Consider the following 72,089-nt stretch of genomic DNA (forward strand, 5'->3'; position numbering starts at 1 on the left):
AGTGCAAGCTCTCAGTGTTTCCCTGGGTCCCAGTCCAGAGCAGGTTTGAACGGTTCCAAAAAAAAAAAAGGAAAGAAAAACAGTCCAGACAGTCCAGGGAACTTCTCTGCTTCAGCTAGCTAAACTAACTAAAAAACCATGGAGCGTGGTGTTCTGCCTCATCCATGCTCAGACACCACAGTGGAGGAGTGAGAGCAGGCTGATAACAAAACTCTGTGCTTCTTCTTCTCCCCGCCTTCACTCTCAGAGCCAGTCTTGAAGGCACAGAATATAATATCCAGCATAAACAGAACACCCGGTTGGGGATACAAGCATCATAACATCACCCTAGGATACCCTTTAGGAGCAGTGGCTGAGTCTGGCACTCCTTGCAGCCTAAGACCTGGATGGCTGTGTGTTTTTGTGAACACTCCATTTGGGTTGCCACATCCTTTCTGGTGTGCACAGAGGAAACATTCTGTCTAAGACGAAACCATATCTGTGCTCCCTTGACGAGGGTGATGGCCATCAACTCAGCTAACTACTCCATCTGCAGAGCCTCAGTGCTCTCCCTGCACACCCTTCCTCATGGTCTGCCATGCAAACAGCTGCACCATGCCATGCATTGTTTGTGGGGTCTTTTTCCACAGAAGGTGGAAAAATCCCACTTGGCTTTTTTTTTTTTTGTTCAAGTCTATTGACAGATGGGTGCTGTAATGCAGACAAGAATGTTTAACTTCCATGCCTTGCATCTCTCACAGTAACCATCTGTGTAAGCATAAAGGTGGTACAGACTGTGATATGTAATGTAGTTAATTCATGCTGTATAAACAGATATGTGTGGGTATAAAATATTGTAGAAATAATGTTTTAACCTCCCCAGCCAGGAACGGAGTTCTATTCAGATTATAACTAATTCCTGACAGCTCAAGTTAGCATCAGGCCTGTTTAACGTCTGAATGGGACCTTCCTGGACCATCAACGATCACTTTGTTGTCTCCTGCACCTGGGAGATGACATCGGGGCCTTCCTGGCCTGTGATTAATTGCTGTGCCCCAAGAATTTCACTAGATTCAGACATGTCCTGATTGCATCTGGGTACTCAGGGACCGATACCAACATATTACATGTGAAAGCAAACCTCTCCTGTGTACCTAGACTTCTGTCTGCAGACCGGACCGTCTTTGTCTATTTCAACATATGTATGGAAATGGATTTAAGTTCAAAGAAGCGAATAGAAAGATGTGGTCATCTTTGCCTCAGGCGGAATAAACTGTATATAAACTGGACGCTGGAAACACTCGGTGTGAACCTTTGAGGGGAAGCCGTCACTCTGTCGGACGAACCTCTGGTCTCACCCAGCGCCCGTACCCGGGACTGACGCTGTCTTGATTGTGGTGGTTGCTTGAAATTCTATTTTTTTGTAATTGACCCAATAAATCGTTGTTAATTTTTTCATAATTTGGCTATCGATTTGATCATTTATAACAAATTGGTGACCCCGAGGTGATCTAATTGGGGTCCGGGAACCCTGGTCCCAGTCAGGGAGCGCCCTGCTGGAATTCAAGCGGCCCGAACGGAATCGGATTCTGAAAACCAATCAGATCCACGAAAGAACCGCAACCGGAGCCACAGACCGTAATTGGACCCGCGTGCTGGAAATTTTAAAACCACAATGAAGGGAAACAGGAGGGCCCATTTCTTGGAGAAACTTGGAGAACTTTGGAGAAGTCTCCAAGGCCCGAGGTTTTTTCTGGTAAAAATCAACGTGCACGAAGAAATCCACGTAAAGAAAGGAACTGTAAGTATTTGTGTGGTTGGGAAGGAAGTGTGAACGGACACGTGTGTGTGAGACGTGACCTAGTCACGAACCAAGAGCGGACCCTAAAAACTGCAGTTCCACGTGTTCACGAGAGCACCGGTCAGTTACAGGGGGAAGTGAAAGGTTTTTGGTCGAAACACACGGAACCCGGGGCTCGGGGAAGAGTTTTGGGGGAAAACCAATCACACTTTGAGGACAGAAGGGGAGAGGCGAGCTTGGAAAGATCCAGGACTTCGCACACCTTCTGAAACTGGAAAAACAGGTAAGGAAGCAGCAAAAGCCAGCGGCACGGTTCACCACTCGGCTTGAGCAAAACTGGCGGCTTTGCACGAGACAGAGAGCCCGGCAGTGGAGAGAGGAACGGGGCTCGCAACGAACATCACGAAAAAGCAAGAAAAGGTAAGAAAATACACAACATTCTTTGGGAGAATGGGGTTGGGAAAAAGCAAAAATCAGAAAAGACCTCAGAAGGAACCCTCTGGAGTCAAGGAGGAACCCTCCCCAGTTCCCGGGAGAAACTTACCAGAAATTCCTAGAGATAGTGCTCTGGGTTGGATGTTGGAACATTGGGACAAAAATCCACAGAGGGTAGGGAGATCCAAGGAAAGGATGGTCCATTCTTGTATGGAAAAATGAGGAGGGAGAGAAATTGGGAGATGCGTAGTTTGGTTGATATTCGGCACCTTTGAGATATGGACATGTGAGTCTCTGTTCGATCACGTGTCTGGGCGCAGCCCGCAGGATGAGGAGGAGATCGAGTATGCAGACATGTGGAGACATGCCTTCCCAGGTCTTTACCCGGTGTGGGCTCTCCAGGGCTCGGCAAAGGCAAGAAAAGAATGGGAACCATTGGAAAACCTTCCACCACCATACCTGGTAGCTCTGCAGCAGCCAGACCAAGCGCAGGCTCAAGCAGTGCCAGGAATGGTTCCCGGGGGTGGGATTCCCCAGGCACAGGTGGGTGGGGTTCCCCAGGCACAAGCGACCGCTCCACCGCCACCAAAACCAGAGCAGGCGGCGTCCGCTTTCCCACATGGCCATGTGGAAGCGGCGCAGCCGCATCAGCCGGCATCACCAAAGAAGGAGGAGGAGAAGGTGGGCGTCTTCTGGGACGCCTCTCCTCCGTCACGCCGAACTAGGCGGAGAACAAGGTGGGCAATCTTGAAGGACAGTGACGATGAGGAAGAAAAACCCGGTATCTACCCCTTAATGGAGGTACTGACAGCTCTGGGGGTGCTCAGGTGCGTGCACACCCCGACTAACACAAGCGACGTGAGGGCTTTCAAAAAGGAGATGGGAAAATTAATGGATGATCCTCTGGGGGTGGCGGAGAGGCTGGATGAGTTTCTAGGAACTAGCATATACACCTATGAGGATCTCCAAGCGATATTAAAATCGTTGTTTAACACCGAGGAAAGAGACATGATTCGGACAGTCACGATCAAGGACTGGGAAAAAGGCAACCCGAATGGGAGAGGAGCACTGGCCGAACCAGAGGCAGTCTTGGGAAGCCCAGACGGAGGAGGGGAGGCAAAAGATGATAAATTTAAGGAATATGGTTATTTCGGGTATCCGGGAGGCGGTACCAAAGGGACAGAACATGAGCAAAGTGCTCAGGGAATGCCACGGGAGGGATGAAACACGCACAGAATGGCTGGAAAGGCTCCGGAAGGATCTGAGAATGTATTCTGGTACGGACCCAGACTCCCCGGTGGGAATGATATTGTTAAAAACACAGTTTGTAGCAAAATCCTGGGATGATATCAGGAAAAAGCTGGAAAAGACGGAAGGGTTACAGGATTTAGGGTTACAGGATTTAGAGTTACAGGATTTACTGCGGGAAGCTCAGAAAGTTTACATGCTCCGGGATGAAGAAAAACAGAAGATCAAGGCCAAGGTTCTCGTGGCAGCGGTGAGAGAGGCCCAGAAACTGGAACAGGGTAAGGACGCAGCCAAAAAGGCGCCAGCAAAAAAGCCAGGTCCGGCCCCGGTGAAGGGGGCGGGCAAACAGAAGCAGGAATTAGAGTGTTTTTACTGCAAGCAAAAAGGACACATCAAGAGAAATTGCCTGAACCGAGCCAAGGATCAGGCAATGTTCCAGGAAGATTAGGGAGGTCAGAGGCTTTTCAGTTTAGGGTCTAGAACATCTAGGGAGCCCTTGATAAAACTAGAGGTGGGACCCAACAAACAGAAAATGTGGTTTATGGTGGACTCGGGGGCGGCATGGACAACGGTATTACAGGTACCTAAGGGATGTGCTCTAAGCAACGACACTATGATAGTAACTGGAGCTAAGGGGGATCCCTTTGAGGTGCCAATCATAAAAAAATGTAGAGATAAAAACTGGAAACAAGAAACACAGTGGTAATATACTACTGGCAAAAGGAGCTGACATCAACTTGCTGGGGCGGGACATGATGGTCGCTCTAGGGGTGGGGTTGGCTGTGGAAAAAGAACGTCTCAAAGTGAGGCTGTATAGTCTCACTGTTCAGGACGAAGGAAAAATCAACCCAAAGGTATGGTATGTTCCAAGGGAAGCGGGGAAGCTGGACATAGCACCAATTCAGGTCGAGATTGAGAAACCAGAAGACCCCATAAGGGTCAAACAATATCCTCTCCCAATGGAAGGGAGAAAGGGATTGAAACCAGTGATCAAAGAATTAATAAAAAAGGGTACACTGGAGCCTTGTATATCAAGGCACAACACCCCAATTTTGGCAGTGAGAAAACCAGATGGTAGTTATAGATTGGTAAAGGATTTATGGGCTGTGAACCAAAGAACTAAAACCCTTTTCCTCACTGTCGCAAACCCTTACACGTTGTTAAACAACCTCTCTCCCAAAGATACATGGTACAGTGTGATAGACTTAAAGGATGCTTTTTGGACCTGTCCTCTCGCTGAGGACAGTCGTGACTATTTCACGTTTCAGTGGGAGGACCCAGAGACGAACAGGAGGCAGCAGCTAAGGTGGACATCATTGCCTCAGGGCTTCATGGATTCCCCGAATTTATTCGGGCAGGCACTGGAGCAGGTTTTAAGTCATTTCGTACCGTGTGAGAACACAAAGCTTTTACAGTACGTGGATGATTTGTTGGTTGCGGGCAAGGGAGAGGAGGAGGTAAGGGCAATTACAATTGATTTGTTGAATTTTCTTGGGGAAAAGGGGTTGAAAGTTTCAAAATCAAAGTTACAATTTGCAGAGCCAGAGGTCAGGTATTTGGGACATTGGCTCATGAAAGGGAAAAAGAAATTAGACCCAGAGAGGGTGGCAGGAATCATTGCGCTGCCACCACCTCAGACTAAGAAGGAAATTCAGCAGGTGTTGGGATTGTTATGATAGTGCCATCAATGGATCGAGAGTTACAGTGAAAAGGTGAAATTTCTTTATGAAAAACTCACCACAGATTGAATTAAATGGACACAGGAGGATAACGAAGAATTTCGGAAAATCAAGGAGGCTCTCATGGAGGCTCCAGTGTTGAGTCTCCCAGATGTGAGAAAACCCTTTCAGTTGTTTGTGGATACCAGCAACCACACAGCACACGGTGTGTTAACACAGGATTGGGCAGGGGTCAGAAAACCAGTGGGATATTTATCCAGGTTGTTGGACCCGGTCAGCAGAGGGTGGCCTACATGTCTGCAGGCTATTGTGGCTGTGGCCCTGTTGGTGGAAGAAGCGAAAAAGGTGACATTCGGGGCACCCTTGGTAGTGTTTGCACTGCACAATGTGCGGAGCATACTACAACAGAAGGCGGACAAATGGCTCACTGATGCACGATTGTTGAAGTATGAAGCCATTTTGATTCATTCACAGGACTTGGAATTGCGGACCACAACTGCACGTAATCCAGCGCAATTCTTGTTTGGGGAGGCTGCAGAGGGATTGTTCCATGACTGCGTAGAAGTGGTGGAATTGCAAACCAAAATTCGGGAGGATTTGGAAGAAGAATTGGATGAAAGGGAAAAATGGTTTGTGGATGGCTCGAGCAGGGTGATTGAAGGGAAAAGAAAATCAGGCTACTCAGTGGTGGATGGGAAATCAGGAAAAGTGATAGAAGCAGGACCTCTGATCGTGAACGAGTCAGCACAAGCATGCAAGCTGTATGCTGTTCTAAGGGCTTTGAAGGGACTGAAAGGGAAAAAGGTGACAATTTTCACAGATTCAAGGTATGCCTTCGGGGTGGTTCACACGTTTGGGAAAATTTGGGAAGAAAGAGGGCTGATCAACACAAGGGGAAAGGAACTGATGCACGGGGAGCTAATACGGCAAATCTTAGAAGCTCTAAGGGGGCCGGAGGGAATTGCGGTGGTTCATGTGAAGGGACACCAGGCTGGGCTTCAGTTCCGGACCAGAGGGAACAACTTGGCTGATCAGGAAGCCAAGGCAGTGGCGTTGATGGTGGTGAGTACCCCGGAAATCGGAGGGGTGGAGATCTCGGATGATCCCCCCCAGCTCTCTCAAAAGGAAATTGAATGTTATGAGAAAATCGGAGCGAATTTGAAGGAAGGTAAGTGGAAACTGCCGGACGGGAGGGAAATAGTTTCCAGGGGTTTTGCCAGAAGAATCTTGCAAATATTGCATCAGAAAACACATTGGGGGGCACAAGCCCTAGCAGAATAGTTTTTAAAATTTTTTTGATGCAAAGGAATTTATGAGTTGGCAAAACAGGAGGTACAAGGGTGTGTGATTTGTCAGAAAATAAACAAATCAAGAGCCAGAAAGGCTGCCCTGGGGAGCCACCCCATTGCGTACTGACCATTTGAAAGAATTCAGGTTGATTTTACCTAATTACCTAAGGTGGGCAGGTTCAAATTTGTTTTGGTGATTGTAGATAAATTGACTCATTGGATGGAAGCATTCCCCAGCCCAAGGGCAACAGCACAAACTGTGGCCAGAAAATTGTTGGAGGAAATTATACCCTGATATGGGGTGGTGAACTTTATCGATTTGGATCAGGGAACACATTTTACATCAAGGATTATTAGGCAGCTCGCTGATGCCCTAGGCATTCGGTGGGAGTACCACACCCCGTGGCACTCCTAGAGCTCAGGACAGGTGGAAAGAATGAATCAAACGTTGAAAGTCCAATTGTCAAAATTGATTTTGGAAACAAAAATGTCCTGGCTGAAGTGTTTGCCTTTGGTTTGCTTAATATCCGGACTATGCCTCACTCAGAGACGGGGCTCTCACCTTTTGAAATGCTGTATGGAATGCCATATAAGCATGGAATGCCGGTGGGACACCCCGGGTTTGAGAATGCTCAGATTCAACCATACCTGGTTGCAATCAACAAAAATTTGCAGGAAATGTGGAAACAGGGAATAGTGACTCAGGCTACCCCTCTAGGATTTGCTATTCACAAAATTCAACCGGGAAACAAAGTGTTTGTCAAGGTATGAAAAGAGACACTGCTCTCTCCTCACTGGGAAGGTCTTTTTCTTGTGCTCCTGACAACAGACACGGCCATTTGGATGGCAGAGAAGGGCTGGACACACACGTCCAGAGTGAAAAGGGTCGAGCGACAGGAGGAAGAACCTGAGTGGAAAGTCGTCTCTTCCCCTGGAGACTTGCAGATTAAATTCTGACGTCCTTGTAAATGACCGACAACAAATGGATAAGTTGCATACTGTCAGAGTGTGGATGTTATCCGTTTGTGCACTTTAAGTGCGAGTATTGTCAGGGAGTGTTTGTCGTGCATTGCAGAAGAGGACAGAGGCCCAAGGGGCTGTGTACCCAGTGCTTGGAGGAAGAACTTGAATTGACTAGCCGTATCCTAATCCTAGCCACAAATTTGGGAATTATTGAATTAGACTCTGAGGAGTGGTTTCGACTTTATCTGAATGGGGTGCATGGGAAGCTTAGATCTCAGGCAGAAATTTTGGATGTGGAGTGCCGAAAATCCATCAGTGTCCCGTGCAGTTCTGATGCAATCAGAGTGTCGCGGTGGGGCGCCTTTAAGAGGACGTATGCAGCTAGGTCCACGGGTGTTTTCCCCAGAGTTCTTCTGCTGCTGAGAAGATGGTTTACCTCACCGCTGGTGGCACCCCAGGGGGCGGAGGCAGAGGCAGAGGAGCATGGATAGTGGGAGTCCTGATTTGCCTGAGCCTAGTCGTGAGCGGGACACAGAGCCTGCTTACTGAGGTCCCGGAGAAAGGCGGAAGCTACGGCTCCATGGATGAGTGTTAAAAGTGCACTCAAATAGTCCTGGTCACTAGGGACAAGGGACACTCAGCATACCAAGCCCCAAAAGAATGTCTAAGGAGAACTGGCAGGTACTGTTGGAAAAACGGCACTCGGGTCAAATTATGTGAATTGGAGACCGGGACATGGTGTATTGATCCCGGGGCGGGAACAGGATACGGTCAGCCAAACACTTACAAGCACGAATTGAGGAAGAGAAGTGTGGAACCAATGTCGGTCCCCGTTTGCAGGCAGTGCAACCGAACCATGTTGGTCCGAGGGAAAACAGAGTCCATCTTCATTGCAAATCACCAGGTGAATCCGTTGTGTTACAATAACGCAAGGTTGGGGATATGCACAGTGAATGGGAAAAATGTATTGGATGGCAAAGAACATGAAGTTTGATAGTAAGATTGCTTTAAACAAAGACCCCCTTGTATTGGATTTGGCACTGGCTAATGATGACAGTTTGCCTCCAATATGACAGGGTTGTTTGCTTTTCGAAAAACAAGAACAATGAGGATCCCAAGGGAAGAATGAAAGAAATAACTCAAGAGTTGAAACGGAGGGAGTCAGAAATGAGGAGACAGAGGGTTGAACAAGAACGATTAAAGACCCTGGGCGAACAATATGAGTTGCTGGAAAGGCAGTACTCGGACGGGGAGTTACCTTCCCTGGACAGAAACTTGTTCATTGATCTAATGCAGGAGATTGCTACAGAATTGGGTCTGTCAAATTGTTGGATTTGTGGCAGCTTGAAATCAGCGGGAAAATGGCCTTGGAGAGGGGAAAGCTTGGCTCCGGAACAGTTATTAAAATGGGACAATCCTCGAGTCTCAAAATTGGCACAGAGACCCGAGGGGTGGATATTGGATCAGAGGGTAATTGGCACAATTTGCGTCAGTCGAGAAGGGAAGGAGTACACCGAAATGGTAGGTTACACTCCATGTGCAGCCACCTTAACGGTGAACTCAGATGCAAAAATCAAAACGTGGCACCCGGCACGTCCTTTAGGGTACTGGAGCCGGAAAAATGATACCAATTGTAAATGGGATCAAAGAATGGAATTGTGCTGGACCAAAAGCCCAGGAGCCAATCCTTTCCAATCCTTGGAAGGCATGAGGGAATACTGGGGAGACGCAGGGAAGTTAAATATTAAATGGAAAGCCCCCGATGGAATTTACTGGATATGCAGAAAGAAGGCATACAGTGAGTTGCCCTCTAGGTGGAAGGGGTCATGCACTCTAGGTATGATTCAACCAGTCTTCTTCACTCTCCCCAAGACAAAAAGTAACCTATTAGGGGCTCTGTTGTACGAAACCCTAAGGAGGGAGAGGAGAAGCCTGAAAAAGATAATACCAGTGATAAGTGGCAAGCAAACCTGGGGGGAGGAGGAATGGCCAGCGGCAAGAATAATTGATTATTATGGGCCGGCCATGTGGGCCCAGGATGGAAGCTACGGGTACAGGACTCCTATTTACTTACTGAACAGATTGATTAGGTTGCAAGCAGTCATGGAAATTGTTTCAAATCACACCTCCGAAGCCTTGGACTCACTAAGTTGGCAGCACACCCAGGTACGAGCCTTTGTATACCAGAATGGGATAGCTTCAGATTATCTACTGGCTGAGGAGGGAGGGGTGTGTGGAAAATTCAATGAATCTGAATGCTGCATTGAAATTGATGATTATGGGTAAACCATAAGAGGTTTGGCAGCCGAAATCAAAAAGGTGGCCCATGTCCCCGTTCAAAAATGGAATTCAATTTTACAGTCATCATGGTGGGAGAAATTATTCGATGGGGCTTGGTGGAACAAAGTAATGTTTCTCGTACTCTGTTCAGTAGCAGGAATCCTGTTCCTCCCATGTCTGATTCCATGTTTTATCAGACTGATTCATTCTGTGGTCCAGGGAATGCAGATCGCTATAGTTCCCGTGGACTCAGAAGGAGCTTCCAGAGGCAACACATCAAAAATCCTACAGTTGGAAGAGAAGTATGCCAGCAGTGCTGCCAAAGCACTGGCAAAATTTGAAAAACAAACAACAGTCAAAATGAATAATGTAATGTACCAGGGTCTCCCACCAGGGGAATATCAAATTGTGTAACATTCTACTTGTGGGAGTCATGTTATTGGTGAAGGGTAGAAGTAGAAAATTAGAATTGTAGCATGAATTAAATGGGTAAAAATAAATGGGGAGGGATTTGTGATATGTAATGTAGTTAATTCATGCTGTATAAACAGATATGTGTGGGTATAAAATATTGTAGAAATAATGTTTTAACCTCCCCAGCCAGGAACGGAGTTCTATTCAGATTATAACTAATTCCTGACAGCTCAAGTTAGCATCAGGCCTGTTTAACGTCTGAATGGGACCTTCCTGGACCATCAACGATCACTTTGTTGTCTCCTGCACCTGGGAGATGACATCGGGGCCTTCCTGGCCTGTGATTAATTGCTGTGCCCCAAGAATTTCACTAGATTCAGACATGTCCTGATTGCATCTGGGTACTCAGGGACCGATACCAACATATTACATGTGAAAGCAAACCTCTCCTGTGTACCTAGACTTCTGTCTGCAGACCGGACCGTCTTTGTCTATTTCAACATATGTATGGAAATGGATTTAAGTTCAAAGAAGCGAATAGAAAGATGTGGTCATCTTTGCCTCAGGCGGAATAAACTGTATATAAACTGGACGCTGGAAACACTCGGTGTGAACCTTTGAGGGGAAGCCGTCACTCTGTCGGACGAACCTCTGGTCTCACCCAGCGCCCGTACCCGGGACTGACGCTGTCTTGATTGTGGTGGTTGCTTGAAATTCTATTTTTTTGTAATTGACCCAATAAATCGTTGTTAATTTTTTCATAATTTGGCTATTGATTTGATAATTTATAACAAAGACTAAGTTGAAAACTATTATAGAAACTTTCAGAGGAAATATGGAGTTTTGTCCCTGAAATACCATAAATTTTTTAAAACAGGAATAGCTGCTTTGTAACTTGGGGAGGGTGAGAATCCTATGCTTTCATGCTCTCTCTACTAGGTGTTTTTTGATAATAATTTTCAAATGTAGTATGGGAGTTCTGAAAATTAGTTCATAATATGGAATGCATCCAGTATAACAGAATATGAAGAGACTTCTCATCGAACATGAAAGAAAAAATATTCTGTTTCACTTCATTGTTTATTTTAACCAAATCTCAAATCAGACTATCTTTTCTGATTTGTTTTTCAGAGTGATATAACTGAAAGTGCTTCTCCTATATTTGAGGAAGAACGAATTGATGATTGGATGGTATTTTAATAAGTAGCTGTTGTATTACAAGAATAAGAAGATATCTGGGGAGTTGGGAAGAACTGGATTTTGACCCTAGTCTAGCAGCTCTGCTGCTCACTTAAACACAGATGAATGAAGACCCCATTTGGAAAATCACCAGGTCAGCGGTCCAGAGCTGATGCAGGTGAGGTGTTACTGAATTTGAGTATTGTTGTTTTTTAGTGGGTAAAAAAGTGTCCTTACAGATTTTTCTTATGTACTCATGGTTTTATGAAACTGTTACTGTTTGGTTTTGATTGGGACGGTTGATGGTTGTTGGGTTTTTTTAAGATAAGAATTATTGGAATTTTGGGATTGAAAGGATATACATAAATTTAAGCTGTACAGAATTACATTTATGAAGTTGTACTGGTTTTGGCTAGGATTGAGTTAAATGTCTTTGCAGTAACTGGCCTGGTGCTATGTTTTGGATTTGTGCTGAAAAGTGTTGATAACACTGATGTTACTGCTGAACAGTGCTTATACAGTATCAAGGCCTTCTCTCTTTCTCATGTTGCAAGAGAAAGACAAACATAGATGGTGATGGAATTATTTGCTGGATGTTTCCTAATTTTAGGTGTAGATTAGGAAAGTGTACCAGGTAGTCATTATTAGGAGACTTCAAAACCAACCTTAGTTTAAGGCAATTTTATGGGGTGCAGACTTTGAAATGTTATCTCCCCTTAGTTTTAACCACTCCCCTTTCAACAATAAGAAGAGACAAATATGAAGAGATAAGTGAAAAAATAACAGTTTACTAAAAAAAACCCCAGCAATAAACAAGAAAACAGCAATAACCACTAGGTACAAAGGTGCTGAGTTACATGGCCCTCTCCCCGAGAAAAAAGAAAACAATATGGCTTCCTCCTGGACAGCCCATGTGGCCCAGAGGACAAAGACAAGATAGCAGAGAAGCCCTCTTCTCCAGACTGTGCAGCCATGAGAGAGAACAAAGGAAAACAGAACAGCAACCAAGCCTCTGCAGTTCCAGAACTCCCCCCCACACCCAAACAACAAAAGGAGCAGGGAAAAAGAAAACCTGGAAAAACCTATTTTTGTCCAAAAGGCTTCAATGCTGCCGAAACACTGGAAGAAACTTCCTGACAGTTGCAGACTCAACCCCCACTCAGTAGCTTGAAACTCATGTAGAGTGGCTCCAATGCTGCTGAAATGCTGATTCCTGTGAGGCAGCGGGAGGCAGGGACTCTCTTGCTCTTTTCTTGCTGAAAGACCTTGCAATATGATATAAATTAAAATTATAGTGAGTTTGCTGTATTTTATTAAAATAATTTAAAAAAAAAATAACTGGGAGAAAAAAGCTACCAAAAGCACAACTAGGTTAAGTGACAACAAGCTGGAATTAGAAAACCAAATCAGTTGTTATGAGTTAGAAGTGGTGGCTTCTTTGAAAAAGCTAGTTTTCCTCTGTCCTGCCTGTCTGCCTACAAAGGTGCAAGGAGCACAGTTGCCTGTCTCAAACACCATCAAGGTGTCCAGGTTCCAGCCAGGACAGAATTAATTTTTTTCAGTAGCCAGGAGGGGGCATGACTGGAGTATGGAGGTTATTCTATATCACCTCATGTCATTGCTGGGAGCAGGAGAAAGGGCTCTTTTATGGGGAGAAGGGGCTCCTTCCAGAAGAGAAAATATGGCAGAGGGAACCTTCCAGTATTGTCTGTTATCGTGGAGTTTTTCCATGTGAATCATTTCTTTTCTTGTACATTCTGTTATTAATATTGTTGCTGTTACTGTTTATTTTCTTATCTTATTGCTGTTTCCAATAAATTGTTCTTATCTCAACCGGTGATCTTTGCTTTTTGTGCCTCTAGCTCTCCTCTCCAGCCATCCACAGTGGGGAGGAGGAGGTGAAAACAGGGGAGCAAGAGAGAACAATGTGTGGTTTGGAGAGTTGGTGGGGGCACTGAATTGGGAAATACCATTCCTAAACCACAACACAAGGTCACAGAAGGAACTTGCCATAAGATAAGCCACCACAGTAGGAACTTGACTTAAGCACAAAAGGGAGGAATTTGCAACAGGAAGGCACTAATTCCAGGCCTGGTGAGGCAAGATCTGGTTAGCACATCCTGGTTAATGCATCCAGACAATAATTTCCACTGTGGAAAAGAGAGCAACTGCTCATACACATATCACCCCAAGTTATGGGAACAGCATCTGTGACCACTCTGTGATAGTTAGAACTTGGACTGTATAAAGGTGGTACCCTCAGAAGAATAATTCTGGGACCCCCACCACTGAGAAGCCTGGAGTGAAGAAGGACCAATGGGATGCCACTGTATTCCGGGGTGGTGACTGTCTTCTGCTTGATTTCTCTCTCTCTCTCTCTCTCCACCCTTTACTCTTTTCTGTTTCTTTCTATCTCTCTACCTCACATTTATTGTAAAATGAAATCCGTATTGCATATGGTCTCATTTGCTACTTGGCCAGAAGCATCTCTCACTAATCAGATCTTACCAAAACAAAAGGCCTTTATTTGCTGTAAAGTAGGTTTAAAAGAAGAGAAAAATATATTTGACAGAAGTATCCAGGTTTTTGAAGTTTACCTCTTCTGGGAAACAGAATTAATATTTCCATCTTGAGAAATAAAAGATAACATCCAAAATGGAGAAACAAAGGAAAGCCAAACTTGTTTCTTATCTTTTCACAACAGTAGAGCATGTGTCTACAGTCTCAGTAATTTTGTTAAAATATAGAGCAGACTCCCAGGATATAGTTTCAGTAGATCAGTCAGCTCCTTAGTGCTTGGCCTTGTGTTTGTGCTTCTAATTAGAGCATGTTTCTCCTCAATATAGGTGAATCCTGATTTTTTTTTTTATTAACATAATCCAGTTGAATTGTCTGTGAGGTAAATTGTGATTACTCTGGTGTCCTGGTTATTGGCATTGTCTTTGCTGTTCATTTTTCTTATTTCATTGCAGTTTACAGTAAATTGTTCTTATCTCAAGCTGTAATCTTTACCATTTTGTGCCTCCCATTCTCTTCTCCATCCCACCATGTGGGGTGGGGGGAGAAAAGTGAGCCAGTGGCACATGGTCTGGGGTGTTTTCGGTGGGAACACTAAATTGGGGAATACCATTCCTAAACCATGACACCTTGTGTTTACATTTATATTTCAACTTTTTGAGCCTAGTGATCACTTGTTTTATGCTGTACAAATGTAATGAATTCTCCTTTACAGTCCTTCCTAGCTGTTACCAGTACTGTCCTTGGGAATTAAGAGATTCCACTCCCAGATTCTACTACTTTAAGATGCAATGAAATCTTTTGGGAGAGTCAGGAATTCATTTGACCACTCTTCTCCTGGTCTGGTTTCCCAAACTCTTGGAGTTGACTTAGGGCAGGCAATATTAGGTGTAAATAAACACATCTCTGAAATTTTCAGGTCATTCAAAGTAATTCTGAAAGACGTAAAATCAAGATTAATTCTCATGTGATTGCATGGTGTTTCCACAGCAGATACTGAAATATGATTTTTAAATGTCCAGCTTTTGCTGCCTGCCATAAAGACAGGATATTCTGAGAAATAAGCAGCTGTGGTTTGTTTTGAAGAGTCCATCTAATTTTGATAGACTGAATGGAGAGTACCATCTGATATGATGTCAATTAAAAACATTACTAGTAGCTTTCTCCCATCCCTCTTCCTTTTCTTTCCTCCTACCTGCTCCAGTTGAAATGTGTGTACTTTCTCTACAGTCCACACCCTCAAAGAATGTTTATTTTATTTCTGTGTTGTCTTACCCTTTTTCTCTCTCTGTAAGGTAGAAGCATTCAGAAACATGGCTCCTCGTTTTGCTATTGAATTTAACAGTATTTTAAGGATACATTAGGTAGAATTAATCCAGGCTCAAAAAGCAAAGGCCAACTGGCAATTAAATGCTTAAGTCTTTTGTTCTTGACTTTTTATTATTGAAAATATTTAGGTTTTTAGTCATGAGAGATTGAGCCATATATATTTTCTTCTTCCTCAGATCTATCCAAGTTTGACTGTTTGCTGCTTATTATAAAGAAGCATAAAATTAATCACTTTGTGTATTTGTTTTTTGGTTTTGTTCCTTTCTGATCTTCAGTATTAACTTCTGGTTTTATATTCATGGCAAATTATATCAACACTGTTTATTTTGAATGATGTCTAAAACATGGAATTTCATGGAATGTGCAAGTTGAAACAGTAGCACTTGTCATTCCATAGTCAGGACAAGGTAAAGGATATGAACTTAAATCCATTCAATGACATTCATGGTATATAGAATCTGATAACTATCCATTATTGTTTTCTAATTACTGTTAACATCTTTGAAGTCACATTATTGCTTGAGACCAAACCAAGATTGACCCCAAAATACTTTACACACTAATTTTTCACTTGAAATATTTATCTGAATGTATTGTTGTACTGGGTTTGCATGGCAAGGTTTTGGTAGCAGGGAGCTACAGGAGTGGCTTCTGTGAGATGCTGCTGGAAGCTTCACCTTATGTCTGGCAGAGCCAATGCCAGGTGGCTCCAAGACAGACCCACTACTGGCTAATGTTGAGCCAATCAGCAATGGTAGCAATGCATCTGGAGTAATACATCTAAGAAGGGAAAAAAAGTTATTGCACAGAAGTAATTGTGGCCAGAGAAGAGGAGAATATGGGAGAGGAGCAACTCCGCAGACACCAAGGTCAGCGCAGAAGGAGGGGAGGGCGTGCTCCAGGTGCCAGAGCTGAGATTCCTCTGCATCCTATGGTGAAGACCATAGTGATGTCAGACTGTCCCCCTGCAGCCCATGGAGGCCCCAGGGGGTGCAGAGATCCAACTGCAGCCCATGGAGGAGACCCACTGCCTGAAAGAAGGCTGTGAACCTGTGAGAAACCCGTGCTGGAGCAGCCTGTTCCTGAAGGACTGCACCCCATGGAAGGGACCCATGCTGGAGCAGTTCATGAAGAACTGCAACCTGTGGGAGGGACTCATGTTGAAGAAGTTTGTGGAGGACTGGCTCCTGTGGGAAGGACCCCACGGTGAAGAACGGGAAGGACTCCACTCCCTGAGGGGGAAGCAGCAGAAATGACACGTGATGAACTGACCTTCACCCCCAATCCCTGTCTCCCTGAACCACTGGAGGGAAGGAGGTAGAGAATCAGGAATAAAGTTAAGCCTGGGAAGGAGGGAGGAGTGGGGGGAAAATGTTTTTAATATTTGGTTTTACTTATTGTCTTTCTCTGATTTGATTGGTAATAAATGCAATTAATATCCCCAAGTTGAGTCTTTTTTGCCTGTGATGGCAATCGGTGAATGATCTCTCCCTGTCCTTATCTCAATTTACGAACCTTTCATTGTATTTTCTCCCCTCTGTCCAACTGAGGAGGGAAGTGAGAAAGTGGCTTTGGTGGGCACCTGACATTCAACCAAGGTCAAGCCACCACAATTGCCCTTGAAATTGTTGGCAAGTTTTTAAATGTCTTCCTTTGAATTGGACACTTGACAGTGAGTGACTAATGCCAATTATGCTTCTGTCAGAAGCCATTTAGGTGATACTAGACATTTCAGGATGATTTGTGTAAACAAAGTTTCTGCTTTGCTTGTTATGTTTGGCATTCTCCGTTAAAGGTGACTATCAACATCATCAGCTAATCATACCTGATGCATTTGGTGGCCTTTGATGACAGGATTAAAGAGGTGGTGGATGAGGGAAGAGCAGCTGATGTCACCTACCTGGACTTGTGCAAAGCATTTGACATCCTGGTCTCTAAACTGGAGAGACGTGGTTTTGATGGGTGGAGCAGTCAGTAGATAAGGAATTGGCTGGATGGTCACTCTCAGACTTGTGGTCAACAGCTCAATGTCCAAGTGGAGATTAATGACAAGTGGTGTTCTTCAGGGGTCAGTATTGGGACCGGCACTGTTTTTTACCATCTTTTTCAGTGACATGGACAGTGGGATCGAGTCCACCCTCAGCAAGTTTGCCAACAATATCAAGCTGTGTGCTGTGGTCAACACGCTGGAGTGAAGGGATGCCATCCAGAGGGATCTTGACAGGTTTGAGAGGTGGATCTCTGCGAACCTCATGAAGTTCAACAAAGTCACGTGCAAGGTCCTGCACCTGGGTTGGGACAATCCCAAGCACAAATACTTGCTTGATGGAAAATGGAAAATGGATTGAGAGCAGCCCTGAGGAGAAGGACATGGAGATGTTAATGGATAAGGAGCTTGGCATGAGACATCAATGTGTGCTTCCAGCCCAGAAAGCCAATTGTATCCTAGACTGCATCGAAAGAAGTGTAGCCAGTAAGTTGAGGGAGGTGATTATCCCCCTCTACTCCATTATGGTGAGACCCTACCTGGAGTACTACTTTCAGATCTTGGACCCTGAACATAAAAAGGACATGGATCAACTAGAGCGAGTCCGGAGGAGGGCCACAAAGGTGATCAGAGGGATGGAACATCTCTCCTAGGACAACAGGCTGAGAGAGTTGGAGTTGTTCAACATGGAGAAGAGAAGGCTTCGGGGACACCTTATAGCAGCCTTCCAGTACCTAAAGGAGGCCTACAGGCAAGCCGGAGAGGGACTTTTCACAAGAGCATGGAGTGATAGGACAAAGGGGAATGACTTGAAACTGAAAGGAGGTAGGTTTAGACTGGATATTAGAAAGAAATTCTTTACTTTGAGGGTGATGAGACACCAGAGCAGGTTGCCCAGAGAAGTTGTGGATGCCTCACCCCTGGAAGTGTTCAAGGCCAGGTTGGATCTGAAGGTGTCTCTGCTCATGGCAGGGGGGTTGGAACTAGATGATCTTAAAGGTCCCTTCCAACCCAAATCATTCTATAATTTTAATATATATGTTAAACATTAATGTATTAAAATATTTTTATTTGCTCTCAAATATTTTAAGTCATTAAGACATAGTAATAATTACAACATCATGTATTTACTAATAAATATTTTTGTAAAGAAACTGTGCAAGCTATTTGGAATTTTAAAAGTCTTCTGCACAGTTGATTTGTTGTCTTAGTGTAAGATAAGGTTTATGTCTACCTTATGCTGTGAGAGTTTATTTCTCCCTTTAATACCTGGGGGAAAAAAGTAAAATATACAGATGGAAAGAAATCCTAAAACATCAGAAGTTTAGTATTCCTATTCCTGCAGGAAAAACAAAAACAGAAAGGCATTTATATTGTGAATTTGTTCTAATGAGCTTTACCACTTGTCATGGTTTGACACTGACCAAACACCAGGCACTCATGATAGCCACTCACGAGCCCTCCCCTGCTACAGCTGGGCGGAGGAAAGGAAAAAAAATTAATGAAGGCTTCATGAGTTGAGATGAGGACCAGGAGAAAACACTCCAAGGGCAAAATGGGTTCAACTTAGAAGTACAAAGTGAATTTGTAACTAACACTGTCAGAGGAGGATAATGAGAAGCAAAATAAGCCCTTAAAAACACCTTTTTCCCCCAATCCCTCCCTCCTTCCCACCAACAGCGCAGGGAGACAGAGCATGGGGTTTTTGGTCAGTTCGTCACCCAAGATCCTCCACTGCTCATGGACAGAAGTTGCTCCCCTGCTATGCTGTGGGGTCCCTCCCACGGGGGACAGTTCTCCATGAGCTTCTCCAATGTGGTTTCAATCTATCAAGCAGTAGTTCTCCCAAAACTGCTGCAATGTGAATTCCCCCCTTTGGCAGACAGTCCTTCCAAAACTGCTGCGGCATGGGTCACTCTTGCTTGGGGTGCAGTCCTCCAAGGACAGGCTGCTCCAGCCTGGAATCAGGGGCTTATCCCTCTGTATTTGGCATTGATGCAGCCTCACCTTGAGTATTGTATGCACTTCTTGGCCCCTGCCCTAGGGTGATGTTATGATGCTTGTATTCCCAACTGGGTGTTCTGTTTATGCTGGATATTATATTCTGTGCCTTCAAGACTGGCTCTGAGAGTGAAGGCGGGGAGAAAAAGAAGCACGGAGTTTTGTTATCAGCCTGCTCTAACTCCTCCACTGTGGTGTCTGGGCACGGATGGGGCAGAACACCGTGCTCCATGGTTTTTTAGTTAGTTTAGCTAGCTGAAGCAGAGAAGTTCCGTGGACTGTTTTTCTTTCCCTTTTTTTTTTTTTGAACCGTTTGAACCTGCTCTGGACTGGGACGAGACTTTCTGAATTTGTCATCTCTTTAGAGCAATGAATGAGTTTTGTCATCTGGTATTGTTCGTTTTTGTGTTGGGGAGTGCTTTGCCTGATAAATAAACAGGTTTTTTCCACTTCTCTCTGAGTAAATTCTTCCCAAACCGGTTGGGGGGAGAGGCCGTGTGAGTTTGCTTTCTGGGGGGGACACTTTTGGAGGTTTTCTCCCAAATTTGCCCTAAAACAGGACATCGCCCCAATTAAAAAAAGATGTGAAGGTTCTTTAATTGCCCAAGAAGAGGGCAACAATGCTGTTGACAGGACTGGAAGGAATGTCCTTTGAGGAATGGCAAAGGACTTTGGTCTTATCTAGCTTGGAAGAAAAAAGGCTAAACTGTGATCTCATTGCTCTCTACAGCTTCCTGAGTAGGGGAACCAGAAAGGGAAGTGCTGAGCTTGAGCTCTTCTCCCTGGTATCCAGTGACAGTACATGTGGGAATGGTTCAAAGCTGCATCAGGGGAGGTTTAGACTTGACCTTAGGAAGCATTTCTTTACCAAGAGGGTGGTCAAACTCTGGAACAGGCTTCCTAGAGAGGCAGTGGATGCCCCAAGCCTGTCAATCTTTAAGAGACATTTGGACATTGTTTTTGTGGCCTTCCTCTGGGCTCACTCTAACAGATCCATGTCTTTCTTGTGCTCAATTTCTTCATGTACCTTGTTACCATCTCTTCTTGTAAGTAGGCTATATTCACATTCTTCATCTAAGTGGTGAAACTTTTTATTAAACTGGGCACTACCTTAAGCTACCAACACAAGAAACTGAGCAGTACTGTTTGCTCAGTTGATTTTCCTCTAGAGCTAGGTATATGAACAAGCAAGTTCTTGAAATCTGTCAGGACCCATCAAGTTCATTTTTATTTGACAGCAAAACGGGGTAGTCTACTGTCAAACTCTCAGTTCAGTGTTGTAAATATTTGTTCGTTTGGTACGTCATTTCATTCATGGAGACTGTGTATGAATAGTCAAGAAATTTTGCACGTAAGTGAATTTGAGAGAAAAAAAGACATCTGGCTGTAGAACTTGAGTTTTATCAAAAATAAGAGGTGCCTAAGGTGAACAGTTACTGAACAGGGCAAACACTCATTCTGAGTACAGTGCATAGCTTCTCCTTTGCATTTTTTGCAGCTTCTGTAATAGATCTTCCTTCTGTGTATCTTTAAGGCTACATTTGTTTTGGAAGGCTAAATGTGTTACACTGTATAGTAAGATTCAGTCTCTGAGCAGAGGACAGAAAACAAGTTTTGTGTTGAACCATCCTGCTAAATATGTGGGTATGCTTTTTATAGTGTTTTAACTACTTGAACTGATTTAGTTAAATCTTACTTTTTCTCATTGATCAGTAATGGAAAACATGAAGTCTGTGTGTTTGTGGTTTTTTACTTTGTGAGAACAGATTTTTTTTTTAATAAGTATGTTTTTGAACTTGTTTCCTCATATAATTAAGAGGTGACTAATGACGGGGTGAAAATGCTTGTTCAGTTGGTGCAGTCAAGTCTCAAAAATCTTTTGGGCTTATATTCATATTTTTTGAGATATCTTTTAATTGCTAGCTGTTAGTTCTTATAAACATGTTCAAGGGAAGTTCTATTTCCTTGGTCTTTATTGCAAATAGCATCTTTACTGTAGCTATTTGCATGGAGGGCCTAATTTTTGAAAACTTCAAATTCCAGCTGTTGTTAAAACTGGAGATGCATATTTTCATGGATTCAGTACAAGCTTGAGTGTTGGAAACAAAATGTATGTAGTCTTATTTTAATTCTGCCACTTCTGTCACGTGATAGATGTCCTTTTATTTCTCCATAGGAAAATCCAAATATTAAAATATTTATGGAAACTGTTAAGGTTAATTGCACTTTCAGTGCTTAACTCTTGTGTGACACTATTGCTATTATGAAAATTAATTTTCTGAATACATATGCCAAAGCTATGCTTGGAACATGCACATAATGTTTAAGAATTTGTTTGGATCTGTAGAGAAACCTCAATTAAGTATTTCTCTGTAGGTGTGAATTTAAATGTCCATGGATTAAATTCTGAACATTTCTACAGATATTTGAGGAGTTTTTTAATTGATAACATGCATGTGTCCAACACTCTCTGACTGTGTCCTTTTAGATAGTCCATGTGTATAGGGTTTAATGCTTTAATGCCAATGTTAGTTTTATGAAGTGTGGTGGGTTGACCTTGGCTGGATGCCAGGTACCCACCAAAGCTGCTCTGCCACTCTCTTCTGTAACTGGACATGAGAAAGAAAATATAGTGAAAGGCTCATGGGTTAAGGATCAGGAGAGATCACTCACTGATTACCATAATGGGCAAAACAGACTCAGCTTAGGGATATTAATTGAATTTATTGCAAGCAAAATCAGAGCAGGATAGTGAGAAGTAAAATAAATCTTAAAAACACCTTTGCCCCATCCCTCCCTCCTTCCTCAGTTCTACCTCCTCCCTGCCAGAGGTGCAGAGAGACAGGGAAGGGGGGTTACAGTCAGTTCATCACAGGTTGCTTCTGCCATTGCTCAGGCAGAGGAGTCCTTTACCTGTGCCAGCATGTGGTCCTGCCCATGGGAGATAATTCTGCACAAACTTCTCCAATGGTAGTGCTTCCCATGGACTGCAGTTCTTTATTAACTGCTCCATCATGGGTCCCTTCCATGGGGTGCAGTCATCTGGGGACAGACTGCTCCAGCATGGGTCCCCCATGGGGTCACAAGTCCTACCAGGACCCTGCTCCATCACAGGTTTCATACAAATTCACAGCCTTCTTTCAGGCATTTGCCTACTCTGGTGTGGGACTCCTCCATGGGCTGCAGAAGGACAGCCTGCTTCACCATGGTCTGCACTATGGGCTGATGGCATTGGCTCTGTCAGACATGGGGGAAGCTTCTAGCAGCTTCTCATGGAAGCCACCCCTGTAGTTCCCCCTGCTGCAAAAACCGGGCCATGCAAACCCAATACATTAATTTCTTTATTTGACATTACATGGAACTTTGATTTAGCAGAATGATACAGCAATTTACTTAAATAACAGTGCAAGTACAAATTACATTTAGCAGAGTATAGCAGTTGCAATGTACAGTTGTATCACAATACAAATGTGTTTGCCATTATTGGTCTCCATCACAATGCTGGGCATCCCCAGTTGTTGAGAAGAAATATGTGGGTTGAAACCGACTCAAGCCTGTTGCTCTACTCCAAGTTCTGTCTGTTAGTTGGACCATTTTTATACTATATATGCTATACTTAGTTTTTATACTTGGTTTTGTCTCTATACTAAGTTTTTATAATGATTTTGGCTGAGCCATGTATACACCCATCCATTCTGGCCTCACTAATGCAGGAATATATGTATTTGATGATATTATCAACTCAAGGGCAGATACACAGCCATTTTAATCCCTTAATTGTTGTAGCCAGCTATCTATAACAAAGGCTACCTTCAGTCTCCTTTGTGTTAAGTTCGACTTTTTGTAACAGTTGTCATCAGTAACTCCCTAATTCTTCACTTCATGAGTACGTAGTCCTTGCCTATCTCCTCAGCCTTCTTCCATTGTAGAAACTCATTGATAAATCCAATCATGATGTGTTTAAGCTTTTTTACTTGAAAAGGAGAACTTTTCTATAAGATATCTTTTTGACATTGTGTATAAACAGATTTTATTGTTCAATAATTCCATCATTTATATTGTAGGTCATGCGGGAGTCTCTGCAAGCATGATGAAGAAAAGAACTTCCCACAAGTAAGTTCCTAATACTTCCTCAAGTGTAGTTCTCAATAACTGGCAGTACCATTCTAGAAATGTATCTATATTGTTCCAGTCATTTTGAAAAAAATGCGGAGCAGTATTCAAACGGTGTATGTGTGTAGAATCAGACTTTAATTCTTTTAGGAGGACAATGGGAACGAATGCACCATTGGTACAGTTCTAAACATCATTTTGAATGTTATTCCGAGAGACATTATTCTGTCAATAAAGTTCTGTAACTTATAATTCAGAAACAAGAGATTGCAAGCCAGAAATTTGGCATATGTACTCTAGGATTCATTGCAGCTTTAGTTTTTGAAAAGGTTTTTTTTACCTTTTAAAAAAAATTCAATGTACTGTAGTATGGCTACTATTTGTGTGAAGGTTACTTGCTTATCCTATACATTCATCATATTTATTATTCACTCTACTAGAATTTGAGATAGTAGTAGCTAAATGTTGCTGTGACTAAATGTGAAAAGATATATGTAGTAGCTTAGACAAAATTTACCTTCATTTCGAACAGCTAGATGTATCTGGCTGCATCTCTGGTGGGTGAACTCTAAAATAAGCTAGAGAAAGGTGAAATTTATTAAAATGCTATTACTTATATTTTGAGTATGAAGTCCTATAATGCTGATATACAACAGGCATAAATCCAAAACAATTTGTCTGGCAGAAATATCTTCCATGATTAACATTTGAATTAGTATTAACTATTTCTCAAATGCAACACCTGATGTAAAACTACTCTTAATTCCTTCCACCAACTCTTCATTATTCAGTCTTGTCTATCTCCTTACAAGGCAGAGATAAACATTTATTTGTCTAGAGACAGGTAGAGTTAAAATTTAATTTCTTTTGTTCTTTTTCAACCGCTCAGAGAAAGGAGTGTATGATGGGAAGACTATCAGAGGTGGGTTGCCTTTTGTACTTGAGGGTGGCTAGATTTGTCTTTATTGTTATTTTGATATACACTTATTTAAATACCTAAATAGGTTGTATATTTTTTAGCATAAAGGCTTTTATGGGGCATATTAAGTCATGATCCTAAGTCACGTGATTTTGAGGCATTTAACTTAAGCACCCAGCTGAGTTTTATATTGATTTAGCCTAGTTTAATTGTTTAAGAATTGTTTGGTGAAGGTTTTATTTTGTACCAAACCAAGATGACTTTGTGTGCTGCTCAATGACTTCTCCGCAAATGACACACTAGTATAGAGTTGTTTTTATTTCATATTCATTGCTTATATTTTTGAAATGAACAGTAAGTAGCACTGTAGACATGTTTAAACAAGTGAGATATGAATCACTGTTTAAAAATGTATGCTGATACTACTATGAGCCATTACCGCAGACCATTAATTAATAATGCATACTTTGTCATTGATTTAGTTATGATGACTTTTACATTCCTCGTTAAAAGAAAAAGTGGAACAAGTTACTGGCACTTGAAGGTCGTAGGGAAGATTTTAAACTCAGTTCGTAAGTTCATAGGGGAGGGAAGAGCCACCAGGACAGAACAGGACGTAGTCCAGTAACTGAGGAAGAGATAAAATGAGCTGTGTGGATTAGTTTTCTAAATTCTTCTTAACTAAAATGTTAGTTAACCATTGATCCTTTTGGAAGGGGGTCCCATGGTCAGCTACAAAAGGGCAGTTCTTCTGAATGTTCTGTCAGTGTCAATGGGTAGTGATGATTTTTGCGAATAAAAAGTTGACTCTGTTTGTGTCAGATCAGTCAGTAGTCTCTTGGTTCTTATCTTTTCCACCCTTGGTGCATAAGGAAATAGTCTAAGTATAACATCTTACCAGTTTCTCATAGTTGGCGGTTCAAGGACTTTGTGGTGAAGATTCTATCTGCCCCTTAACTATCACTGTACTTATCCCTTGTGAATTTCTGATTGCAGTTTGAACTAACTTCTTGTGGTGGTTTATACTTGACTATGAGCCAAACTCCCACCCACCTGCTTACTCCCCTTCCTCAGTGAGGCAGGGGGAGAAAATAGAATGAGAATGTTCATGGGTCAAGATAAAGACAGGAAGATTGCTTACTGTTACCAATTGAATGGGAGCTTCAGACAAGCCCTGCTTTAGCCTCAGATTTTTGGCAGCAGCCTAAATTAAGTTGGCCTGCAACTAAAATAGCTCTGGCCTGCAAGTTCTAAGAATGGCAGATCAGGTCTATTATAAAATGAGTTATTTATTGAATAAGCAGGAGATAACCGACAAAAGGCCTTAAACAAAGTTACATATTACACAGTATAAAATGAAAAGAACTACTAGTAGATTACATAAAACAGTGCACGACATTAAGGTACCTATATTAAAGCAAGCAAAGAAATAGTATTGATTAGGAGTCAATGTAAATTATCACCAAAATGACAATAGTGTACACAGGTTCCCTTCCCTCAACTCCTGGGAGAGTAACCAAAAAGCAGGTGTCCCAACTTTGGGGAGAAAGCCCCACACATTTCCAAGGAATTTGAAGAAGATTCCTGCTTTGTGAAAGTTTTGTGCAGCTTTTATACTTTGTAAAGTGAAGTGTCTGTCAGTCAGAAATTCCAGCTTATCTTTCCACATCTTGCTTCCACAGCAAGATGTTTATTGTCAGCTGAAAGCCTTAGTGCCATGTCGCCGAAATCTCTCACTACAAGACAAGCTGTCTTGATTATTTCACCAAAGCTCATGTGAAGATCATGTGAGGGGCAGGATTCCCTGAGTTATTTCACCAGCTAACAAGCAACAGATAAGGTCTTATGGTGGGGGAGATGCTCTGCTACACTTACCAGGCACTATCACAGGCAAAACAGGCTTGACTTGTGGAAAATTAATTTATTGCAAATTTAAATAGATTCAGGTGGTAAGAAACAGGAAGACAAACATTATAACAACACCTTTCTTTCCTCCTTTCCCATGTTTAATTAATTCCTTCACTCCAGACTCACCACCACCCCCAGGGTGCAGGGAAAATGAGGGAGGGGAGTTTACAGTCCCTACATAATGGTTGCTTTCTGCCACTCCTTTCCTCTTGTACTTAATTTCTTCCTGCTCTGGCATAGGTTCTCTACAGGTCACAGTTCCTGTCAGGAAAGTCTGATTCAGCATGGTCTCTTGTGGGGAAGACAGTCCTGTCAGTTAAACTCTGTTCTGGCATGGGTTCTCTGTGGGTTCTCCATGGGCCTCAGTTCCTTCATTAAATACCTAACTGCTCCAGCATGGATACTTTTCTTCCCCTCCTTCTCTGCCTGTCCAGTGGTGGTTTTTTTGCTCTTTGCTAAATATGTTTTCACAAAGGCACCATAAACTTTGCTGATTGTCTCTCTCTACTTTAGCTGTCAGTGGGACCATTGCCAAGCCAGCTGGAACCAGCTGTGTCTGGCACAGGGTAGCCTGACTTCCTCTCATAGAGGCTACTTCTGCAGGTGTTGTCATGTCTGTATGTGTATGTGTGTCCATTACCAAAACCTTGCCACGTAAGCCCAATACACCTGTAATCCTAAGAAAATTAATTTCACAACTGAATGATGGCTTTTGAAGGAGGACAGAAAGTATTTTACAACATCTGTCCTTAGTAATGTGCCTCACAGTCTGAATATTAAGGAAAAAGAGTTTATAACAATTCTCTGATCATATTATCCCCCATTAGTGACAGACTGTAATAGTATCAAAATTCTGATTCAGGCCCTATTTTTAATAATTTTTCTACATGGTTCCATGAAATATAGAAATTGTACTGACCATTGCTAATCTTCTTCATTTGTACTCTTTTCTAAATTTCTTTGAATTTTCCATGATTTGGTTCTGCTAATAAAACCCTTTCTCGTAACAAGACTTCACTTATCAGCTTAGTGTCTTCAAGATAAATACTTAGTCACTGAGATGAGCAGCTCTGGTGCCAGCACAATCCATAGCATAGGGGGGATTCCTGAACCTGGGGGAGCCACAAGAGCCGCCAGGAGCCCACACTTGTGCTACAGCTGCTGATAAGACTTGGGTGGGGCCAGGAGGAATGGTGGTCAACCCCCCCACCTCCATATGAAAGAAGCCTCTAGGGAGTGCTAGTGACACAACAGGGCTGTTTGCAGGGAAGGACGTGCAAAAAAGGCACTGTAGCTCTGCCAACATAACCAGGAAGTAATGGTATCCAGCTGGCAGAAGGCTATGAACACTCTAAACTCTGCACCCACAATAAATGACAGTTTTTCAGACAGAGCTCTGGTGGGAAGATGCTGCTACCCAAGTGTGGGGCTGCAGGGCATATCCTACTCTTATGCCAGTACTGTACAGCAGCAGTGAGCACAACTGGGGGAGGTCCACTCAGGTAGAGGAACTCCGCCGCTTAGCAACAAAGCTCTAGAACGTGATGAGTAGGTTGTTAAGGAGTATCAGGGAGAGTGAAAGAGAGACTACTGGAATTGCCCCCTACCTTCCCTGCAGCAGGACTGTCAGGCAGACAGGACATATGATATGGAATATTTCCTATCCTGTCTTTGCTTGGCAGAATGTGGTGACTTAAGCGATAGGGGACAATGGTGACAAGTTCCTGCTTGGTGTTATCGGCAATGAAGAGAGACGGGGACTCTGTGAAATGGTCAAAGAATCCAAATTTATTGTGAAGTACAACTGCTTATATACTTATTCTAGGAAGACTAGTAATGTTTTAAAACAATGATTGGGTTAATCATCACATAAACAAACTTATACATTTTAAACATCCCTTGCTTGCAGAAGTTGATTCAATCTTCTTCCCTGTTCCAGTCTGATCCAATTTTCTTGCAATCTTCAAAGCTCTGTTTGTTCTTGCCAAGGCATCCTGTTATCAAATCTCTTATGCTAACCAAGTCCAAAGTCCATCATCTGTCTCGTGTGTCCCAATAGGTGTAGCAGAAGTAAGGAGAGGAGTCAGCAGAACTGCCACCTTGGACTTGTGGAGGGCACACTTCAGCCTGTTTAGGGGCCTGGTTGAAAGAGTCCCTTGAGAGGCAGTCCTGAAGGACAAAGGAGTCCAGGAAGGCTGAACATTCTTCAAGAAGAAAATGTTAAAGGCTCAGGCCATCCCAGTGTGCTGAAAGAGAAGCTGACAGGGAAGAAGACCAGCCTGGCTGAACAGAGAGCTTTGGCTGGAATTCAGGGAAAAAAGGAGAGTTTATGACCATTGGAAGAAAGGGCAGTCAGTTCAGGAGGACTACAAGGATGTTGAGAGGTTGTGCAGGGAGAAAATTGGAAGGGCCAAAGCCCAACTAGAACTTAATCTGATTACTGCTGTAAAAGACAATAAAAAATGTTTCTAAAAATATATTAGCAACAAAAGGAGGGCTAAGGAGAATTTCCATCCTTTTTTGGATGAGGAGGGAAACATAATGACAAAAGATGAGGAAAAGACTAAGGTAATGAAGGTCTTCTTTGCCTCAGTCTTTAATAGCAAAACCAGTTGTCTTCAGGGTACCCAGCTCACTGACCTGTAAGACAGGCAGGGAGCAGAATGAGCCCCCATAATCAAAGAGGAAATAGTCAGCAACCTGCTACACCTCTTAGACACATACTAGTCTATGGAGCAGGACAGGATCCATCCAAGGTTACTGAGGGAGCTGGTGAAAGTTCTCATTAAGCCACTTTGAATAATTTGCCATCAGTCCCAGTTAACTGGGGAGGTCTCAGTTGATTGGAAGTTTGCAAATAGAATGTACATCTACAAGAAGGGCTGGAAGGAGGATCCAGGGAACTACAGGACCGTCAGCCTGACCTTGATCCTTGGGAATGCTATGGAACAGATTATCTTGAATGCCATCATGCAGCACATACAAGACAACCATTTGATCACATCCAGTCAGCTTGGATTTATGAAAGGCAGGTCCTGTTTCACTGACCTTATCTCCTTCTATGACAAGGTTACCCTCTTAGTAGACAAGGGAAAGGGTGTGGATGTTGTCTACCTGACCTTCAGTATACTAACGAGAATTGATAAAGAGACAGGGTCTCCATGGTTTGCAGACATGAAGCTGTTTATTGATACACACAGCTGAGTTTATATACCTTTTCAGCTGTAACTAAAAATAGCACAACTATAACATTTATGTAACTATGTAACATTGCTTAATTCAAAGCCTTGTACATACTAGCACAGGTATGTGCAATCTTAAATAATTTCTGCTTACCAAGCACATTGTACCAAGCACACCGTTAACTTTTGCATTCCTTCTTCAGAGTTCTGCTTTCTATTGCCAAGGCTTATGGCCTACTAATACTAACATATCCACTTCTGCCATGAGCTGAAGAGTGCTCCCAGCTCAGCTTTCTAGTTGTATTTCTACATGTCCCCCTTTCTTTTCCACCAGTAAAATTTTCTTTGTGGATTTATCAATCAGTCTCTGAACACATTGCAAAACACATGGCAAACAAATCATCATAAGCAATAATATGGCTAAAATATAAATTCCTGTTTTAGCTAAGTGTTTAAGCCAGCCAGTAAGCCCCCATCCCCTAAGTGTATGCCCAAGCCAGTCACTATCATCTACTACTCTTAATTTGGTTATACTGTCTCGAAGGACCTGTATGTTAGCATGAATAGACAAAGAGTTGTCAGAAAGATTCATGCAGCATAAGCCTACAAAATCCTTGCAACTGTGTCCATGCGTCAAAAGCAAAAAATCTATCGCAGATCTGCTTTGCAGCGTATCATGTCTCACGCTATCAACAACTGTTAATAAGCCTGTTAAAGCAGAGCTACTAGCATTAGTTTGCTTTGCAAGCCAGCAGCCAAGGTTATTTAAAGCTTTTAATGCATGTGTCATGCCTATAGATGGAATAATTGAGGCAAATACTCGGGCTTCAATGTTCCAGGATTCGATGTTATCATCCCAATTTAGGCTATGTGTATGTGCTACACTTTGCTCGCACCAATCTGTGTAAAGATGGTAAGTTTTCCTGTAAGGAGTGAAACATGATTAGTCGTCCAAAAGTGCAAGGGCCTCCTACAGCCCTTCCTGATATTAGTTTCCAGGCTCTGTTTCCACATATCAAGAATTTATTGTCTATTAACCCAATAGAAGTCACTGCAGGTAAAATTGGCTGAGGCAGGGTATGATTACACCAGGCAGAAGCATTAGCATAAATTCCCGTGCCCGAAACATCAAGGCCAAATCTTTTCTCAGCAAAGGGTCCACTAGTAAGATTTTAAAAGAAACACGCAAAGGACTGCGTGGATCCAAAAATGTCCAATTCTTGAGGCTGTAGGGAAAGAGTAAAAAAATCAGAAACTTTATTTACTCCTAACTCTCTCTCATTAGTAAAATACAATCTTGCTGTCCTATTATTCTTTTTACAGTACTTATTGCACCACCACACTGACTCAATTCAACCTGGGGCGATACAATCCCTGGGCATTGTCATGTTATATGAGGCATCCCATTCACTTTTCTCTAAAGGCATGGCTACTAGGCGAGTCTGGAAAGGATCACTGAGGGCGGTCATGGATAGGCACAATGTAGATTCATTTAAAGCTTGAGCTAGTGTAAGCCACACGTTGCATTCTGGAAGAGGTGGCATTGCAACTACCTCTCCTTCATTGAGAAGGAGTCCTACCAGAATAAACAGCCTGAGAAGGCACATCTGGCTCCCAAAAATACTGATGTGGAAGCCAGCCATGCTCCTTCCCACAAACAAATTTTAAAATGACACAATCACCAAAAGAATAGTGCAAAGGATCACACTGTGGGCAATCCCGAAGCCAGTGTTCTGATTTGCAATACCACTTTCTTTGGCACTTATAACAGAAACACAAAGTCCACACTTGGTGGGAATAGTCTCTGCAAATAAAACAAGGGATAGGGTTATTTTCACATCTAAGTCCAAGCCTCCTTTCACTCCATCTCTGCCATTTTTCTCAGAGGGAGATTTGTTCTGCAATTAGAGCTTTTACTATCTCTGGAATGAGTCGACTGTACAGCTCTCAAAGTGATGAGAGGTCGATGAGTCCCCTCGGGTCAGGTAGAAGCTGGTTTGGGTGGCCGCGGGTTCTTGGGGGATCCGGACTCTGCAGTCTGAGAAGGCAGAGCTGAGGGTGAAGTGGGCAAAACCAGGGAGGAAGTGCCAGGGTGATCAGGATCCTCAGGGAGGTATGCAAGGATTCTCTGAAAGGTCTCACATTCTTGGCTGGGATCCACCTCAGGCCATTTTCTGTGGAGACACAAGCAAGACCTCTTTCCCGTGTGACAAGGGGATAAGGTCCTATATTTTTACCTGTTTCTGGGTCCTTAATAAGGACAGGGGCATTCTGCTTAACTTCTAACTGAGGGTTTTTGCCAAAATGCCTTACAGTTGGAGGGTTAAGATCCATGAGGGAACAATTTAAAAAGTCAAAAACATACACCTTTTGTAATCACTTTGCCGGAGTAGCATTCCTCATTGCCCCTTTCTGTTGTAACAAAAGACGTTTCAGTGAAGCATGGGCCCTTTGGATTATAGCTTGGCCTGTTGAGTAATGAGGAATCCCTGTTTTGTGTGTTACTTCCCAGAGAGCAAGGAAATTTGCAACTCTCTGAGAAATATATGCTGGGCCATTATCAGTTTTGACTTGTGAGAGGATACCCAGTACTACAAAGGCACTCGTAAAGTGATGGCAAACTTCTTTTGCTGATTCTCCTGTATGATAGGATGCAAATAAAGGATCCAAAAAGGTATCAATAGAGGAATGAATGTACTTAAGTCTGTCAAATTCAGGAAAATGAGTAACATATGTTTGCCAGATTTGACAGCTTTGAAGTCCTCTAGGGTTAACACCTCCTGCAACGGAGGGGAAGGAGTGTCTTTGACAGTCTGGGCACACAGCTGCAATACTAACAGCTTGGCATGTGGTCAAGTCAAAGGCACAGGTGAGCACAGCAGCATTCTGGTGAAAAAATGAGTGACTGAGTTTTTCCTGGGAAAAGTGGTCCGGCAGTTGAACAGGTAGGGTAAGTAAATCTGCTTGCCGGTTTCCTTCTGCAATAAAACCAGGTAAAGTAGTGTGAGACCTGACATGCATGACAAAATAGGGGTGCTGCCTAGTATCTAAAAGGAAAACAAGTTGTAACCACTGAAACAATTCCTTGTTGGGAACATCCTTTAGTATGGCAGCTTCAGCTCTCTCCACAAGTCCTGCAACATAAGCAGAATCTGTTTTTAAGTTAAAAAGGGTGACAAATCGTTGGAAGGCCTGCACAACAGCTGCCAATTCAGCAATCTGGGGAGAACCTGAAACAGTGGTGAAATATGAATCCCATTGGTTGAGATCTGTTTTCCATCAAAGCAGTACCGACTTGTGGGTGCAGCCAGATCCATCTGTAAAAACAGTTAAAGCTTGTAACAGAACCTCACTTCTCTTGGGTCGCATTAGGAGATTAAAGTTGGTTGCCACAAACTTGTGATTCAGGGAATATGTAGAAAGTTGTCCAGAAAAGTCAGTGAGGGCCATTTGAAAAACTTCAGATTTCTGCAACAGCCACTGTAAATAGACAGTAGTAATAGGCAAAGAGATCAAACAAAAATCCACACCTGCAAGTGTGGTAAGTCTCTGTCTAGCTTTTACAATGAGCAAAGCAAGCATCTCATGTTGTGTGCTTATAGTTTTAGACATTTGGTGTGGCAGAAAAATCCACTCTATGGTCAGCAAGGGGTCAGGCACTTTAGGATCCCACTGAAAAGTCAAAGCATGGGGTTGCCTTGCCAAATTCAGAATTATTAAAGAAAAAAGCAACTCAGGGGCCCAGCGGGCCACTTGCCGATTTGAAATAGCATCAGCTACTTGCTGCAGTGCTTGGCAGGCTTCTGGTGTGAGCTGCTGAGGTGACAGGAGATCTGGTTCTCCTTTTAACAGATCAAAGGGCTCACATCTGCATTTGAGATTCCTAGCAAGGAATGAACCCAATTAATTGAACCCAAAAGCTTTTGGGCATCATGCAAAGTGTGAATGTCTGTTTGAATTTGTAAAGGCTGAGGAGAAATACTCTTGGTCCTAATGTGCCAGCCAAGGTATTTCCAAGGAGGTTGATGCTGGATTTTTTTGGAAGCAACACAAAGCCCTGCCTGGGTTACAGCAGCAACAATAAGGACTAAGGCTTCCTCCATAACTTCCTGTTTTTCTGCTGCAATAAGAATGTCACCCATGTAATGATATAATAAGGCAGCAGGCATCTTTTGGCTAATGGGGCTGAGGACCCTCACAACAAACCACTGGCAAATAGTAGGACTGTTTTTCATGCCCTGGGGAAGGACCACACAGTAATACCTTTGCAGGGGTGCTTGCACATTAGTGCTTGGGACAGAAAAGGCAAATTTAGGAGCATTATCATGATGCAAAGGAATGTCAAAAAAGCAGTCTTTTAAGTCAATGACTGTCAGGTGCAAATATCGAGGGATCATGGTGGGAGATGGAAGACCATCTGGAGTGCTCCCATGTCCTCCATATCAGCATTGATTTTGCAGAGGTCTTGATACAACCATCACTTGCCAGTTTGTTTTTTTTTTAATTACAAACACAGGTGAATTCCAGAGACTGGTAGAGGGGACTATATGTCCCTTCTGAAGTTGCTCTTGGACAAGATCAGTAAGAGTGCGCAATTTAGGTAGTGGGAGGGGCCACTGGTCCACCCAGAGGGATATATCAGTTTTCCAGGTTAATTTCAGGGTATCACATGCCACAATGGCCCCTATTGAAAATCAGACTGAATTTTGAGACCCCATTGAGAAAGTACATCTCGTCCCCATAATACCATGGGTACAGGCAGAACAAACAGTTTTACTGAGGCTATGTGACCTTCAGGTCCCGTCACCTGAGGTAGATCGCAAATTTGATAACTGCACTTCTCCCCCCAGTCCCAGTGAGGGCTTGGGGTACCTGTGTGAGGGGCCATGTGGGGGGCCACTTGGCTTGAGAGATAACAGTGGCATCAGCTCCAGTATCTAAAATACCAGTGAGTGTTATCTGCTCCCCCTGTAATGTCAGGGCACATTTGCAAGTGGGACATTCATCAGAAATTGTCTGTGCCCACAGTATTTGTGGAGTTCCCATAGAACCAAGTCCTCCCACCCTTGTTTTGCATTCTTTTACAGGGGATGACAAATTTGTGAAAAGGGAATCAATTGTGCCATATGTGTGCCTTGAGGGACAGTACAGGGTGGAAAGGGGGTCCAAGCCATGATTTTAATTTCCCTAACAGAGTCTGAGTCTATCACTCCTGGGAGGACAAAAAGTCCTAAAAGGGTAATTGAAGATGTCCCCATCAGCAAAGCACTTTTCTGGGGTCCTGGTGGGCCAAAAATTCCTGTAGCGAGTAAATGAACAGAAGAATCGAGCAATGTTATTGTGATTGAGGTTGCCAGGTCCAGTCCGGCACTGCCTGCAGTTGCTGGGCAAAGACTTGAGGCGATCCTCAGCTGGGTATTGTCACTCTTGCGCTGAGGTCGAGGCAGGAACAGGCGAGAGGCAGGATCGTAGAAAATGCAAAGAAGGCTTTATTCAAAAGAACCGCGTGGTTTTTATAGAGTAGTACAATAGGTTCTATTCTACTGGCTAACTAACAGAAACATCTTCCTCACACACTGTCCTTGAGAGGAACAGAAAAATAAAGTATAAAAACACCACCTGCAAATTGTTTATGCTCAACGAGTTATCACATTTTTCCAACTCCCTAAAACTTCTCACAGGCTACTGTGAGAAATGCTTGCTGTTTCTCTTTCTCTGTCCCATGGCATCCACAGGGTATCCTTGGTGGATACATCTGTGGAGTTGGCATCTGTGGTGGCAGCATCTGCGGAGGCGGCTGAGGTATTTGTGTAGGAGCGTGGTGCCTGCCCACACTGCAATTCCAGTTTTCCTGGATTGGGTGACCTTCAAAATCATACTTAGAGGGACACTGGTTAGCAAAATGACGCCTCTGATGACACCGTGGACATACATCAGGGGTTTTTGACTTAGCTCCTTTCTGAGCGAAGCAGTCTTTTTTAAGGTGGCCAGGTTTGCCACAGCTGAAACAGACTCCGGGAGTTCCAGAGGGACCTTTGATGGCTGCAGAAGCTGCGGCCATGGCTTCATACTGATGTTCTATTGTCCCAATATAGTTGCACGTTTCAACCATTTTAATAAGAGCTGGTTCTTGGTTAGGCAGGGACTTAAGCTGTTTTTTACAGTCTGTGTTTGCATTTTCAACAGCAAATTTTAAAAGCAAAATTTCACGGGTGTCAGAATTATCAATTTGGTGTTCAAGGGCTTTCTTAAGGCAGTCAATAAATTGCATGTAGGGCTCTTTAGGCCCCTGGACAATGGTTGTGAACGCTTTCTGAGGTGTTTTTGCATCAGGGACCTTAAGAAAGGCTTGGTGAGCTGCATCCGGGACTCCATCAAGGGCTTCCCTTGGGCAGTCTCGCAACTGGGAAGCAGGATCTGTGTATGGTGTCATTCCCGTAAGCTGTCTGACTGTGAGGCCTGCCAGGGTCTGATTAGCATGACCCACACAAGTTATAAGAAGGTGTTGCAGACCCTTCTCCCACTCCTTTTCCCATAAACTGTATTGAATGAGGCATAGCAGTAGCCAAGCAAAAGTTTTTAAATTGTGTGGGGTCATTATGTGAGCAGCAAACACAGAATCTAGCATGTTTGCAAAATGCAGTGAACTGATGACGTGCTCGGTAGCTGCCTGTTGGAGCTCTTTAATTTCTGGGAAAGACAGCTGTTCCCAATGGGCAGTTCACTTTTAGGGTCCCAAATATACTACCGGTGTCACAATTCTTTCAGCAATGTCAAATTCCCCCTCTCTTAATGCTTGCTGTTTTAAACAGACCCAGTTGTCATGAGGATCGGAGGGATACAAATCAGGTTCTTTGTCAGGATCAATGGGCCCAGGATCAAAGCGGTCCTCCTCTTTGTTTTCCTCGCTGTTGTCTGGGCAGTAGCCAGCAGCTAAACCCCCTACAGAGCGCAAAGGGCCCCCCTCCCTTTCCCTCATAAGGGAGGGTACCGGGGCTGTGGGTCATGTTTGCTGTGGTGGGAGAGACACAGTCTCCTCGGAATGTAAGGAATTCTGAGACTCTACCGTAAAGGGGAGGCAAATGGCAATCTGTTTGATTTTAGCAGCAGTCTCTTAAGATTTTAAAGAGCATTGAGCTTCTGCCGTAGAGGGAGGGCAGGCATTCTCTTTAGCCTGGGACTTTTCTTGGGCCTTTAAGACCTCAAAAATCACCCACCAGGAGGGTAGCATTTCTGCAGCTGCTTTATTTTCCTTGGTAGCAGAATCCCATAGCTTAATTCCTGCTTTGTCCCATAAATCTGTCATAAAGACCATGGACTCTATGACTCCTGGTATCTCAGCTGCTGCCCATCGTAATAGGACTTTTAAGTCATGTGAGGGCAAAGTTTTGCCATGCTGTTGCAACAGCTTAGACGTAAGTTCAAAAATGTCTCTTTCCCCGGGCAGACATCCCCTGACCCATTGTCCCCTGCAGCAGTTAACCTCTTATATCCTGGAGGGATACCTCACCTCCTTTATCCTGGAAGGGTTCGTTGCCAGCTGGCTTTCCTGCTTCCTCAGAGCAGCACTTCGTTTTGCAGGGCTTGTTGTCAATCACTCAGCTAGACGATCATCGCTTCCTCACCACAAGGGCACCATTTGACAGCAGTTAATAAAGAGATGGGGTCTCCATGGTTTGCACACATGAAGCCGTTTATTGATACACACAGCTGAGCTTATATACCTTTTCAGCTGTAACTAAAAATAGCACAACTATAACATTTATGTAACTAGGTAACATTGATTAATTAAAAGCCTTGAACACGCTAGTGCAGATATGTGCAATCTTAAATAATTTCTGCTTACCAAGCACATTGTACCAAGCACACTGTTAACTTTTGCATTCCTTCTTCAGGGTTCTGCTTTCTGTTGCCAAGGCTTGCAGCTGACTAATGCTAACATATCCACTTCTGTCATGAGCTGAACAGTGCTCCCAGCTTGGCTTTCTAGTTGTATTTCTAGCTCTATTTCTATTGTATTTTTATATGTTTAGCAAATTACCATAAATTACAAAAATCCTCAATTAGAGACGTGGTGAGGTAATGCTCCCCCCATTCAACCCTCTTTGAATTCCCCCTCTTTTAAATAGTAACTAAACTTTGTTTATAAAAATGTATCTTAGAGAGGTAGTTTCAACCTTGACTTCCCACAGAATCTAACCTTGGACCCACAGCTTGGAGGCACTGGGGAATTTATTTTGTCCTTCTGTCTAATAGAGTAGGTAAAATGCTAGCTACAAATACTATGATAGGCTACAGAGCTACAAATATACATGTAAAGAATATAGAAAATATATAAAAGAAAAAAAGGCAAAAACCAATTTGACATCAACCACAGGGCTCAGTCCTGTTTAATATCTTTATCAATGACCTGGATGAGGGGATCAAGTGTATCCTCACCAAGTTTACAGGTGTCACCAAGTTGGCTGGGAGTGTTGATCTGCTGGATGGTAGAAAGACTCTGTGTTAGATCATGGGGGAGGGAGGGGTGAGAGGCTCAGGAGACCACTCACCCCAATGTTCGTGTGGCACAGAGAGCTTTTATTTTCCAACCACTCCTTTATATATGGCATTTGAAAGACCCAGTCTGGATGTTCTCATTGGTTTGAACTCCACACCTCTTCAGGTCCTGGCCAATGAGGTGGCTGCAGCATTTGGAGATATTTGGATTGCAAACATCCTTTTCAATCACTGTAACAACTCTATAGTGGGATTTGGACAGATTGGATCAATGGGTCAAGGCCAGTTTTTTGAGGTTCAACAAGGCCAAGTGTTGGGTTCTGCACTTAGGTCCCAACAAACTCCATGCAACACTACAGGTTAGGGAAAGAGTGTCTGAAAAGATACCTGGAAGAAAAGGATGTGGGAGGGTTGGTTGACAGTCAGCTGAACACGAGCCAGCGTGTGCCCAGGTGGCCAAGAAGGCCAATGGCATCCTAGCCTATATCATCAATAGTGTTGCCAGCAAGACTAGGGAAGTGATTGTCCCCTTGTACTCTGCACTGGTGAGGCTGCACCTCGAGTACTGTGTTCAGTTTTGGGCACCTCACTACAAAAAACACATTGAGGTGTTGGAGTGTATCCAGGTGTCGGATTTTCGGCTGTTTAGATGGTCTGGAAAGGCCCGGGATGGCCTTGGGCAGCCCACGCTCCAAAGGACGAGAAGGGACTTCAGATCTTTTCTCGGTCTCGGTGTTTATTAATTGCTTATCTAAAAGATTTTCTCTTGGCCTGACAGAGTTCTGCTCAGCAGTCAGCCATGGGCACACACACTGAGAGTCCCCGGGGCGGCCACTTATCTTTATACTCGGAGTTACGTATACAATATTTATCATTTTTCTCCAATACCCTCTACCCTTATTAACCAGTGCACTTTTGGTAAGGACCAATCCCAAAGTGCCAACATCACCACAGAAGATGGAGGCCAAGAAGAAGAAGAAGAAGGAGAAGGGCACGCCCCAATTCCTCCATCTTACTTCTTTAGACCCCCCTATGCAGAAATCTTAAACCCTGTATCTCACACTCCAATTAACTTATCCCTTCACCATTCACCCCGGTGAAATCCTCCTATCCTCATACTGATGTCGTCTCCCATGTGGGATCAAAGTCCAGCCACCAGACATTTCTGGCAACATTCCAGGACTCCCGAGCCCCCCCAGGGGTGGTCTTGGTCACCCTGCACCTCAGCCCTGAGAGGCTGAGATCCCACACCCAGGGAAGGGCAAAAAAGCTGGGGAAGTGTCTAGAGCACAAGTCTTATGGGGAGCAGCTGAGGGAACTGGGGCTGTTTAACCTGGAGAAAAGGAGGCTCAGAGGGACCTCATAGCTCTCTACAGCTACCTGAAAAGAGGTTGTAGTGATGTGGGCATTGGTCTTTTCTCCAAAATAACAAGCAATAGTTGAGCCAGGGGAGGTTTAAAATGGATATTAGGAAAAATATCTTCAGTTAAAGGGTTATCAAGTATTGGAACAGAATGCCCAGGGAAGTGTTGAAGTCAGCATCCTTGGAGGTATTGAAAAGATGTGTAATGTGTTGCTTAGGGATGTGGTTTAGTGGTGGACTTGGCAGTGTTAGGTTTGCAGGTGAACTCAATGATCTTAAAGGTCTTTTCCAACCTAAATGATTCTATAATTTCTTTGAAATAAGAGGATCTGAAACTTAGTGGAATTGAAGGGCCTTTTACAATGAGTGCATAACTGAAGCATCAGGAATTGTTTTCAGGACTTGACATTATTTGCTTTTCCTGCCTCTGTGTGTTTTATGTATGTGTGACTGTAACATGGAGGGGTGAGTCAGAGACAGAGACGACACACACCCAAGGTCCATGTGGCAAGAGAGAGAGCTTTATTCTTTGAACCCAGCCTTATATAGGGGGTTTGAAACATCCCAGTCTATAATGTTCATTGGTCTGCTCTTAACACAGTGTCCTGACCAGTGAGATGTCTGCAACTTAAGATGGAACGTGATTGCTTGAGGTCTCTGTCTGTTAACCAAATTAATTGCTCAGCTACAGACTAGCTGTGACATATGACGACTTAAATTTTGAATGGCTAAGGCTTTGAAATGTTATTCCAGTCTTTAGGAACAAAACCTTTTGAAATTTTAAGGATAATTCTAATAAAACAGAAGGGAAACATTTTGGATTTTCTCATTATACCATCTCAAAATTTACATACTTATGTGTTCCTGTGCTTATCACAGTAACAACATACTATTGATATAAAAAGAGGTTTGAGAAAGTTGACTATTATCTTATATGGAAGTATACTGGTCACGGTTATTACACACCCATTTTTGAAAAGGGTGGTGCAAAGTTCCCGGGGAACTACTGACCAGTCAGTCTTACCTCTATGCCTGGTAAGATCATGGAACATATCTGCCTGGAAGACATATTCAAACATATGGAAAACAGGGAGGTGATTAGAGACAGCAAACATGGCTTCAGCAAGGGCAAGTCATGCCTGACTAATGCAGTGGCCTTCTAGGATGGAGTGACTGCATCAGTGGACAAGGGAAGAGCAACTGATGATATCTGCTGTGGACTTATTCCTTCCTCTAAATTGGAGACACATGGGTTTGATAGATGGACTGTTACATGGATAAGGAATTGGCTAATGGATGCATTCAAAGTCAACAGCTCAGTGTCCAAGTAGATACCAATAATGAGTGGTATCCCTTAAGGGTCCATACTGGGACCAGTAGTGTTCATTATGTTTATCAACAACATAGTGCTGTTGACACACCTGAAGGATGGGATGCTATCCAGAGGGACCTACAGGCTCAAGAAAGGGGCTCATGTGAATCTCATGAGGTTTAACATGACCAAGTACACAGTGCTGTACCTGGGTCAGGGCAAATCCCAATATCAATACAGGCTGAGGGATGAACAGATTGAGAGCAGCCCTGAAGAGAAGGACTTGGGAGTGCTGGTGGATGAGAAGCTAGACATGAGCTGGCCACGTGCACTGGCAGCCCAGAAAGCCAATCGTATCCTGAGCTGCATCAAAAGAAGTGCGGCCAGTAGGTCAAGGGAGGTGATTCTGCCCCTCTACTCAGCTCTTGTGAGCCTCCATCTGCAGTGTTGCATCCAGCTCTGGGATCCCGAGCACAGGAAAGACATTGACCTGTTGGAGCAAGTCTAGACAAGGCCACAAAGATGATTAGAGGAATGGAGCACCTCTTCTACAAGGAAAGTCTGGGAGAATTGGGATTATTCAGCCTGGAGAAGAGGCTTTTGGGTGACCTAATTGCAGCCTTCCAGTACCTGAAGGGAACTTGCAGGTAAGATGGGACAAGATTATTTACAAGAGCATGTAGTGACATTACAAGGGGGAATGGGTTAAATTGAGAGTAGGTTTAGATTAGATATTAGGAATAAATTCTTTACTGGGATTGTGGTGAGGAACTGGAACAGTTTGCCCAGAGAAGTTGTGGATGCCCCATCCCTGGAGGTGTTCAAGGCCGGGTTGGATGGGGCTGTGTACAACATGGTCTAGTTGAAGGTGTCATTGCCTGTGGCAGGGGGATTGAAACTAGATGATCTTCAAGGTCCCCTTCCAACCCAAACAATTCTATGATTCTCTGATAGACAGTGGGATTGAGTGCACCTGCAGCAAGCTTACAGATGATACCAAGATGAGCAGAGCAGTTGATTCACTTGTGGGAAGGGATGCCATCCAGAGGGACCTTAAAAGGCTCAGTCCATGTGAGCCTCATAAAGTTCAACAAGGACAAGTACAAGGTGCTGCACCTGGGTCAGGGCAATCCCCAGTATCAATACAGACTGGGGGATGAATGGATTGAGAGCAGCCCTGCAGAGAAGGATTTGGGGGTACTAGTGTATGAAAAATTGAATATGAGATGGCAATGTGTGCTTGCAGCCCAGAAAGCCAATTGTATCCTGGGCTGAATCAAGGAAGTGTGGCCCGCATGACAGGAGAGGTGATTCTAGCCCTCTGGTCTAATGAGACCCCACCTGGAGTACTGCATGCAGCTCTGAGGTCCTCAGTACAAGAAAGATGTGGACCTGTTGGAGTGGGTCCAGAGGAGGGCCATGAAAATGAAATCAGAGGACTGGAACACCTCTCCTATGATGACAGGCTGAGAGAGTTGGGGTTGTTCAGCCTGAAGAAGACTCTGGGGAGACCTTATTGCTGCTTTTCAATATATAAAAGGGGCTTATAAAAAGACAAAGAAACTTTTTACCAGGGTCTGTATTGACAGAACTAAGGGCAATGGTTTTAAACTGAAAGAGGGTAGGTTTAGATTTGACATAAGGAAGAAATTTCCTATGATGAGGGTTGTGAGGCACTGGAACAGATTGCCCAGAGAAGCTGTGGATTCCCCATCATTGAAAAGTGTTCATGGTCAGTTTGGATGGGTCTTTGAGCAACCTGATTTAATGAAGGATGTCCATAGCAGGGGGTAGAAGAATTGGATGTAAATGATTTTTAAAGGCTGATCATTCTATGATTGTTTTTTGTAGTCAGTTAGAAATCTGTTTTCTTTCCTATGACATGTTCAGTAGCAAGCAAAAATGCCAATTCTTTGGCAATTTATTTGTTTGAAAATCGTTATTTCCTGCTATAACAAATAGTGATACAAATAACGAGTGGCTGTCCAGTAGTACCAGCCTTCAAACAAAGGAAAACTTGAACTGCAAGTATACCTAGCTGCTCCTTGATTTGTAATTGCATATATGACACTTTTTGCTCTCTCCAAGGTGTTTTAAAAGGTAGTAACCAAATTGAACTGTATTGTGTAGCTTTTTTTTGTCATTTTTTTTAAGTGACTGAAGCTTTTCACTTAATTGTGCAAATTTAAATGTTATGATTTATAAGCAGAAAGTGAAATTAACTGTGTGGTTAAACATGAACAGTATTATTTTACCTTTTTTAACTTTAACTTTTTAGCTTCAGTAACAGTTGGTTTTATTCTGTGAGGATGCCTTAAAATGGAATAATGGAATCACAATTCATTAAAATTCAATAGATTAATTTAATGCAAAATAAAGTAATTTTCATTGTGCCCAAGAAACAGATTTCTCATCTCATTTATTCAGAATAAAACTTTTCAGAGACTATTATAATTTTTTTTAAAGTAAGACTTGAGCAAGAATGAGTATTTGAACATATGTTCAAGTTTCTGTGGAAAATTAGAACCAACTCTGCAGAGGAGTTCCTCTTAACTGGAAGAGATTAGCATTTCTTTAATACTAACTTCAACAAGATAAATTGTGAATGCAGACTGATCTCCTTAATCAGATTAAATCATCACAGAAGTTAAATTAGACAAAAGATACTGTGGAACTCTGCTAAGACTTTCATGAAGAATGAAAGTCTTGAGGTGGGACAAGCTATTGAAGGAATTATACATCTTGTTTTTAATGGAGTTATTATTACATCTTCAGCATTACTAATTTTATATACTGTTTTTATTGGTTTTTAAGATTCATTATGAGACTTCATTGATAAGATTGCTATTTTTGTCTTTTGGATCTCTTGCATACATGGGTTGTTCTTTGAGCTTTCATTGTTCTTAGAGACATTTTTCTTTGGTCACTGTCACTAATCTAAGGATGGATGTTGTTTTCTGCAACTGATTTTTCTGGTTTTAGATGTTGCTTTTAAGCATGCTTCTAATGTGTATATTGCCATTTAAATGAAGACTACTATAACTGGTAATTAATAAAAACATTTATTTTGGAATTAGCTAACATTTGTGAGAATTTTAATCAGGCAACCCACTAAATATCACTCTAGGAATGAATATGCATATTGTAACATGCTAAAATAAATATGATAATATACATTTATCACCAATGTAATGTTGTAATGTTCATGTTTCTTCATATGTTGTATTCACAAATGTCAAGCTACTGTTTGGGTTTATTTAACTCAATAGAATAAAACTTGTGTAACACTGTTTTAGTGGGTTGAAACTGTCAAATAGCTTACATGACTGTTTATCAGAGCAGCTGCCATTCACCAGAAGGAATCTTCCTATGCAAGTTAGATTACAAAAATGAGGAAGGGTAAAAAGTATATTTAATCTATTATCTGCTTAGAGAGTATCACTTCTCTTGCTGTGACCTTTGCATATAATTTTTCTTGTGTTGTACTAAAAAGGAATGTTAGAAAATGTTGTTACTACCATGTGCCTTTAAAAATACTTGAAGTCAAAGATACCTGTAAGTGCAGAGGGAAGTGAAATTTCCTTCAGATGACAAGTTAGGGAAAACAAACGCTCTGAAGAATTTTAACCAACCACCACTAATGTTTCTACTGGATTCTTCCTATTGGGGTGAGGGAATTATGTTTACCATTCTGCAGAGAGCAACAAGGTAGCAAAAGTATATACTATTAGGTGACATTGCTCTTTCAGAGCTGATTTAGAGCTTTAACAATTAAGTTTGATTTAGGGTTTTAACAATCAAGTTTTACTTTTGATTTTCTGTGTAGCGATGCCTAAAATAGTTCTTTTGGCTTAAGCAAACTAGTTTTAGGAACTACTACTATGAAAGCAACCTTATACAAAATATTGAAAGTATTCCACTACGTTTCAGTGTGGGTTTTTTCTTTTACCAGAGCAATGTAGTATTCTTTATACCCTAATTTGAATAAGGTACACTAAGCTGTATAAATTAATGTATCTTATATTAATATGTAAGTGTAATATATTGCCTATTTAAAGCATGCAGCTCTTGTCCAGAGTAGAATTTTGAGTATGTACTTGTTTAATGTTATGTTTGTATCTGTGTACAGAAAGCATAGAAACAATGTTGGACCAAGCAAACCTATTTCTCAGCCACGAAGAAACATTGTAGGCTGCAGAATACAGCATGGCTGGAGAGAAGGGAGCGGACCTGTAACACAATGGAAAGGCACAGTTCTTGATCAAGTTCCTGTAAATCCCTCCCTCTATCTTATAAAGTATGATGGATTTGATTGTGTGTATGGACTAGAACTGCACAAAGATGAAAGAGTTTCAGCACTTGAAGTCCTTCCAGACAGAGTTGGTAAGAGGTTTTTTCCTATATGTGCATATGTTGTCAGAACATTTAAATTTTATTAAATTACTTTTCAGTATATGGTAGATAATCTAAATGCTCTGTTCAATTTTTATTTTTTTTTTAGTTCACAAAGTTTTGACGATAACAGAGAGATTAGTGCTGTCGCTTGTCTTTAAATTGTATGTAGAAAGTTCCATGGGTTTTCTTTTTGAGAGTCTTATCCCTAATGAGCTTATGTACATGTAGCGTCGATATTTCTATTAAAATTTAAACTCTGAGCCAGCTGAGAAATGTCCTGGCTATGCTGTCTTGCATGTGTTTGACATTAATTATGTGTTTGGTTGGGGTTTTTTTTTAATGTGCTTTCAATAGGTATTAATACAAATGGAGGGGGAAAAAGCATTTTCTAAGTGAAATAACTTAGTAACTAGTAACTTAACTAGTAACAAGGCTTTATTGTTTTTTATAATTAGCACAGAATTGTTGAAGTGCAGGTGTTTCCAAACTGTAAAGTTCGAAGTTTGACCTAATAATGTGCGGGTTTTTTTAATGGAATCAACTCTTGGGTTTCCTGACTGCAAAGAAATCAGTAGCAGTCTCTAGAATGGGGTTAGGGGGAACCAAACCTAACACCTTCATTAATAACTTCATACAGCTGCTCTGTGATTTAGCCTCTCTTCCTCCCCTCCTCCTCCCCTTCAGTATAAACATTTAAAATACAGATGCTATTCCATGCTGTGGCTTATATTGGTCTCCCTTTACCTTGCATTATGATAGCTTGATTGGGGGGAGTGCAATGATGGAAAATGTCAATAAAGAGTGTTAACATGTTAAAATCATTATTCGAGTTCTGCTGTTCTTTGATCTTCAACTCTCTGAAATGGGCATTATTTGTTTTTTATGTGAATTTACTAACTTTAAAATTACTAATGAATCTGGATAAAGATTATGTTTTGTAAAGACTTATTTCTGTACTTTTTGAATGGACATACTTATAAACTGCTACCATTTCAGCTTCATCTCGAATTAGTGATGCCCATCTGGCAGACACAATGATTGGCAAAGCTGTGGAACATATGTTTGAGACAGAGGATGGCTCAAAAGATGAATGGAGGGGGATGGTCTTGGCTCGAGCTCCTATTATGAACACATGGTTTTATATTACCTACGAGAAAGATCCTGTGTTGTATATGTACCAACTCTTAGATGACTATAAAGAAGGTGACCTTCGCATTATGCCCGATTCCAGTAAGTAGATTGGTTACTTTTTTATTCTGAAAAGTGGCATGTCTCTGTATTATTATGCAGCTTATGGGTTATGTATGGAAAAGAGAGTTGACAAAGAAGTATCTTTTTAAGTATCAAAACTAGCAAAGGTTACAACACAACTGAAAAAATATGTGTATTAAACAATTTCTGAAATATTTTCCTTGAGTCAGTGGTGAAATATGCAATAAATACTGGAAAATCCTTTTCCATTATAATTCCTAATTTTGATAAAGATATGCATACTATTATGAAGAGATTGCACTTAGATTTTTTTTTTTACATGGACAAACTAGAATCTTTCCATTGTTATTTTCTTATAGAAGTGTCACAAATCAAGGAGTTATATTTTTGAAGCAGTTGTTATAAAAATAATGTCTTGGGGCTAACTAAAATAGGTTAATTTAGTTTGGGTAAGCATCATCAGTTTGAAAAGTTTTTGAATAGTTTCTTGGAGGAAAGAAGCACTAATAATTTCAAAACGCATTTTCTCTCATATGTTTAAACATATAAACAGGAAAAAAATTTCAGTAGGTTAGGAGGAATATTTTTTCTTTCTTTTTTAAAGTGAAAGTTAATTGGCTTTTTTCCTAGAAATATTTTTTGCAGAATCAGTGTTGTTCAAGGGATTTTAGCTAATAAAAAAAAAAAAAGAAGAAAAAATTTGTTGATAATTTGTGTCCTTTACAGACAATGTGAATTGTGTATTTAAGAATACTTCTGGGTAGATTTTGCTTGAAAAGCAAATAATAAGATTAAACTTCACAACAGTATCCATTCTAGTGTAAAATTGAAAGCTCCTTTTTACAGCATTATTGATTAAGGAGGTTACACTTAGCTTGGAAGATGTAGTTTTGTTACAATGACATATTTGCATTGACATTTTGGATAGTGAGTTCTAGTACACCTGCCTTTCTGTTAAATATACTCAGTGCCTTGTTCTGCTGGGGGCTCAAATTCAATTATCTACAAACATTTTTTGCAATTGGTGTGTAAACCTTCATGTCAAAAGATTTACTTTTCTAACCAATTGAAGTGCTAAATTTTAATTCATAAAAGTGAACAGTATTGCTTAAAAAATAACATCTGTGACTACTCTAGAAGCATGGCAATAGGCACTTGTCTAAACTATTTTAGACATACTTTGCATTTTGAACTTGTGACTTTCTTAACTTATAAAGAAGTCTGCAGTTTTGTGTATCGCAAAAAATCCATAAATGTCTACCAAAGTATAATGTATTTTCATATTACAGATGATTCGCCTCCTGCAGAACGAGAACCAGGTGAAGTTGTAGACAGCCTGGTAGGCAAACAAGTGGAATATGCCAAAGAAGATGGCTCAAAACGGACTGGCATGGTCATTCATCAAGTTGAAGCCAAACCATCTGTCTATTTCATCAAGTTTGATGATGATTTCCATATTTATGTCTATGATTTGGTGAAGACATCCTAGACGTCATCATGAACTTCTGCCAAATTTGTGGAACTATTAAATGCAAAATTTGTAGACACAGACTTGACTGTTTTTCAGTTGAATGAAAATTTAGATGTCCCTGCGAACCCACAATCTCTGCCAGCAACTGTTTTGTTCTGAATAATACAAATTTATGTGATTATGACACATCTTGTGTAAGAGAGCTCCTTTTCTTGAAGGAAATCAATATATTTGGGTGGTAGGGAGTTAAAAGCTAAGAACAGTTGCAAATTCAAGTTGTGTGAAGTCAATCTAGTATTGTAATCTAGATTTTTTCTTAGATTAACTTTTTCTTCAACCTTGCATCACCTGTTCAACTGCCACATGCAAGTGTAGTTTGCTATTTTTCATATATCTTCTTTTGCAACATTAAATTTAATTTCTTGGCTACTGGCAGTCCTTGTTTTCTGGGTTGAGACAGAGGTGACTTTTCTGAAAGGTTTAAACAGTTTGTGCAGCAGTAAGGAGTGTCTAACCCACGTAACATCAATTTACTGTGTTTCTACTCTTTTCAAATTAAGTTATTAAATACTTGTGTGTTTTTTACTAGTCACAGGGCAGTAGGATATCAAGTGTTTGACTTATGCACCTTTCAGTGAAAAGGCTTTAAGCTATAAAAATATATTTAATCTGTATATCCAGCTAATTAGAAAATGAAGGTTAAGGGCCTGTGTTTACAAGTTGTAGGAACCAGTAAAATACACACAACAAAGCTGCCATTAATCCTAAATGTTGTGTTCTGTTTTGTTATACACATTTCGTAGCAGAATACAAGTGCTTGGTGCCACAAGTTTAACAGTATATAATGCTACTTAAGCAGACTTTGGACTACACATCAGCAATCAGTAGTCTCATTTAATATCAGAACCTAGCAACCTGGATGTTTGTGTGTGAACTTAGAAAGCTAGTATTAGTTAATCTTTTACACAATAAACACAAGTTATGCGGGAGGGGCATCCTTTTACACTGAGGACCTCCTTTAGAGAAGGAGAAGCATTTGTTGCCTTCTCCTCAGTCTGCTGTATTCCTTTGCTTTGTTTTGTGCTGGGCTTTGCTATTGTTTTTAACCATTTTGGTTCAAGAAGGCATAATTTCAGTGTATTCTATTTTTGGCTTTTCCACGTAAGGAGTGTCCAGACAAATCTACAGTTTAAACCTGTTGTTGCCTTTTGTGGTGTACTTGCTTTGAGGTATGCCATTAACATGAATTTCATTCTGTGAACACTAGAGTTATGCATGCCAGTGATGTACTATCTAATGGGAGCTATAGGCTGTCTCAGTGGTTCAGTCATCTGCATTAGATTGTGGATGCAAATAACAGCCCACAACAACAGAATCCTTTCACAGTTTTAATCTTGCAACATAGTTGTAAATCAAGGTTAGGGTATTTGGGTTTTTAAGAATAGCAACTTTTAAAAGCATCATAATTGTAATGAGGATCAGCACAGCAACAAAATTTTCATGTTGAAACAGAGCTCTACAGGCTTCAAACCACTGCTTCACAGAAATACAGTATATGAAGAATGTGAATACAGTCAACGCTATTGATGGAAAGAAGGAATATGTAGATATCCAACTTGATGATGTTAGTGGAAGGATGCAGGAGAGATACTGCTAATCAGAGATCAGGGGTCTGACCTCTATTGTGAGTATTCTTAATAGCAAAGACTCAGAGGCTTAAATCCTTTTCTGTCTTTTTTTTTTTTTTTTTGCCTGATTTCATGCTTTAGCCTTAAGGCTTGTGCCTCATTATGGTGTTAAATGGTAATACTGTATAAATATGGTATCAATTCTGTGTCCCTTGCTACTATATTGCATTATGTCCTGTATTTCACCATGGGCAACCAAAGGCAGGCTATTGTCTTTCAGTTCAAAACTTCTCAATCCAGTCTTTAAGCACCAAGTATCTAGTCAGTAAATTTTCATTGTGTTTTGAACAAAATGAACAGATTTGCAACACAGTGCTTTCATCCTGCAGATCTGTTATGTGCTTCCTATTGACTCTTAAGAGTCCTGCATGTAAATCTCAAAGCTGAGCCTGGCTCCATGAGCCCAAGTTGATATTTGTGGCGCAAGAATGACTGTATTGATTACACACAAAATACACTAATAACTTAGTACAATGAATTTTGGGCTTTACATCTAAGGATGTAACAACAAGGTTTGTTTTGAAATATTTGAGGTTTAGCTCTACTGGAACATTTTTAGCATTTGGCTTGCATTTGTGGGTTTTTATGTAAGCCACTCTAATACACCACAAATTTTGCTAATTAGAATATAATCTATACAGTATATACTGTCAAATTTTATGGTTGTTTTTAGATGTCCCCATTGTCTGTTGCATGGGATTTTTCTTTTCATCTTTTTTTTCTTAAGATTCGTGTGGAGGGGTGGTTTTGGTTTTGTGGTTGGTTTTTTTAATAGCTTAAACCACCGTTTTGAGACTTGAGACTTATTCCACTCCCTGCCATCTGTTTTGGGCTTACTTTAGGCTCATGTTTCAGATCTGCATGCAGTGCTTGCATTACCCTAGTAACTACATGTTGGTCCCTTGTTCTAGGGGTTCAACATTACTTTCCAAATTTATCATAGGTCTTGTGATGACACAAGCCATGGATCTTGGTATAAAAATTATTAGCCTCTCATTTACCTGCTGTAGTATTGTTGTATATTGTGTGTGCATGATGTCGAGCTGCCATGGAAAACTTTTAAAAAGGAAAAAAACCCACCTTAAATGCAGACCATCCTTTTTTGCATGCTTAGAAGGTTAGAACATTCAATGTAACAAATGGAAGTTGCATGTTATAATGTTTAGGTTTGGGGTTTGTTCTGTTTTTATTTTGTGTTCAGTTTTTTGTGAATTTCCTTATTGTGCTCTTTGAATGGTTGTTAATAGGATTAAATGCACTGGTGAGGCAAACATAGTTCCAACGAAAGGTAATTTTCCAGTTGTATGTCATACAGCATTTGAAGGGACCATGTATTCTGTTCAAGAATAAATAAAATCATAATTGATAAGTAAAACAATTAATTTCTTTCTTTTGAATGCCAAACCCTAAACTAAGTGGGACTACATAAAGACTGAAATACTTTGGGGAAAATCCTATTTATAACAATAGGTATCCATCTTCTTAAAATTAATTCTTTAAAATTGAGGATTTATCTTCAAATAGAATAAATTAAAGTTGCTTCAGGGAAAAATAATTAGGGTAAAAAACAGTTTCTGGTTCCTTGAAAATGTTGTGCATTTTGTATTTTATATCATTAGTTCAATTTGAATGGTTCTCAGTATGTGTATAGTTCAAAGGTCGTGTTCACATTTTAAAATTAGGTAGTGACTTCATCTTTAAAGCTTGGTTTCATTATTTTTTATTTTCTTTGCATTTAGAAGTATGAACACTTTAAATCTGTTACTTAATTCTGTAAGTAATTTTTATAATTATGATGTAACTCTATCCTTAAAACATTTAAAATAAATCCTTTATGTGCAACTCATGACTTTAAATTTTATTCTCATGAGCAAAATGTAGTGATGTGACTTCAGACTGCAAAGAAGCAGTTTCTTCAGTATTTTAATTTAAAAAGGCTTAGTATTTTAAAGTTGGGCCATATGTGCTGGTATAATACTTTCCCCTTATGAAATAAGTTTGCTTGCTAAGTCAATTTTTTTCCTGCATGTAAGTATGAATGTCAGTAAGATGGAATTTCACTGAGGTAAAGCATAATGCTTAAATTGTATTTCACCAAAAAAAGGAAAATTCCTCCTCAGGGGTTTAAGCAAGTCTGTGAGGAAGCATCTTATTTCCAAAACACACTAGCTTACACTGTAATCAGTAGTTAAGAAGCAGAGAACAGTAGAAGTGTTTGTCAGTGTTAAGCTCATAGATTTGACTGCTTTGAATTAATGGGCTTAACTAGAATTGGAATTTTATTTTGCTCACTAAATTAAAAAAAAAAAAAAGTAGAATTTATCCAAAACTAGACATGATGAGCAGTGAAGAGAATAATAGCACAGTGCTGTGAATTTCCTTGAGGCACATAAAGTATTTCATACTGATCAGTGAACACTTAATTATTTTATGTTGTTTAAGGTAAATTACCAAGCTTGATTTGAATACTGAAATCTGATTATAGGGGAGAAAAATCTTATAGGAATAGCCCAAAATATATTTTTGACACCAAGTTGCTGACACCTCTGGACAGTGGGAAAGAGTGCACCCTCAGCAAGTGCATAGATGATGCAAAACTGGCAGGAATGGCTGATACACCAGAGGGTTGCACTGCCATCAAGAGGTACTTTGACAGGCTGGAGAAATGGACTGACAGGAACCTCATGAATTTCAACAAGGGAAAGTGCTAAGTCCCACACCTGGGACAAAACAACTGCATGCACCAGTACATGATGGGGGCTCACCAACTAGAAAGCAGCTTTGCAGCAAAGGACTATATGTTTGTAGTGTCCTAGTGGAGACTAAGCTAAACATGAACCAGCAATGTGTCCTTGTGGCAAAGAAGGCTAACAGCACCCTGTGCTGCACTGGGCTGTCGTTGCCAGAAAGTCAAGGAAGGTGATCCTTCCCCTTTACTGAGCACTGCTGAGGCTGCATCTAAAGTACTACATCCAGTTCTGGGCCCTCCAGTACAAGAGTCATGGACATTATGGAGAGAGACCAGTGAAGAGTCACAAAGATGATTAAAGGATTGGAGCACCTCTCTTATGAGAAAAGGCTATCACTTGGCTTTATGGGGACAGACAGGTTGTTTTGGAAATCCTTGGCAGAATCATGATGAAACTAAGTTGTAGTTGCAATTAAAGTTGTTTTGTTTACTGGACTTTTATGATCAGCATAGAATGGTATCATCAGAGTAGAACAGGTGTTTTAATAAGCAGAATCAGTGTAGCACAATTTTATAAGTAGCTATTGTCGTTTGACATAGACAGGAAGTAGTTTTTTTTTGAGATATGCTGTAGTTGCTAATAGATGTTCAAATTTTAATATTGGCACTTAATTTAGCTACTGAAGTTCGGACACGTTTCTGAGAACACACAGGGGTTAAAAAGCAGAATTGCTCTTCTGAGAGGCTCTCTTAGGACTTTGGCGGGAAAGAGGTCGAATCTCCCTCCCCTGTCCAGCTGCTGCTGCTGGGCGGGGGAGGGGCAGCTATGCGGTAGGCTTGGGCTTGGACAGAGATGGGAGGTGAAGAGGCTCTTGAAGATGGAAGAGTGGAGGAGCACTAAGAGACATCGGGCAGCTACCCTTCCCCCCCTCAGGGGAGAGAGGGAGAGCCGGCGTCTGAATTTGATAGCGGCCGGCTGAAGAGGAGAAGGGGGGGGGGGGGTGCGGCGAGGAGGTGCCTGGCAGGGCAGCGTAGGAGTTCCGGAGCTCTGGACAGGCAAAGACTGAAATTTTTACATCTTTTCTTGCATGATAGAAACCTTGCAAATGCTGATCCTCTTACAGCTGAATAAGAAGAGAGATAAGACATGAGATAAGAGGAGATGGGCCACGAGGGAAGTGCAGAAGACACTTGAGTGGGGGGAGAGATGATGGAGTGGCTTTTTGGCTGGACTTTTCTTGTGTGGCTATAGATGGAACCATTTTTTTTTCTTGTGACACAGAGACTGCATTTAAGGGGGAGCAGTGCTTCAGAACCAGGAGAGTTCAGTGTAGGTACCTCTCAGCTCCAGAGAGTGCAAAAAATTTGGGGGGGACAGATGTCCCGAAAGAGAGACTGTGCTTTTTTTTTAGAATGAGACAAGGCATCTTTAAAAGACAACTCTAGAAGCAGCTCTGGTCCATGCACAATAGTGAGAGCACTGAGCATAGAAAGAAGATGTCACGATAGCAAAAGATTTTCTGGGCGGTGCTATGAGTGACATGGAAACACACAAAGTTTAAAGTTTCAATGGTGTTTCCAGGGGAAGCCTATGGTGCAAGAGAGACTACTCTCCTCTTGATGAACTGAAGATTGAGTATTCTAAAGGGTGGTGCCGGACTGAGAGTTGGTGATTTTGGGAGAATGTATTGCATTAAGAAATTTGGTGGGGGGGGGGGGGGGGGGGGAGGAAAATGCTTTTTGTAAGGTTTTCATTTTCCTTGTGTGGTTTTTTTTTAACTTTCCGTGTAGTTTAGTTATTTTCTTGTAGTTCAGTTAATAAAGTTTTCTTTATTTCTAAGTAAGAGCCTACTTTGCTTATTCCTGGTCACATCTCACAGCAGACACCAGGGAGAGGGTATTCTCATAGGGGTACTGGCATTGTGCCAGTGTCAAACCATGACAGTAGCATAGCACAGAATTTCAAGGCATAGCTTAGCTTATGCCTTCTAATCACCTGGATCTTCTGCATGTCAGGTCAAATCTTTAACACATTACTTTCCATATCAATATAACAATCATAATCTAGGCTTGAAAGATGTAAAAGAATTTGAGTCACTAAATCCTCAGTAGGAGCAGATGATGTTGGAGGCATCCCTGACCACTGGAGGATCACAAGTTTTGCTGTCCAACAGCTGTTTCAGTCCAAGTTCCACTTAAGATTTAACTGCTTGGTTTTATAGGCAGTGCTATGTGTGCTGCTAAGCTTCCCTGTTGTTTATCAGGGTCACAACCACCTGACTAGCCAGGTGTCTGGGACCTTCAAGGCCAGTAAGGAGGAGAGTAGTTAGCCTGGCACCCAGAAACCTGGAGACTGATAGGAAAGGGGAGAAGTCTGCCTAGTGCACAAGACCTTCAAGGCCTGATGAGGGAAAATGGGAATGATATGTGCCCAGTTGAGTCACAGAGAATGGCCTAATTGGCCTAATGGCATTAGTTATGTTAACCATATTACCAGGGGTCAGGTGTAGGTGGTCACACTGAGAGAGCTGGGAGTGTTTAACCTGGAGAAGACTCAGAGAGATTTTCATCAATGTGTACAAATACCTGATGGGAAGGAATGAAGAAGAGGGAAACATGCTCTTTTAGTAGTGCCTAGTGACAGGTCGAGAGCCAGTGGGCATAAGCTAAATCATAGGAGTTTCCATCTCAACATCAGAAAACTAATTTTTTTTACTGTGAAGATGACTGAACGCTGCAACATTTTGCCCAGAGATATTGTGGAGTCTCCCTACTTGAAGAACTGTCTGGACAGGGTCCTGAACAACTAGCTCCAGATGACCCTGCTGGGGATGGCGAGGGGAAGATGTAGACTAGGTTCCAGCCTCAACCATTCTATGATTTTAGGGATTGACAGCCTGGGAAAAGTTATCAAGCTTCTAAGCATTCTTTTCAGGCTTTACTCTTCCCATATTACTAGTTTACTGCTCTGAATTCCTCAGTTCCTCTTCCAGATTTGGAGTATAGCAGCATTATATGTGCAACAATGTAGCTGAGGTCCCACTGGTATCAATAAGCTGGTATATATGTAACACTTGACTATTCCACTTGGATGTTAATTACTGCTTTCTGTTGCACATCCCTCTTAATCATTGTCACAATTTCCATAACTTCAGTTGAGCAAAAAATGTAAATGGCTTTCATACTCTGACAATTTAAATACCTATATATTTTGGTGCCTTTTTCTCCAAATAATCCTAAAATTTACTTCTGAAAGTCACTCCATTGAATAGAAATCCTTTTTTTTAACATCTCCATGCTTTTTGGTGTTGCACTGTTACTCAGGTCTATACACCAGACTACCCTATTCAAAGCTGACTCTCGTAATGAATACTGACATATATGCACCTCAGTTTAAGCAACCTTCTTTTTTTTTTCTTTAGTGTGTTTCTGTCCTGGTTTGAAAGACAGGTGTCTTCTAAGGAAGGCAGAGGCCTTCCTTGGAATGGAATATGTAATCCCCTTCCCTCTGAAATACTATAATTTTAAAATTAAGGGGCCTAATTTTAAAATGAAGGGGCTTTCAGTCAAAGGTATGATGATAGGAATAACAGTTCTTTACTAGTTTGTATAACAAGGCAAGCAATCAACAATACCTATGGCAGTTACAACAAATAGAACCAGAAACCCAGTATCAGCCTTCTCAGCCGCAGGCACTTTCCCCTTTAGTGTAGTGATGGTCACAGCTGGCAGGGGCACTGGTGGCTCCTGGAGGGCAGGGCAGGTACAATGATTCCCCGGGGGTTGCAGGGGGTGCCCTGGAGTGAGCTCGGAGAGCACGTGGTAATGACGGCTTGACCAAAGTGAAAAATGCTTGTATTTTGTGATTGGCTTTTCGCAAATATTAAAATGAATATCATATGTGTTGTGTTAGAAAATAATGCTGTATTAATTTTCTTCAGTACTGTGTTAAATATAGTTTTAGGTTATAAAAATTGTTAAAATAGAAACGATGCTATGTAAGATGCTTTGTTTAACAGAAAGGGCTTGCAGCGAGATAGCAGCCACAGGACACCTAGATCTTTCAGAGAAAAGGAATTTATTGCCTTCTTATCAGAAGAAACGAACTTCTTCCCGCCTTGGAGGCGCTGTTAGGATTAGAAGGAAGAAGTTGACACTGACCAGACAGAATCCTGTATTTGAATGGAATGTATGCATCATGTATGAAGTGTATGAATATGCAACAGGCTATTGTTCTTAAGGGTTAATCCTTTGTTAACGGGTGTCCTTTTTCGGGCCCGTGATGCCCAGAAAAAGGTACCCGGATGTCCGTAACTGTTTGTTTTTATTGTCTCATATTGTCCTAATTTAATTTGTCCAAATTGTTATTACTCTAATTGTGTTACTATTCTTTTTAACTATTTTATTACTATTAAACTTTTAAAAATTTTAAAAACAAGTGATTGGCGTTTTTCACAATTTGATAGCAGAGGATGGTTACTAACACCTCGCTGCCGGTGCTTTAGGAGAGTCAGAGTGGGGAAGGCGCACCCTGCCCTCTTTGGCACCCTCGCTCTATTTCCCCTGAAGTGACCGACAGACGCAGGTTACGATCTGTGGACAAAAGGAGACAATAAAACAAAGAGAAGGGAAAAAGGCTCCCTACAACCGCGGTAATCGGCCCCCTAAGAGTAGTAGTGCGCACGAAGAACCCAGGAAGGAAAAAGGATCGGTAAGTACTTCTCGGGGGGAGGCAGGTACGGGGGGATGAATGTGTGTGAATGAGAGGTGGGCTGGTTGTCCCAGACCTGCCAAGTGAGTGCGGCGTCTCCCATGCTGCGTTTCCGTCTTTTCGCGAGAAAAGCGGCCAGTAAAGAGACGAAGCGAGTGATAAGAGAGTGAAAGAATCCCCCGGGGTAACTGGGACTGGGTCTCAGGGAGGGGTTGGACCCCTCGGAGGTAGGGAGCAAGGTTTCCTAGCCCAATCCACTAGGAAACGGGACAGGAGGGGCCCCTAAAACCTGCTGGGTTGAGGGATTTATATTCCAAGAGCATCCAAGAGCAGGGTTGAGCAGAATTCTGTCGGAGTGAGGATATGCCCAAGAAAACTCAGGGTGGGACAACACAGCTAGATTGAGGGATGAAAATTTTGCCTAACAGCATCCGGGGTTGGACAACACAGCTAGACTGAGGGATGAAAATTTTGCCTAACAGTATCCGGGGTTGGACAACACAGCTAGATTGAGGGAAAAATTTTTGCCCAACAGGATCCAGGGTTGAACAACACAGCCGGACTGAGGGATAAAAAAATGCCCAAGAACATCCAGGGTTGGACAACACAGCAAAACAAATTAAATGCCCAAGAGCATCTATAGTTGTACTACACCACTGGGTTGAGGGACAGAAAATGCCCAAGAGCATCTGGGGTTGGACAACATGGCAGGACTGAAGGAAAATTACCCGAGAGGATCTGGGATTGGACAACATGGCAGGTTTGAGGGAAAAAATTGCCCAAGAGCATTTGGGGTTGGATAACACAGCTGGGTTGAGGGATATCCAATAGCACCAGGACTGGCCAGTAACACCTAAACTTGTAATAGGTGATGTGAAAGTAAAAGGTACCTTATTGTTGTTTTGTGGTGTGTGAGAGTGAGACACACACAAAGTCAGCCTCAACTTCCCGGGCAGGTGGGAAGGGGGAGGCAGTGGAAAGAGGAGTGAGTGACCCGCACACTCACTGTAGGCTGTTGCTCCCGGGTAGGGGGGGGCTTCTGGGCCGAAGGGTATGAGTTAGCTACGCACCAGGCTGTAGCTCCCGAGTAGGTGGGGGCTTCTGGGCCGAAAGGGTATGTGTGACCTACGCACCAGGCTATAGCTCCCAGGTAGGTGGGGGCTTCTGGGCCGAAGGTATGAGTTACCTATGCACCAGGCTGTAGCTCCCGGGTAGGTGGAGGCTTCTGGGCCAAAGAGGAGTGAGTGACCTGAGAACCAAGCTAGCATTCCCTGGGTGTGTGAGGGGCCGTAGCTGAAGAGTGTGAAAGACATGCAGACAGCCTCAAAGGTGAACGGACACCAGAGGCAGCCAGAGTCAGGGCCCTTCTAGGGGGCCTGGTGACAGAGACCTGGAGGTAAACCCCAAAGCGAAAGAGGGGGCCACAAGGACCTGTGATTTCCTAGCAATAAGGATCCACTTTGTGTCTTGAGAGTGTGAAGGAATGTGTGAAAGTGAATGAGAAATAAAAGTGAGTGAATGTAGACGAATGAAAGTATAGGTAATGTAGATTGTGCATTTTAAGCCTTACCATATCTCCTTGGAGGGAGGTGGATTGTACTGAAAAGCAGTGTGAGAAAAAGGGGGTTTTTTTGGGTGTAAGTAGTTGAAAGCAAAGTGGTATTTAAGTTGTTAGTAAAAAGTGAAAAAGGGAAGCAGGAGACGAATAGATAGAAAATTGAAAAATGAGACAGAAATCCAGTAAGGTAGATACAGGAAAAGAAAAGCAGAAAAAAATTACCAACAGAAATACCCCAAGACAGCACTTTGGGGGTTATGTTAACAAACAGAAATACAACTCCTTGCAAAATATAGGGTATGCAGAAGTTGATGAGAAAAAAAAAAACAAACAGGCAAACTTGTGAATTATATACTTAAAAGGAGCATTAGAAAATTTAACACAAAAGAAAGGAGTTATATATTGATTCAAGGTATGCCTTTGGAGTAGCACATACCTTAAGAGAAATTTAAAAAGGGAGATTACTTAATTAAAGAAGAAAAAGATTAGTACATGAGAAACTTATTTTCGAGGTTTTAGAGGCATTAAAACTACCTAAGAGAGATAGCAATAATACATATTAAAGGACACCAAAAGGTAAAGACCCAGAAATAAGAAGAAATAATTGGCAGATCAAGAATCTAAAGATGCAGCAGAAAATAGAGCTGAAAGAGTTAATATTAACTCCAAATGAAGAAAAATTGGAAATTCCATAGTTTAGAGAAGCAAAAATAAAAGGGAATTAAAACAAGATAGGTGGTGAATAAGATAAATCGGGGAAATTGAAACATCTTGATGGAAGACAATTAGATAATAAAACGCTTACTAGGGAATAGCAGAGGACATGTATCAAAAAAAAAAAAAAAGCCCGGTGGGATACTCAGGCTTTGTGTGATCATTTTTTTAAAAGAACTATGGGTGCACTGAGACTTTTAGAGTAGAAAAACAAGTACCTGAAACATGTATAATTTGCCAAAAGATAAATAAAAGGGTGATGAGAAAAACAATATGAGAAGGTCGTGAGTTAGCTCGTCGACCATTTCAAAGTATCCAAGCAGAAGTTTAGATTTGTTAAACTCTGGATTTATTTGTAAAAACCGTTTAATCCAGAAGAAATGCTGGGGAGGGGGGAAGCTGTAAGAAAATAACATTTTTGAAAAGCAATAAAAGCAAAACGGGGAAAGTATAGAGCTGAGAACAAATTACCTCATCCATTCCCGTTCGTTCCCCCACTCGTTCGCACCACCCCTCCCAGCCCCTGTGCAAGCTTCGGCACAGTCCGTCTGTCCCAGTCCGGCCGCCTGGCCCGCGGCCGCTCCGCAGTTCGTGCAGGGGGTGGGGGTCTGTCCTGCCCTGTGGACCGCAGTTACCGCGCTGATCGCAGCGAGGGGGATCCCGTCTGTCCCATCCCCGGCTGCCTTGATTCTGTCGGCTCCCGCCGCTGCAGCCGGGGTCAGTCGGCTGCTCTGTCTCTGCCAGATCAGCCACTGTAATAGGTAGCAATACGTTTGTTCATTAATACCTAGATAATCTAAATTATAAAACAATAGCTAAACAGCTCTTGTTTAGCAGGATATAATGTATACCTATGTGCAGTCACATATGGTAAAACCTTTAATTTCGTGAGAATTGCTTTGTTTACAAACCCCCCCTCATAGGTATAGGAGACCCTCTGTAACTAGATACAGCTACATCTGGTAACAATTATTAACTTCGCTAGAATTGCTTGGTTTGCAAATGCCACCCCATAGGTATAGGAGACCCTCTGTAACTAGATACCGTCACATATGGTAACAATTATTAACCTTGCAAGAATTGCTTAGCTTGTAGAATTTTGCCTTATAGATATGCCTTATAAGGAAAGCGGCCAAAGGGGAAGACTTGGGGCCTTCATCCCACGACCACCAGAAGGCAGAAAAAGACCCCCTAGCAACCGGAGGAGCAAGCGCAGAAGACAGACCACGTCATCCAGGAATCCGGAAGAAAGGGACAATAAAAAGCGAACTTTAAAGGGGGAAAGCTGCGCGCCTAAGAGGAGCGGGGACTCCTGGCCGCCCAGCGCTGAACCTTGCTTATTCTTGTTTGCATAATAATAAAGATAATTATACGATTCTTAAATTTGGTGAATTCGTTTATTACAGCCACCATCAGCCATGTGGGGGCTATCCACGCTCCAGCTCGGTCTGCACCGGAACAGCCCCTCGGGCAATCCCGGCTGCAGACCCCGCCTTTGGAGGATCTAGAATCTTGAGCTGTGCCGAGTCTCCCCGTCCTGCCCTGAGATCCGTTCCCTTGGTAACCACGGCTCCGGCTGCTTAGGGGAACTTTCTAAAAGAATCACTTTATCGAAACACTAAAAGTTCAGTTAGAAGAAAGCCTGAAATAAACAGGGCCAGGAGACTTCTTCTCCTTTTTAATGCCTTTATTAAAAGTGATCAGTTCAGGATTGGGCGGCTCGACGGGTCTGCAGCGTCCCGTCGTCTCCCCAGGCGACTCAGAGGAGGAGGATATGCACAGCTCTGTCCACCAGGTGCAGAGCTAGGGGAATCCAGTCCTCGTGGGAGCCTTTTGGGCGTGGTGTCCCCCCGTCAGATGGTGCCCCTCCCACTCAGTCGGCCCGGTCTCACCGCCGGGGTCGTCTCTCATGGTCAGGGCGAGAGGGTCCGAAGGTGTTCCGCGTCTCTGCAGGCTCAGCATTCGGCTCCTCACGTCCAGACATCACTCCAGTCTCTCAACTCTTAGGTGGCTTGTTGTTTTTGGGGTTTCTCCGTACAGCGGGGAACCCATGCTGCATTGTGGTCTTGGAGTCACTTTGCATAACCCCCCCCCCCACCTTCTCAGGTCTCTTCTACTCTTCGGGAAGGTTTGCACCCTTCACTGTGTCAGAGAAGGGCCATTACCTCGCCCCAGCCAGGGCTTTTACTAATACAAAAACAACCATTAACGACAACGACCCGTAATTACCATAACACAGGCAGCAGCCCAGCAGTAGTGGTAACTTTTTTCTCACAGAAAAAAATCAACTGAATTTTTGTTCATAACAGTCCCCCCTCTTTTTCTTTGATCGAGCTTAAATTCTAAGCTCGCATCAACTCACAATTTTTTGTTTTGAATCTACTATAAATCTCTTGTGCACTTTGGTAATCGTGGTTACTTAACCTTGTTACTTTCCTTGGTTTCTTCAGGTTGGTCTGCCCGGCAAGTACTATTCTACTAAAACAGATAAATAAGCATAGTAAAAAAAGCAATCCTCCAAGTACACACACAGTGAGAAAAACTACCTTTTCCCATACATCCTTTTTGAAAATCTCCAGGTTCTCCCACCCACTGGGATCAAGTGTAGGAGTTTGTTCTTCATTATTTACACATGCTAATCTTTTTATTTCGTTTGAAATGTTCCTAATAATTGAATTCTTTATTCTTAATACTGCCTGGAGGTGGATTACTTTATTTAACATAGAGATTGGTGAAATAAACAAGGGCCAGGAGACTTCTTCTCCTTTTTAATGCCTTTATTAAAAGTGATCAGCTCAGGATTGGGCGGCTCGGCGGGTCTGCAGCGTCCCGTCGTCTCCCAGGGTGACTCAGAGGAGGAGGATATGCGCAGCTCTGTCCACAAGGGGCAGAGCTGGGGGAATCCAGTCCTCATGGGAGCCTTTTGGGCGTGGTATTCCCCGCCAGGTGGTGCCCCTCCCACTCAGTCGGCCTGGTCTCACCGCCGGGGTCGTCTCTCATGGTCAGGGCGAGAGGGTCCGAAGGTGTTCCGCATCTCTGCAGGCTCAGTATTCGGCTCCTCACGTCTAGACATCACTCTAGTCTCTCAACTCTTAGGCGGCTCGTTGTTTTGGGGTCTTCTCTGTACACCGGGGGACCCATGCTGCATTGTGGTCTTGGAGTCACTTTGCATAGCCCCCCCCACCTTCTCAGGTCTCTTCACCCTTCTGGGAAAAGAACACCTTAGCCTCGGGCGAGGCTCTGCTAATACAAAAGGAGCGATTAGCCTCAACGACCCGTGATTACAATAACAAAACACGAAGAACTTGGGCAGCTACAGTGCTCTGGCTGCCTTTTTGTAACTTTTTCTCACAAAAAAAATATTACCCGAATTTTGTTCATAACAGTCCCCCCTCTTTTTCTTTGATCGAGCTTAAATTCTAAGCTCGCATCAACTCACAATTTTTTGTTTTGAATCTACAATAAATCTCTTGTGCACTTTGGTAATCATGGTTACTTAACCTTGTTACTTTCCTTGGTTTCTTCAGCTTGGTCTGCCCGGCAAGTACTATTCTACTAAAACAGGTAAATAAGCATAGTAAAGAGAGCAATCCTCCAAGTATACACACACTGAGAAAAACTACCTTTTCCCATACATCCTTTTTGAAAATCTCCAGGTTCTCCCACCCACTGGGATCAAGTGTAGGAGTTTGTTCTTCATTATTTACACATGCTAATCTTTTTATTTCGTTTGAAATGTTCCTAATAATTGAATTCTTTATTTTTAATACTGCCTGGAGCCTGATGACTTTGTTTAACATAGGTATTGGGGTCCGAATTTGGCTTTTACAATTTTGGATTTTCTCAATTTCTATTTCACTTTCCCGGTTCTGTTTATTTTCTCCCAAATCATTATATATAGGAACTCCCAAACTTGATCCAGTTTCTTTGGGTAATAAGAAAATTGGTTTTATCACTCTAGCAATGCAGCCACCAGACGAGATCAAACCTAGGGGTTTAGAGTTCCCCTGAAATGTGTTCCAAAAGGGGTTTATCTCTTTTCCAGTACACTCATATAAATACTTGTAACAAACAATTTTTCTTACCATTTTCACCATTTCTTTGCTTTTTACTAGTTCTGCTGAGCTCGTTTCAGCAGCATCAAATTCAAAGCACAACCAGGCTTCCCCTATAGGGCACTCTCTTAGGAGTGGCTGCCTAAAAGTGGCAGTATTGTATGCTCTCCAATACACTCTCTTATTTTTCTGATAAAGGACCAATTGGGAGGGGTTAACACAATCAGGGTTAGAACTAATGTGGACTCTCGACAAGGAGCTCACTTCCTCCTGATAGAGGGATTGGTAGCATTCACTGCACCGCTCAGCTGGGCTTCCCAGAGCACCACCAGCAATCAGAGCCATCAGTACTACCCTTCCCAAGAGTCCGGTATGGGTCATCTTGCACAGTCTGCCCACCGGGCCTTGTCTCTTGGGGAATTTTACTGAGGAAAAGCTTCCAAGCTCTTTAGAGTCCCTTCTACCCGCTTCTCTGGTTAAACCCCTCTTGGTCTGTTCCCTACCAATTTTGGTTTCCCCTCCCAGGGGAGTGCTCTGTAGAGGATTAACCTGGAGTCTTTAGAATTAAATTAAGGAACTTAACCAGAATTACTTATTTACAGTCTTAAACTTTTTACCAACATAGTTTACACAGAACAGTTTTGAAACATTTTAAGCAATATTAGAACTCTTGGTGCCAATTTTTTTTTTCCCACACAGTTCAGTCTATTTGACTCTTCCTTCTGAGAGTCAACTTTAAATCCTTTGGTCCTTTTATCACAATATACTCAGGTGAATTAACTTGTGATGTAGATGAATCCTTATCCAGTGCCCGGAGGTGAGAGTGGTGTGGACTCTGGCCCAATGCCAGAGGGAAAAACTGGGAGTCTGGCCCAATGCCAGAAGGATAAAGGGGTGGAGTCCGGTCCCATGCCAGAGGGAGAATGGGGTGCAGTCCGGTCCAATGCCAGAATGCCAGAGGGAAAAAAAACCTGATGTTGAATCCTGGTCCAATGCCAGGGGGTGAGAGTGATGTGAGTCCAACCTTTTTCTTTTGGTCTGCACAGTCGAATTAGTAATGAAGAGTACCTGAAATGGGCTTTCAAACACAGGCATTAATGGTCTGCTATTTAATGATTTTATCAAAACTCAGTTTCTCTGTCTAATGTTATTGCTTAACTTCTCTTTTTCCATAGCTTGAATGTTTCTCTCATCAACTTCTACATACTCTGTATTTTGCAAGGAGTTGTATTTCTCAGCTAACTTAACTCCCAAAGTATTTTTATTCCCCTATTTTTCCGTGTATTTAATTCCCTGGTTTTCTGTTCTATTTTTCAAGATCTTATTTATCTCTTGCTTCTGTTTCTTACTTTCACTTAGAGCTTAAATGCTTCTTTCAACCCCTTACACCTCGTCTATATTCACACTCTTATTTCTCATTCACTATCACCTACTCCTTCACACCCTCAAGACAAAAACTGGATCCTTATTGCTAGAAAATCACGGGTCCCTGTAGCCCCCCCCTCACCTTGGAGTTGGCCCACAGGTCTCCGTATCCCTGGGCCTCTTGGAAGGGCCCTGACTCTGGTTGCCTCTGGTGCACATTCACCTGTGAGGCTGTCTGCGTGTACAGCTACGGCTCCCTCACACACCTGAGGAGCACTAGTCTGGTTTGCAGGTCACACACACACACACTTTCAGTCACAGCCCCCACCCGCCCAGGGCACACAAGCCTGGTTTGCAGGTCACACATACACACACTTCCACTGCCCCCTTCCCACCTGCCTGGGAAGTTGAGGCTGACTTTGCTTGTGACTCACTCTCACACACACAACAAGACAACAAAAAGGTACCTTTTACTTTCACATCACTTATTACAAGTTAAGTATTACTGGCCAGTTTTGGTGCTATTGGATATCCTTTCTACCTAGCTATTTTTGTCTAACTTCAGATGTTTTTTTCACTATACTATACTATACTATACTATACTATACTATGCTTCTTAGTACTTTGTTGAGACAGGACTTATCTGCTCCTGTATCTACTCAAAAATTCAAATTCTTCATTTAGGGGGCCGACCTCAAAATTTACCAAGGGCTCTACTAGATGTCGCATCGGGTCCCCTATAGTGTAAAGCCCCTGCTAATCGTCACCTCTAAGGATCTTCCCTAAATTATCTTGTTCCCTGGCTATTGCCGCATCGAGACTAAGCTTTCTACAAAACCTTCTGACGTGTCCTGGCTCTCCACAGTAATAGCAATGTTGCTCTCTCAAAGGGCCTTGAGGTGTCTCCATCCCTCTTGCACCTGACAGTACTGACCTATCCTTGCCTCCTCCTGGTGGTGGACCCGCCCACCCTGCACTTTCTCTAGCTACAGCAACCATTACCTTAGCCTTGGCCTTTGCTTTTTCTTCCTCCCTCCTTAAATACACCTTCAATGCCTCTCTTAATAACTCATTAATGTCCTTCTCTTGCCAATCTTCCATCTTTTCCAGTTTTCTCCTCGTATCAGGCCAAGATTTGGTAACAAATTGGACTTTTAGTAGCATTTGACCTTCTGGGGTGTCTGAGTCTATTCTAGAGTACAACTGGAAGTTCCGCCTTAGGCGATTAAGCCAGGCAGCAGGAGCTTCATCCTTCTCTTGTGCACCCTCAAATGCCAATTGGGTGTTAGTTCCTTTGGGAACTGACTCTTTGATCCCCCGTATTATCAAAGACCTATATTCCCTCATGGCCTTCCTCCCCTCCTCCTGGTTAGGGTTCCAGCTGGGCTCCGTTAGTGGCAATTTCTGTTCACCTGTTGGCACCTGGGGTCCTGGACTGTTATCTTTCTCCCATATTCTTATGCCAGCCGCCCTTATCATCTGGACCTCTTCTGGGGAAAATGTTGGAGATGAAGGGGAGACGACCATCCTTTAATGCATCGAACTCCAACTTTATTGATCAATCAATCACCTTAAATAACAGTGCTAACGAACGCCATGAATATTCTGTAATCCAATGTCATGATAGGCTAACAGAGAAACTTCTAACCACTCCTCTTGTTTTAGAATACCTACAATTGTTTATTAAAAACAGAAACCAAAACAGAAACCAGAAACTAAAACAGAAACCAGTATTCCCAAAACTTCTACATCTGTTCTCAGGATGGCAGGCCTTCCCAGAGACGGTGTTCTACTTGTTATGGGAAGACAGTCTGAGAACTCCATTGTTTATAGAATGATGCCTGAGAGAGTCTAATTGTTTATACAAATCAGAAGGCTGAGAACTGTTAGAGACTGCTTTACTTTTCTCTTCTACTTTTCTCTCAATTGCATGTCTCATGGCCTCTTTCTTTAAGCCATTCCTGAAAAACTCTCCAACAGGAAAATAATATACTCAGGATGGAATTCATCTCTCCCCAAGTGTAGATATTTGGACCTAGAAATTGTTCCACTTGGTTGGCTATGCCCACTGGGTCCTCCACTAAATGCCCCAACTCTTTCTTGAATCCTCTCACCTCAGAAGCAGTTAGGGGAGCATTCACAAAGCCAACACCCCCCGCTACTCCTCCCATAGGAACGTCTCTGAGGGGAAAGAGTCTCTCTGCCTTGGAGGTCTTGGATCTGGTGCTACAGTACGGCCCATCTTCAAATGCCAAACTACTTTGAGGAATATCTGGGTTACCCTTAGCTTTCTGCCCATCAGCAGGTGTATTTGCTGATAGCTGTTTACTGGATGAGGAGACATTTGTGCCCCAACTAGGAGGAGGTAAAGGGACAGCGATAGGAGGGGGAGAAGAGCCTGAGTGAATATTAAGCGGAGCTGGAGAAGGGGTGGAGAATGCAGCAGGTGGAGTAGGCACTTGTGGTGATGCAGAAGGAACTGGAGGAGATACTGGGTTTATCATAGCGGAAGCTGAAGAGGCAGAAGGAGGAGTTTGAGCTGGTGGTAATGAGATGGCAGCCGGGGGAGGAACCGGACCTGCCCTTTGAGGTGCTTGAAGAAGAGGATTATAAGGTGGAGGGGCAGAAGGAGGAAAATAATCCAGGGGGACCCATCTTTTACTAGTTCTATCATCCCCTCCTTCATTCCCTTCTTTCTTCCTCTGTACCTTACAAATTCGCATCCCTTCATCCCCAACAGCGCTCTGTAACCAGCACGATACATACAGTAATTGCTCAGGATCAGTATCGCCTCGAGCGGTCAGATAATTATTTAATTGTTGGCACATCCACTTATCCTTTTTCCCACACCAAGGCCATCCTCCTTGCACCTCTAATTCTGGCCACACTTCCATACAATAATGGATCATTTTCACTTTATCTAATCCCTCCGTGGCCTCTATAGAATCCCATTTTACAAACAGTTCTCCTAAGGGACTATTGGGGTGTATATACCTCAGTCTCTTGCCAGTCTTTTTACTACTACAACCTCCCATTTTTCAGGTCTCAATAAAAAAGTCTCAAAGGTGCCTCAACTGACCGGTAATTCCAAAAAAAAACTTTGTTTGAGGAGCTTCTGCCTCCTCCACTGAACTTTGAATTTCTGCCTGATGCTCAGGACTTTATACTGAAACAACTGCCCAATCTCTTGATTGCCCAACTTCCCAACGTCAGGTCTTACATCTATCGGGACTTGAACACACGAAGCCTCGGCCGAAGAGTCCGGGTCGTGCCTGACTCCCTCAGCCAGGAAAAACAACTGCCTGATTTTTAGTTTGCCTAACTCGCCAATTTTTAGGCTTCACCGTATCAGGACTTAAAAGCAAACCACAGCCTCCTTCACTGGGGTTTGTGCCTGACTCCCTTTGTCAGGACTTACTTTGCCTGCAGGGCTTGTGAAAACACCCGAATCCTTCTCGGGACTGACAAATCTTACCCGAGTCCTTCTCGAGACTTACAAAAGTGCCTGACCTTCCTCTGTCAGGACTTACTTTGGGTGCGTGCCACTCATACACAGTAATTCACTCCACACGCCCGGAGGGGGGGGGCCCTTTATTCCCCCTTGGGAGACGACTTCACTCACGCTAATTCCACTCGCTTTCCCCTGTTTCCGGCCTGCCCCTTCGCAGGAGTCAGGAAACACATTACTGAGGGGTCCCTCTCGCTTCGAAGGTCCGGCTGCCGGCCCTCGTCTCACTCACACACACATGCGCACGTCTCCCACTCCCGCCACCGGATTTCTCACCAGTCCGGTGCTCCGGTGCTCCTCTGCGTCACTGTCCTGAGCCGATCCCTCTTGGTCCTGGTAGCCAGCTGTCCTCTGAAGATCCAAGATGGCCAGTCCTGAGTCTTCTTGCGGCGTGGCTATTCCGGACGAGAGCCCCCAGCTGAAATAAACAGGGCCAGGAGACTTCTTCTCCTTTTTAATGCCTTTATTAAAAGTGATCAGCTCAGGATTGGGCGGCTCGATGGGTCTGCAGCGTCCCATCGTCTCCCCAGGCGACTCAGAGGAGGAGGATATGCACAGCTCTGTCCACCAGGTGCAGAGCTGGGGGATCCAGTCCTCGTGGGAGCCTTTAGGGCGTGGTGTCCCCATCAGATGGTGCCCCTCCCACTCAGTCGGCCGGTCTCACCGCCGGGGTCGTCTCTCATGGTCAGGGCGAGAGGGTCCGAAGGTGTTCCGCGTCTCTGCAGGCTCAGCATTTGGCTCCTCACGTCCAGACATCACTCCAGTCTCTCAACTCTTAGGTGGCTCATTATTTTTGGGGTTTCTCCGTACAGCGGGGGACCCATGCTGCATTGTGGTCTTGGAGTCACTTTGCATAACCCCCCCCCCACCTTCTCAGGTCTCTTCTACTGTCCGGGAAGGTTCGCACCCTTCACTGTGTCAGAGAAGGGCCATTACCTCGCCCCAGCCAGGGCTTTTACTAATACAAAAACAACCATTAACGACAACGACCCGTAATTACCATAACACAGGCAGCAGCCCAGCAGTAGTGGTAACTTTTTTCTCACAGAAAAAAATCAACTGAATTTTTGTTCATAACAAAGCCCTCTCCTGATTCTTCCTAAAAATACAGGAGAAAGGCTATAGAAGATAAAAATCCAAAAAGAATGAGATAAAGAGATTGGTCTATTTCCATTAAGAGAGGTTCTCATAGGAGGAGATGGATCATAGTTTGTAAATGCTCCTTTGACTTCGTCTGATGTCTGAAATTTTAAGAAATAAATAAAAGGGATATTTGGAGAATCCCATAGGCATAGCTGAACAATTAGACCAACTTTTAGGTCCAAACATTTATACTTGAGAAGAGATGCGGTTGGTAATGAAAATAATATTTTTCTCAGGAAGAAAAGCAATTAATCAGAGCAACTGAAATAAAAGCTTAAGAAAAAGATAATCTGCGGAGACCCCCAGAGAAGACAAAATGCCAACTGTACCTCCTGAGTGGGGTTAAAATAATGAGGAGGGGAGTAAACACATGATTTGTTATCGCAATTACATAACCAAGAGAATAAATGAGACAGCATATCAAAGGCGAAATGCCAAAACAAAAGGTTTTTGAAGGGCAGCTTTTAAAGGGGAAAGAAGAAACTCCAACTAAATAGATAAACAAACCTGAGAGAAAAAGGAAAATGTTCCTAAGTAAGCGGAAGATCTGAAAATCTTTAAAGAAATGGGCACATAAAAGAAATAAAGTCATAGGTTCTAATTTTTTGGGGGGACAAATACCATCTGGAGCCTATGATAACTTTAAAAGTGGGAGAATTGGAATTTGTAATAGACACAGGGGCAAAGAGAACCTGCCTGTTAAATGTTCCAAAAGGTTATAGTGTAAGCAAACATATAGTGAAAGTAACAGGGGCAAAAAGACAAAGTTTTACATTTCTAGTCATTAAAGATGTGGTAATTGAAGGAAGAAACTAAAATTTAGGTGGGAGATGTGTTATTGGTCCCAGGGGTAGGTAGCAATATATTGGGAAGAGTCTTACAAGTGCAATTAAGAATAAGAGTTATATCAGAAAATAGGAAAATGACAGGTAGAGTTTTGAAATTAGGCCAAGAGGATGAAGGAAAAAAAAAATCAACAAAGAAGTTTGGGCAGAAGAAAGAAATAGGGGAAGATTAAATATCGACCCCATAAGGGTTACAATTGAGAGAGAAGAAAGAGAGAAGTTGAAGTAGAGAGGTAGTTGAGAAACTCTGAGTAGTTAGAATGTGAAGTGATGACATCTTGGTGCTAGAAGAGAGTAGAAGTGTGAATGAAGGTTTTTGCATGAAAGGCAAGAGAACTATCTTAACACATGGTTGTTAAGAGGTTATTCAATGCCACACTGGGGTCCGGAAAAGCCTTAGCAAAACAGGCCCTGCTTGAAAGGAAAAGAGGATAAGTTGACTAGAGAAAGAAAAAGAATGTCGGGAGCACCTGGGCACGCCAAGTTTGGGGTTGTCAAGGTTGGGAGGTGTCTGACCGCTCCCTACGAGCGGCGGGGTCTCGGGGCCTGCAGCAGGGACCGATCCATGGAGGTGACCAGCGGTGGTGCTGGCAGCAGAGGACACAGGTTTGCGGCCAGGAGCAGGCTGGCTCCGTGGCGGAACTGCCGGGGTGGCTCCCAGACTGTCGGGGTCCCAAGTCCAGGATGGCAGCGTTGGCCCTGGTAAGTGGGCCGAGAGAGAGAAGGAAAGAGAAAGAGAGAGAAGAAGAGAGAGAGCCCTGCAGCGAAATGGCAGCACCGGGGGAAGGGCCACGAACGGTATTGAGAACAGAGTTGTGAAAAGAGGGAGAAGGGGCTAGCACTAAAAGACAGAATCAAAGCAGGGATTGCTGACTCTCCAAATCCCACTGAAATAAACAGGGCCAGGAAACTTCTTCTCCTTTTTAATGCCTTTATTAAAAGTGATCAGCTCAGGATTGGACAGCTCAGCGGGGCTGCAGTCTCCTGTCATCTCTCCCAGGGCGACTCAGAGGAGGAGGATATGCGCAGCTTTGTCCACTAGGGGCAGATCAGGCTGGGGATCAGGCCTTTGTGGGAGCCTTATAGGGCGTGGTGATCCCATCGTTGTTACTTTCCCCGGCCCCTTCCCGCCGGCTCCCGGCGTCGGGACGACTCCCATGGTCAGGGTGAGAGGGACTCCGAAGGTGTTCCGCATCTCTGCAGGCTCAGCACTCGGCTCCTCACGTCCAGACATCACTCCAGTCTCTCAGCTCTTAGGTGGCTTGTTGTTTTTGGGGTTCTTCCTGCACGTTTGGAGTAGGGGTCCCACACAGCATGCTGGTCCTTAGAGTTATTTTGCATATCCCTCCCCTGCAAAGTCTTTTCTCCTCACTGTTTGGGAGGTACCACACCCTTTACTGTCTGAGAGAAGAGCTATTAACTCGCCCCAGCCAGGGCTTTTACCGATACAAAAACAACCATTAACAACAACGATCCGTAATTACCATAACACAGGCAGCAACCCAGCAGTAGTGGTAGCTTTTTTCTCACAGAAAAAAATCAACTGAATTTTTGTTCATAACACTCACAAAGTGGTTTTTCTTAAGTAAGAAGTTTTTTGGTTTTTTTTTCTTTTGTGTGTTTTGTTTGCTGTTAAAAATAAGTTGTTTGTTTGGTTTTTTTCTTGAAGAATGGGTTTGTAAGGCTAAAACAATTAAATGCTGCAAAAAGGTAAAAAGCAATAGATGTGATACATCTCGTGTTAAAATTGGTCTAGCTTTTCTTATTTAATTAACTGTAACTCACAGAAAGAAGAATTTGCCTCTGCAGCTATTAGCACAGCTGGATACAAGAAGAGGCTGCTGTGGAGAAAGCTTTTAGCTAAACCCAGAAAGTTTGGAAGACAAGCAAATGGTAGAAGTTAATGCAGTATTATATTTCTTTTATTACTATGCTAATAAGAAGTCCTTTCCAGGTACTACTGAAGCAACGATCAGAATCGTGGAAAGAGGGTGAATTCATGCCAGCAGAATCAAAGGACTTGTCAAAGAACCTGAGGAATGGACTATCACATTTAAACCGGGTGATACCAAATTGACTTTCCAGTGGGGACTGAGTGGTAATAGTTTGGAAAAAAAGACAAATGATCCAAGAAATGTACAAAGAATAACACTGAATTAAGAAGTAAGACAACGCTTATATCACTGGTTTCGAGCACTGCCTGAATAAAACATCTCCTTGAGGGAGGAATACTTCAGATAGGAGGATCAAGACAGTTTTTGTATTCTGACCTTAGCCTGAGAGTTGTACAGGGGAGAAGGGGAATTACCATTTCCATCAGTAAACTTTATTTGATTCA

At 42.6% G+C, this 72,089-nt stretch overlaps 1 protein-coding gene across 1 annotated transcript; it reads left to right on the forward strand.

Moving 5' to 3' along the window:
• Positions 1 to 11,393: 11,393 nt before the first annotated feature.
• Positions 11,394 to 47,493, forward strand: LOC128941425 (spindlin-Z-like). The gene is made up of 5 exons (XM_054283184.1): positions 11,394 to 11,445; positions 23,166 to 23,214; positions 44,527 to 44,780; positions 45,789 to 46,022; positions 47,294 to 47,493. The coding sequence occupies exons 1-5, from the start codon at positions 11,394 to 11,396 to the stop codon at positions 47,491 to 47,493; spliced, it is 789 nt and encodes a 262-aa protein (XP_054139159.1).
• Positions 47,494 to 72,089: the final 24,596 nt, after the last annotated feature.

Source organism: Melozone crissalis, unplaced genomic scaffold (genome assembly GCF_028551555.1).
Source record: "Melozone crissalis strain CALT ecotype California unplaced genomic scaffold, PUWL_Pcris_2 ptg000035l_1, whole genome shotgun sequence".
NCBI classification, from domain to species: domain Eukaryota; kingdom Metazoa; phylum Chordata; class Aves; order Passeriformes; family Passerellidae; genus Melozone; species Melozone crissalis.

What these genes read in the sequence shown, in the direction of transcription:
- LOC128941425 (XM_054283184.1), top strand. Translation starts at nt 11,394, where the DNA reads ATGAAGACCCCATTTGGAAAATCACCAGGTCAGCGGTCCAGAGCTGAT. An exon ending in AAGAAAAGAACTTCCCACAA is followed by an intron (nt 23,215 to 44,526) that starts GTAAGTTCCTAA and finishes ATCTGTGTACAG; the next exon opens with AAAGCATAGAAACAATGTTG. An exon ending in AGTCCTTCCAGACAGAGTTG is followed by an intron (nt 44,781 to 45,788) that starts GTAAGAGGTTTT and finishes CTACCATTTCAG; the next exon opens with CTTCATCTCGAATTAGTGAT.